Source organism: Triticum aestivum, chromosome 4D (genome assembly GCF_018294505.1).
Source record: "Triticum aestivum cultivar Chinese Spring chromosome 4D, IWGSC CS RefSeq v2.1, whole genome shotgun sequence".
Lineage (NCBI taxonomy): Eukaryota > Viridiplantae > Streptophyta > Magnoliopsida > Poales > Poaceae > Triticum > Triticum aestivum.
Window position 1 is genome coordinate 262849779 of NC_057805.1, and position 72089 is coordinate 262921867.

At 46.7% G+C, this 72089-nt stretch overlaps 1 protein-coding gene across 2 annotated transcripts; it reads left to right on the plus strand.

Moving 5' to 3' along the window:
* The first annotated feature begins 10766 nt into the window (after positions 1-10766).
* Positions 10767-13929, plus strand: LOC123097423 (uncharacterized). 2 transcript variants are annotated; one of them, XM_044519136.1, is made up of 3 exons: positions 10767-10935; positions 12296-12388; positions 13127-13929. In XM_044519136.1, the coding sequence occupies exons 1-3, from the start codon at positions 10837-10839 to the stop codon at positions 13472-13474; spliced, it is 540 nt and encodes a 179-aa protein (XP_044375071.1). In that variant the 5' UTR covers positions 10767-10836; the 3' UTR covers positions 13475-13929. The 2 variants fall into 2 exon arrangements, with proteins under 2 accessions (XP_044375071.1, XP_044375072.1); XM_044519137.1 differs by lacking the exon at positions 12296-12388 and having other exon boundaries at positions 10794-10935.
* Positions 13930-72089: the final 58160 nt, after the last annotated feature.

The following is a 72089-nucleotide window of genomic DNA, read 5'->3' on the forward strand; positions in this document are numbered from 1 at the left end:
ACGTATTGGAAAACAAAGCAGGACATGCAAGATCGATCTACGGATCACGGGGGTGCGCCCCAACGCGTGACGACGATCGTCACGCCGGATATACTAAAACCAAATCCGGTCGGGCCGAATACAGCAGACAAGATTCGTATGAACTGCGTCGTGATATAGCCTGGCACAGAGGCACCGCACACCCTCTATGCTTCACTGATGAAGTAATGGATCACGAATTCCCAGAAGGTTTTAAACCCGTGAACATTGAATCATATGATGGTACAACAGACCCCGCGGTATGGATTGAAGATTTCCTCCTCCACATCCACATGATCCGCGGTGACGATCTACATGCCACCAAGTACCTCCCATTAAAACTCAAAGGACCTGCTCGGCATTGGCTCAATAGCCTGCCGGCAAACTCCATTGGCAGTTGGGATAATTTGGAGGACGCATTCCTTGACAACTTCCAGGGCACTTATGTGCGACCACCGGATGCCGATGACTGGAGTCACATAACCCAACAGCCAGGGGGAATCAGCCAGGAAATTCTGGACTCGGTTCCTAACTAAAAAGAACCAAATTCTCGACTGTCCGGATGCTGAGGCCTTAGTGGCATTTAGGCATAACATCCGTGACGTGTGGCTCGCCTGACACCTCGGCCAAGGAAAGCCGAAGTCCATGGCAGCCCTCGCGACACTCATGACCCGCTTTTCTGCGGGCGAGGACAGCTGGCTGGCTTGCAGCAACAACACATCAAGAAATCTTGGATTTTCAGATGCCAAAGATAGCAACGGCAGGCCACGGCGCAACAGACACAAGCGCCGCAACAACGGCGACAACCCCGAAGACACGACAGTTAATGCCGGATTCAGTGGCTCTAAATCCGGTCAGCAGAAAAAGCCGTTCAAAAGAAGCAATCCGGGCCCGTCCAGCTTGGACCGCATACTCGATCGCTCGTGTCAAATTCACGACACCCCCGATAAACCAGCCAACCACACCAATAGAGAATGCTGGGTGTTCAAACAGGCCGGCAAGTTGAATACCGAAAACAAGGAAAAGGGGCTGCATAGCGACGACAAGGAGGAGTCCCGGCTGCCGAACACATGAGGACAGAAGAAATTTCCTCCCCAAGTGAAAACGGTAAACATGATATACGCAACCCATATTCCCAAGCGGGAATGGAAGCGTGCACTGAGGGACGTCTATGCGATGGAGCCAGTCGCCCCAAAGTTCAACCCATGGTCTTCTTGTCCGATCACCTTCGATCGCAGGGACCACCCCACCAGTATCCGTCATGGCGGTTCTGCCGCGTTGGTCCTTGACCCCATCATTGACGGATTTCACCTCACTCGAGTCATTATGGACGGTAGCAGCAGCCTATACCTGCTCTATCAGGAGACAGTGTGCAAAATGGGTATAGACCCCTCGAGGATCAAACCCACCAAAACCACCTTTAAAGGTGTCATCCCAGGTGTAGAGGCCTGTTGCACGGGCTCAATCACACTAGAAGTGGTCTTTGGATCTCCGGACAACTTCCGAAGCGAGGAGTTAATCTTCGATATCGTCCCCTTCCGCAGTGGCTATCACGCACTGCTCGGGCAAACCGCATTTGCCAGATTCAATGCGGTACCACATTATGCATACCTCAAGCTCAAAATGCCAGGACCTCGCGGGGTTATAACAGTTAATGGAAACACAGAATGCTCGCTCTGCACGGAGGAGCACACTGCGGCCCTCGCAGTAGAAGCGCAAAGCAGCCTTATGAGGCAAACCGCCAATTCGGTGAAAAAGACCCCGGACACCTTCAAGCGAGTCCGGAGTACCCTGCAAGAGGATCGCCAGGCACGTTTAGAGCTCGCCTAGCAATTCGGCCTCCATCCTAGTCCCAGTCAAGCGGCGAAATTTGCGCCGCGCGTACATAATTACGCACTCAAGATACCATGGGCATAGGCGGAGGCACGTCCATGGCACGACCCATAATGCAGCTCAACCGCCTCAGGACCCGTATACCTTTAACATTTTCTTCCTTTCAGGCCCCTATTATCTGAAGGCCCTCTCCGATCGTCTGATTATCGCATCCATCACGGGAAGGAAACACCAAGGAAGCAAGAAGCTTTGACGTACAAGGGAATCCCCAGGTGGTCTCTGGTAACGATCGATATACCTATTTTGCATACCCACACGCAGCTTGCCCTTGGATAGGACATGTCAAATAGTCCTATTTTTTACTTATTGCACTACATGTATGCATACGCTTTGACGTATCATTTAAATAACAATGTACAACATTAGCTCATTATTGCACTCCTTTATCTTTTTTTCCTGTCTGCTTATTTACAACAAATTGCACCCGTACATTCTGATACGTCCAGTGCACCAGGGGCTTCAGTGCACCCCATAACACGGCAAGAAAAGTCCGAACACTTTCGACAGTGCGGCACCCCGAACTTATTACCTTATATGCATCAGCTCCGAATCATGTCTTGGGTCAATAGTTGGGTTTGCCCGGCTCCCATGTTTTGGTACCTTACGTTCCGCTATCTCGGCTAAGGTAGCAATGGGAGAACTACTGCGATTGTGTCCCGGTTCTTCCGGACGAACACCTCAGTAGAGAAAGCCGAAAACTGACTGTCATGATGAGGCGAGAGTTGGTCGCTGTTCGAGAGGTCTCAAATCCTTAAAGATTTTTTCCGCTTCGGGCGAGGAGTCGGCCTTGTCCGATTTAGGCGTACATAGCGCCCCAAGTTCGGCCTTCCGAATACTAGGGGCTTCGCCAAAATTTAAAATTGTATACTTCTATGGCTAAGTGAGAGTGATAAAGCTTTATAGTCCGATTGCCTAGTTCGTTGTGCTGAACACCTCCTTCGAAGGACCCAAAACTGGGATAAAGAGTGATCAGGTTTATCCCGAACACCTCAGTACTAGTTACATGGGGGCAGAAGCCGACGACTGGCCAACTCTCAAATTTTATAAACGGCCGCACAGAAGGTAATATTTGAAATTAACAAGCGTTACATAGCGCACATGAACTCTTTTCATATTACAGGATCACATGAGTACATTCATTCAAATATTACACCCTTAGCACATTCCTCTGCCACAAGGCGAGCACCCTTCAGGACACTGTCATAATACTTTTCGGGGTGGCGATGCTCCTTGCCCTCCGGCGGCCCCTCCTTCACCAGCTTTTCGGCATCCATCTTCGCCCAGTGCACTTTCGCCCGGGCAAAAGCCCTGCGCGCACCCTCAATGCAGAAGGACCGCTTTATGACTTCAAACCATGGGCAGGCGTTCACAAGCCTTACCAGGCTGAAATAGCTGCCAGGCAGGGGCTTGCCAGGCCACATCCGGACTATAAGACCCTTCATGGCCAGTTCGGCCGCCTTGTGAAGCTCGACCAGTTGCTTCAACTGGTCGCTCAAGAGCATCGGATGTTCGGTCCCTGTATACTGAGACCAGAACAACTTCTCCGTCGAGCTCCCTTCCTCGGCCCGTAGAACTCCGCGGCATTCGACACACTGCTGGGTAGATCTGCGAACGCTCCTGGAGAGCTCCGAATTCGGGTAAGTAAAAGGAAAGTTTCCTTCACGTGCTTGCTTTGCATAATGAATGCCTTATCCGCCACTATCTTCTTGACCGCCTCAATTTCTTGGAGGGACTTTTGGGCTTCGGCCTTGGCATTTTGTGCGTTCTCGAGGGCCTTCGCAAGCTCAGACCCTTGTGTCTTAGAGTCACGCTCCAAGGACTCGTACTTCTTGACAAACTCCTGGAGCTCTTGCTGAACCTCGCCGACTCGGGCCTCTTGCTTCTCGCACTCGGCGTGCTCCTTGGCCGCTTTACCTTGGGCCTCGAACAGCGCCTTCTTTAGGGCCGCGACTTCGGTCGTGGCCCCTAGCAAAATTCATGACGATCCTATGATCTAACAAACCACCTTCCTTTTTCTTTATCAATAAATAGACGGGGTATCACTTACCTTTGTTCTCTTCGAGCTGCCTCTTGGTGAGGCCGAGCTCTTCCTCGGACCGCTCAAGGTCCCGCTTCAGTGCGGAGACCTCCGCCGTGCGAACGGCAGCGGCCAGCAGCGAAGCCTGCTTATTCACATAGACATATTCTGATTAGACTCCTGAGATTATTATTTGATCCTCTGTTCGGCCTTTCTTTGCGAACACCAAAAAGAGCATCAGGGGCTACTGTCTATGCTGTAACATTTTCTCATAATTTGATTACTCACCTGAAAGCCTGTTTGGAGGCTGGCACAGGCTTCAGTAAGTCCGCTTTTGGCGGACCGAACCTTCTTGACCACCGCACTCATGATAGTGTGGTGCTCTTCGTCAATGGAATCGCCGCGAAGCGCTTCCAGCAAATTATCCGACGCCTCTGGATGGACAGAGGCCATCGGCACAGATGGCTTGCCCCCCTTGGCGAGGGATCGCCTGACAGAATCCGGAACCACTGGAGGTTCCGGCACAGTATCCGGCTGGGGGCTAAACTTGTTGCCCCTGGCATTAGAGCCCGTGGGAGTCTTGCCCCCCATGCGCCCAGCGCCTGGAATGTCGTCTTGGGGCGCCTCCGGAACTATCTCCCCTTGGTTCAGTGCCCTTTGAGACAACACTTCGACGTCGTCCATAGGGCGGGGGGAGGAGGCGGTCGAGAGTGAATCGCTGTTCATCTCCGACTGGCCCAAAGACTCATCCGAAGAGGATACATCGATGTGGGCTTTCGATGGACTGCATGATCATGTTTGGCATGATAAGAAGCAATAAAATAAAATATACCGAGAACTATTATGGTATCCGGATACTTACGACTTCGCCAGGGGCTTGTCCCTGGGTAACCACTCCTCGTCGCTAAAGGCGGCCAATGTGGAGCAGTTCGGAAGGAGAGTCCTTCCCTTCTTGGACCCTTCGGCCTCCCGAGATGGTGCGGCCTTCCTTTTCTTGTCTCCCCCGGCTGGGGGGAGGAGAACTTTCCTCTTCCTCCTCCTCGTTTTCATGGGAGGAGGGCGCCTCTGTGTTATCGGACGATGAGTCCGATACAACCTTGCGCCGGAGACCTTTCCTGGTCCCCGCGGCCTTCTTCTCCGGCGCCTCATAGGGCGCCGGAACGAGCATCTCCATTAAGAGAGACCTTGCTGGATCTTTGGGTAGTGGGGCCGGACAATCGATCCGCTCCGCCGTGGCGACCCAGTCCTGTTAAATGGCATGGAGGCATAGATACCCCACATGATTATACTTGGGAAAGAAACATCTTATGAGATATAAGGAGCTTACCGGATTGGCAGGGCGCTTTGCGCTGAGTCCGCGATCCTCGGTAAGGGGAGGAGGTACCTCGACGGACTTGAATAGCACCTTCCAGATGTCCTGGTGCGTTGTGTCGAAGAGCTCTCGCGGCGTCTGGTGCTTATGCGGGTCGAACTCCCACATATTGAATGCCCGTCTTTGACACGGGAGGATCCGGCGGAAGAGCATGACCTGGACCACGTTGACAAGCTTGATTTTCTTGCCTATCATGTTTTTAACACAGTTCTGGAGTCTGGTCAGCTCCACCGATGAACCCCAGGATAGGCCCTTCTCTTTCCAAGAGGTGAGCCGCATGGGGATGCCGGATCAAAATTCGGGGGCCGCCACCCAGTTGGTGTCGCGCGGCTCGGTGATGTAGAACCACCCCGATTGCCAGCCCTTCACGGTCTCCACATAGGAGCCTTCGAGCCAGGTGACGTTGGGCATTTTGCCCACCATGGCGCCTCTGCACTCCGCTTGCTGGCCGACCACCACCTTCGGTTTAATGTTGAAGGTCTTCAGCCACAGGCCGAAGTGGGGCTTGATGCGGAGGAAGGCCTCGCACACGACGATAAATGCCGAGATGTTGAGGATGAAATTAGGGGCCAGATCATGGAAGTCCAGCCCGTAGTAGAACATGAGCCCGCGGACGAATGGGTGGAGGGGAAATCCCAGCCCGCGGACGAAGTGGGTAAGGAATACAACCCTTTCGTGGGGTTCTGGACTTGAGATGATCTGCCCCGCGTCTGGGAGCCGGTGCGCGATGTCTCCGGCCAGGTATTCGGCTTCCCGGAGCTTCGTAATGTTCTCCTCCGTAACGGAGGAGACCATCCACTTGTCTCCTGCTCCGGACATGTCTGGAGTGGTTTTGCAGAGAAAATGCAAACTTGGGCGCTGGAGCTCGAGTGCGCGAGAATGGAAGGCGTGGGTGAAGAAGAGGAGTCCTTGTCCCTTTATAAGGGCAGAAGAAACTGTGCGCCTCCCCACCTGCCTGGTAAACTCGCTTATTCCCCAACCGTCGTGATTGATGGCGCGGCTGGGTTACCCACACCCGTATTGATGAGAATCCCGTGATAAGGGAACACGATCTCTGCTTCGACAAGACGTGCCAAGAAAACCGCCTCGCAATATGTGCAGTAGCTAGTTGAGAAAAACGGTTCGAATAATGAACGGCCCATGGCGTGATGTCACGTTATGAAATTTGTCAGTAGATTAGATTTGTGGGATATTGTACTCTCTATGGTGGTATGTGGAATTTGTTTTGCAGAGCCGGACATGATCCTTGTGTTCAAAATCTTCTATGGAGTATTCGGAGGAGGAACCCGCCTTGCAATGCCGAAGACGATCTGCGCACCGGACTCATCGTCATCGAAGCCTGGTTCAGGGGCTACTGAGGGAGTCCTGGATTAGGGGGTCCTCGGACAGCCGGACTATATACTTTGGCCGGACTGTTGGACTATGAAGATACAAGATAGAAGACTTCGCCCCGTGTCCGGATGGGACTCTCCTTTGCGTGGAAGGCAAGCTTGGCAATTCGGATATGTAGATCTCCTCCCTTGTAACCGACTATGTGTAACCCTAGCCCCCTCCGGTGTCGATATAAACCGGAGGGTTTAGTCCGTAGGACAAGAACAATCATAATCATAGGCTAGCTTCTAGGGTTTAGCCTCTACGATCTCGTCGTAGATCAACTCTTGTAATACTCATATCATCAAGATCAATCAAGCAGGAAGTAGGGTATTACCTCCATTGAGAGGGCCCGAACCTGGGTAAACATTGTGTCCCCCGCCTCCTGTTACCATCCGCCTTAGACGCACAGTTCCGAACCCCCTACCCGAGATCCGCTGGTTTTGACATCGACAAGCACCTCACAGCCGGCCATGTCGCTGTTGTGGCTACGGCCGTGCAAGCACACACCAAGCTCACCACTGCACTTAGTGCACCCCCAGGAGCCTAACGCACCCACCAACTCCTCCTTCCTTGCACCGTAGCGCCGAACCCGAGCTCGCCCAAACTCCGACCGGCGCCACGAGCTCGACTCTGGCGAGCTCGGTCCACCCCAGCTCCTCCCGCTTGCCCTACCAGATGCGCGCGGACCCCAGCTACGCGTAGGACCAAACCGTGGTCGATTTGGTCGACCGTGGGGAAATCCCGAGCCCTCCGCTATCTCGGGCTTCACCGGCGACGAGCCGTGGGCCAAGTCCGGCGGGTTTGACCCCGCTGACCAGGGGTTTGACCGCCCGTGTGTCACTGAAGCGTGGGCCACCCCCAACTGACACTTTTAGTTAGTATTAGTTTAACACTAATTAACTTAGGTTAGTTAGTTAGTCACTGACGTGTGGACCCCACACATCAAGTTTCACTTGGACTGCCCCCTATTGACTCACTGACGTCATGATGACACAGTAAAGCCTTCCTGGAATTAAAATAAATCAAAAAAGGTTTAGAAATTCCAGAAAATCTTATAAACTTCAAAAATTCATAGAAATTAATTTGTAACTCCAAATGCAAAGATCTATATATGAAAAATGATTAGAAAAATCCAATCTATCCTTCTGTACTTGTTTCATGCGTATTTAAACAACTTAACCTTGCTGTTTAGATCAAAACATGATAATGCACTATTTGAACTCATGACTTGAGTTTGAAGATAAACCTTTGGTTCAAAACAACTCAAACCCCTCTGTTTGTAGTTGCATTAGACCAACCACAACATATTGCCATGTCATGATCATGCATCGTATTGTTGCATTGCATTGATTGTGTTCCTTCTTTGTTGTCGGTATTTGTCCCCTCTCAGTAGACGTGGTTCTGACGATGAGATCGATGACACCGATGAAGAACTATACTATCTTCAGAAGTGCCAGGCAAGCAAAAACCCTTGTTCATTCTGATACAATCCCACTATCTCGCTCATGCTCTCTTTTATTGCATTAGGACAACAACGATTCATCTGTTACATGCTGCGGTAGTTGAACCCCTTTCCTCTGCATGACCTGTCATTGCCACAGTAGATAGATGAAACCCACTAGCACGAGTAGGAGTTGTTTGAGCCCTGATGTGCCTACTCATTCATGCTTGTTTGTCAAGCCTGCTACTGCTTAGAGTTGAGTCAGGTTTGATTCATCGGGGATGAATTGGAAAGGTGATGAACATGTCCTACTGTGTGTGAGCTAAGTGTGTGAACACCATTTGGTAAAGGTAGCGGTGAGAGGCCATGTAGGAGTACATGGTGGGTTGTCTCATTGAAACCGTCCTCAGGAACTGAGTTCTGTGGTTGTGATCCATGAGCAGCTACTACCACACATTGGGATCCTTAATTGACTCTCTCGAGTTATTAACCGCCCTTGTCCTCTGTCCAGGAGTTGCAAGTAGCTTCTGGTGTTTGTAGTATGTTGGAGGCCGTGTGCATCGCTGACCCGAGGGGTGGGCTGTGATGCGGTAGGCACGTGTCCCGGTGTACCGAGTCACCCGTTTGGTGACCCGGGTACCCTGCACACATCGTTCGGGGCCGTACGTGGAAACCTCGGCCGGACTCCCTGCGGATGGAACCTGAATAGGCGATAAACCTGGACTAGGGACTTGTGTGGTTAGTTAGGTCGTGGTCGACACCCTCGCTAGGCTTTCGCTTGAAGGTTGCCGAGGACATGTGATGTAAACGGCAATAAGTGGTGAGAGAGTGTGTGAATAAGTACACCCCTGCAGGGTTAACATCATCTATTCGAATAGCCGCGTCCGTGGTAAAGGACTTCTGGGTTGCCTGTACAGTTCATAGACAAGTGAACGTGGATACTCTAAAATGCGCAAGATAAGCGTGAGTGATATGGATGGAGTTCTCGTAGGGAGACGAGAGCGGATCCATAGTGGTGTATTGATATGGTGAATATGTGGACTCGTGTGCGCCACCTCAAAGAGTTACTTCCAGTCATAGTTTAGGATAGCCACTGAGTCAAAGCTGGCTTGCTGTAGTTAAAATCCACCACCCCTTTGTTTATACTGATGCATATGTAGTTAGTTCTTATGTATGTCTTGCTGGGTACATTTGTACTCTCATTTGCTTAATTTATGTTTTTGAAGAGAGACTTAAGTCTCTCTAGTAGTTCCGCGTGGACTTCGATGTTTAGCTTGTTACCTCAGCTACGATCTTGTGCCCTCGGCACGGTCTTGTAGATAGTCAGGCTTCTCAGCCTTTTCATTTGTAGCGGTCTGTACTCAGACAAGTTAAGCTTCCGCATGTGCTTGTTGCTTGTATGACTTGAATGCTGGGTCATCAGACCCATGTTTGTAATATCTGGCTCTTCGGAGCCTAATGAATAAATACTTTGTGTTGTAGAGTTTTGTTGTGATGCCATGTTGTATTTGCACATATCGAGCATATTGTGTGTATGATTTGAAATGTTTGGTATGTGTGGGATCCGACAACCTAGTTGTTTATCCTTGGTAGCCTCTCTTACCGGGAAATGTCTCTTAGTGCTTCCACTGAGCCATGGTAGCTTGCTACTGCTCCGGAACACCTAGGCTGGCCGGCATGTGTCCTTGTTTGTTCCCGTGTCTGTCCCTTCGGGGAAATGTCACGTGGTGACTACCGGAGTCCTGTTAGTCTGCTACAGCCCGGATTCACTCGCTGATGACCGACACGTTCGTTGCTGGGTCATGTATGCCTGTCCCTGTAAGTTAGTGCCACTTTGGGTTTACGACTAGTCATGTCGGCCCGGGTTCTTTGTCATATGAATGCTAGCGAGACTATCATATATGTGACCCAAAAGGTGCATACGGTCCCGGGCCAGGTAAGGTGGCACCTGTGGGAATACCGTTCGTGAGGCCGCAAAGTGATATAATGTGTTACATGCTAGATCGGTGTGACTTAGGATCGGGGTCCTGACATTGAGAGTGTGATCGATGTCCCAGACTACATAACCATCTACATAACTTCACGTGGATGCCGATCGGACTATACACATACTGGGCATCACTATATGGCGTTGTATATGCGGCGTGCAAAGATAACAATTGAGCCTCCGTACATGCTACAGAACTAAGGTATAACACTCGTGTATCTAAACTCCTATACACATGCCAACATTTTTATTATGTTGTGACAATCAACATCGTTTCTCCAATCCTTACAGAAACATGGCTAGTCCATTGTAGTTCTCGAGTATACTAATACAAGTAATGCAAAGCAAGAAATTGCGATCTTGAGCTCGCTCTAATAGATGGGCTGCTGTAGCATGGCTTTATTATGGCATTGTTGTATTATTATTTTCAATATATAATTCTTATTTCAGACCCTAAATTGTAACATGTACACTTGATCTGAAGAATTGGATTGCCTACTTTTTTTCAACTAAACATTCCTTCCAATTCCGAATTGGTGTGTTTATTTGTATACCGTTTTTTTAGAGCTGCCAACTGTTATAAGCAGGCTTAAGTGTTATTGGTCTGTATGGGCCCAGAAGCAATAGCCCAGCAGCCAGGCCCATAGGTTTGCCATATAGTCCTGAGAAGCCAGACAAATGAAACCCTAGATCGACATAGTACTCCCATACGTTCAGCAACTCCCTCCCTGTCAATGGCGTCACTGCCAGGAGCATGCTCAGATCTATTTGCCGTTCCCCTCCTTCGCATTTCAGCACCTATTGATCCGGAGCAGCTCCCAGGAGAATCACAGGTGAGTACGGCTTCCACTTGATAATTAGGTTAGAGATCTGTGTCTTTCTTTCTAACTAGAGCTAGAGCCGTACTTTTACAGCAGCTAGCAATAGACGCAGAAGAGATACGTGCCGTATTTTCTCCAGCCGAAGAACATTCCGTCCATGACTAGCATAAAGAACAGCCCGATGAGGTTACTTTCTCTCCCCAACAAACCAGATGTTTAGATTGATTTCTTTGCCAATTCTTGTTATGCCTATAACTTCTGTCATGCCCACACGCCACTGCTCATATTGTTTGACTTCTGGTCCCAGCTCTTAGTATATTCTGCTGTTGATCGACAACATTCTCTGTGGTTGATGATATGCTGCAATTAGGTTCAACCTAGGCATTATAAAATACAGAACGACAGGCGCAAATTATATGTACAAGTGCAGAATTCCTAAGAAATCTCTTTTATAACCAAACTAAACAATTAATTAATAACTGGAAAAATGTGTTCTCACCATCAAACCTGGCCAACGGGCCGATTTTATCGGGCCGGCACGATAGCCCGCGTGCCTGGCCTGTCATGGGCCAGCACGGCACGTGGCTTAGTTGGCCGTGCCTGGCACGTGGCCCGGCTAGGGCCGTGCCTGGGCTGCCATGCCAGGCACGTGTGCCAGCCCGGCACGGCACGGCTAACTTTTTCTTAGCAAAATCTACTACTCCCTCCGTCTCACAATATAAAAACATTTTTGACACTAATGTAGTGTTAAAAACGTTCTTATATTTTGGGACAGAGGGAGTACTAATCTAATCTACTACGTACGTCTACGTACAAGGGACAGAGAGCCAACAAGGCAGAAGGACCAGAAAAAGTGCGTGCCCGCGATTCCTGCAATCGATGTGAGTCGCACGACTTGACGAGCGCACTGGCGCACTGTGGCGCTGCGCATGGCCACGGACGGCCGTCCATTGTTCGACTTTTTTATTCCAGCCAACGAGGTAGCTAGCCAGAGCCAACGAGGGAACGATCGATGTTCTTTTTCTATAGAAAAAACAGCCAACGATCGATACTGTGCCTCGACGTGCCTACTCGGGCCAGCTGTGCCGGCGTGCTAAACGGGCCGCCGTGCCAGCTCGTGTAGAGAGGGGGCTGTGCTTGGGCCAGAGAGGCCAGCATGCGTGCCGGCCCGGCCCGGCACTATTACTTAGCGTGCCTGGATGGGCCGTGTCGTGCCTAGCCCGTTTAACCCAGGTCGGGTCGTGCCGGGCCGGCCCGGCCCATTTGGCCAGGTATGCTCACCATTATAGTATTCCTCTCCTTAGCTTTCTATGTGCTTTTCTTAAATGTCAACAGCCTGGATAACCTACTAATTAATATCTGCACACTGCAGGATGAGGTGGCAAGCATGGAAGTAACCCACAGCCACTTTTCTTCATATGCGGCATGGTACAAACAATATGAGAATTCACGGCACGGTTCTGAGGTTAGTAATTACAATTAAAAACAGCCAGTCCTAGTTACAGAGACAACCTAATATTAGTATTGGCCTATATATTATCACGACATTCAACTAACTCCATTTACAATTTATTTTAGCCATTTTATTCCTTTGGACCTCAAAATAGTAACTCACATCTTCCCTACGTTGCATAGATTTTTTAGTGCTATCATATCATGTAACTGATCTCTCGTTACTCTCAGAACCTTGATAGAACTCCTGAAAATGAAGCTAAAGCTATGTACAGCCAAAATGTGTAGGTTCTGTTGTTGTTAAGAGGCTGTTTGGATTGCTGTCGATACATGCCTAGCCAATTTTTTGGCGTTGACTGAGCGCATGGCAGCTGCTTGGATTGCAACCAATTATTTGGCACGCCCGTGGTAGATCAACCCTTCCAATTCAGTCCGCGTGTAATTTTCCGCCAACGACTGGCAAGGTGTGGGCGTGCGAAGGCCTCGCCAACTTTTTCACACGCCCATGTGTTGGTAGGGCAACCTCTGCCAAGAACCAAACAGGCCCTAAACCTATTGCGAGTCAGGCTACCTTACATTGTTTCCAATATATCAGCGTTTAATCTGTAGAAAGAGATGGTGTTTGCGCTGGTTGTGATTTTTTGATTTTCATTGCTGGAGAGAACCATTTATCTTATTTCGCAAATTTATACTGCCTCTGTATTATTGTCATGCTACCCTTCTAAACAATGACATCTATTTAAAACCACAGGCAGTACCAGCGATTGTCAAAATACCTTACAGGATGGTGTTGGATGTTCTTTTAGAGACTCTGGGCCTTCCAGAAGTTGAGTACCGAACCAGAGTATATGATGGCAGCAGGGTGTGTGTGACTGTATTGTTCTATAGAACCACATCATATGTTGGGAATGATATTCCTGGGGTACAATTTGTTGATCAATCAATGCCAGAAGACAGTGCTGCTATGGAAGCAATTGGATACATTAAATGCACAGTGAAGACAGAGATAACAGACTATAACTACAGCACCATGAAGAAACTCGAGGAGGAAAATCGGTCTCTAAAACATGAGCTTTATATATCTAGGTACAACAAGTAGAAGATGAAGACAAAGATCAGATCCATCAAGAACAAGCTAATGATTGTTACATATGAGAAGAAGCAAAACGCTATGGGCTGGTTCGTCTTAACAAGGTACATGCATGGATTATATGATCATATATTCAACGTGGCGGCATTGAATATGTCATATGGGAATGGACCCGTAGATAAGATTATCAGTGACCCTCTTATCAACGTAGAGAAGGTGGCGCAGAGACTCAAATGTTGGGTGATCAAGTCAGAAAAGAAGCTAAGAGCCATCAGGATGGGTTTTTAGAACCTGGGCCTTTCAATCTATATTGTATTCTGCCCCTTTTGCTTGTCGTAGCTGCAGAAGCAGATGCAATTGTATAATTAGCTTTCTCTTTAAACCAAGACTTGCGAAGCTATGTGTGTAACAAGTAATGGTACTTATGTTATAAGTATTTATTACATATGCAATTCATGTTTCTATGGGCACGTGCTCTACGTCTACTGTTTAATATATTCCTATATGAACGATGTAGCCACAATCATTCATGTAAATAACTCATTATCCCCAGTTTATGGAAAAGAGCTGATGTTGTGAAGCTAATTTACTAAAAAAATGATGCAATTAATACATGGTTTTTTCCCATTTGTTACATGCTGTTTGTCCAAAAGTAAAACAATTAATACATGTTTTTATTTCCGAAGCACACATGGGATCAAGGGGCCACTACGCCATTTGGCGCAACGGGTCAACTCGTATTCATAATACTCAATCCACACAAAGAACTATAAAGAGACCCCGAAGTTTCCGTCGGAGAAAAACGTGCATCAACCCCTATGCATAGATTACCCCAATATCACCATGGGAATCCGCGAGTTGAATGCCACAGCATATAGCAAGTGAATCAATAAAATACCCCAATTGTCACCTCAAGTATTCATACTGCAAGACGTATATCATGTGTTCCCATCTCTGAATATTCAATCCGACAAGACAAAACTTCAGAGGGTAAAGATTCAATTCATCATAACAAAGTATAGAGGGTAGAAGCATCATATGATCCGACTATATTAACAAAGCCCATGATATAGATCACGAGAGAGAGAGAGAGATAAAACACATAGCTACTGGTACAAAGCCTCAGCCCGGAGGGTGGACTACTCCCTCCTCATCGTGGTGGCCGCCGGGGTGATGAAGATGCCCACCGGAGATGATTCCCCCCTCCGGTAGGGTGCCGGAATGCGTCCAGATTGGTTTTCGGTGGCTACGGAGCCCTGCGGCGGCGGAACTTCTGATCTAGGTTAACCCCGATGGGTTTCGGAATATTTGGGAATTTAGAGTGCAAAGAAGGGGTGCAGGAGGCAACCGAGGTGGGCACAACCCACCTGGGCGCGCCAGGGGGGCCTAACGCGCCCTGGTGGGTTGTGCCCCCCACGGGGCACCCCTGTAACACCACGGATGTAACTTTCCATATTTGTAACTCCAACTCTTGCCATTTTCGGCTATGTGTTATGATATTCCCTCCGTGGTCGGGTTTTGTTTTTCGTTTTGCATTTTGTTCATGTCATGCATCTCATATCATGTCATCATGCGCATCTCATTTGCATACGTGTTCGTCTCATGCGTCCGAGCATTTTCCTCGTTGTCCGTTTTGCAATCCGGCACTCCCACATGCACCGGCGCACCCCTCTTGTTTCTTTTCATGAGCGGGTGTTAAATGTTCTCGGAATGGACCGAGGTTTGCCAAGTGGCCTTGGTATACCACCGGTAGACCACCTGTCAAGTTTCGTTCCATTTGGAGGTCGTTTGATACTCCAACGGTTAACCGGGTAACCGCAAAGGGCTTTTGTGTGTTGTAGCAAAACCCCCCTCCAAACATCCCATTAACCCCTCTAAGTCCCCTCCATGCTCTCGGTCGTTCGATCACGATTGTGTGGGCAAAAACGGTGCTCCATTTGGACTCTCCTAGCTCCTTCTATCTATATAAACACCTCCCCCTCCGAAATCCCGGGTCCAAACCTAGTCTCCGCTCCCTCCGCGCGCCGGACACGTCCGCCCGGTGCCGGACGAATCCCGCCGCCGCACCTGACCAACCGGGAGCCGCCACGTGGCCGCGCCGCCGCCCGCCGACCGCAGGCCCGCCGAGGCCCGGATCGGGCCCCCTCGAGCCCGGCCTCCGCCCGACGCCGCCGCTCCGTCCTCCTCCTCCAGCCGCCGCCCCCGCCGCCCGGTCGCTGGCCTCGCCGCCCCGTCGTCGCCTCCAGCGAACGCCGGCGCCGCCCGCGGCCGCCCGCGCCCGAGCGCGCCCGGCGCCCGACGCCCGCCGCTCCGGTGCCCCTCTCCGGCCTCCTCCGCCGTGCCCCGCGTCTTCCCCGAGCTCCTCTCCCTCCTCTCCCTCCTCTCCAACTCCGGCCGCCGCCGTCTCCTCCGTCTTCGGCGAGTAGCCGCGCGCCCGAGCCGCACCAGATCGAGATCTGGATCGGGCTAGGTTGACTTTCCCCTCTCTCCGATTTTCTCTTAAGTCCCGATATATTTGCAATAAGTGGCAATGTTCATCGCATCATAAATCCGTGCATACTGCTCCGTTTCGTGCGTGTAATATATCGAAATGTTCATTACGAGATGCTCTTCATTTTTTTATTGTGCCATGCTCGTTTGAGTCCATATTGATGCCCAAATCTCTGATGCAAGAGTGCTATGTGATGTTTACTGCTGTTATTTATCAGAACTTGGTGATTTGTTATTTTTGTTGCAATTGATGTATGCATCTTATGAGCATGAGCTCTACAGGTGTTTTGATATATGCCATGCCATCTTTAAAGAGGTGTATGCCATGTATTTTTGTGATCTATGTGGTGACTAGCACGAGCATGCAAACTAGGCTTCCTGATGTTTCTGTTTTCAGGGACTTAGAATTTTGCTAAGTCTGTGACTGCTGTTATTTTGTTGCCATGTATCCATGTGGCTACAGAGAGATCCATGTTTCTTTTGGGCATGTTCACTAAGGATGTCTTGTATATATAGTTGTGCTCTATCCATCCATGCCCCTGTTTGCAATTATGGAGTGCCATAGCATGTCTTAATCTTGCTCTACTACTGCTCCGTTTCATGCGCACGATACAACGAAATGTTCATCACGAGATGCTCTTCATTTTGTTCCATTGTGCCATGCTCGTTTGAGTCCATCTTGATGCCCAAATCTCTGGTGCAAGAGTGCTATATGATGTTTACTGCTGTTAGTTATCAGAACTTGATGTTTTGTTATTTTTGTTGCATTTGATGTGTGCATCTTATGGGCATGAGCTCTACAGGTGTTTTGATCTATGGCATGCCATCTTTACAGAGGTGTATGCCATGTATTTTTGTGATCTATGTGGTGACTATCACAAGCATGCAAACTAGGCTTCGTGATGTTTCTGTTTTCAGGGACATGTTTTTGCCAAGTCTTTTACCTGCTGTTATTTTGTTGCCATGTATCCATCTGGCTTTAGTGAGATCCATGCTTATTTTGAGTATGTACAGTAAGCATGTTTTGTAGATATAGTTGTGTTCTATCCATCCAAGCCCCTGTTTGCAATTATGGAGTGACCTAGCATGTCTCAATCTTGCTCTACTTTTGCTATAAAATGTTCCTGGCAGAATGTTAACATGACATTCAATTTTGCCAAGGTTGTTGTAGTTGATCCATACATGCTATGAAGTTGCTCTTGCCATGGTTAGCTTCATAAACATTCCATATTGCTGTAGGTATGCTTGTTTTGTCATGCATTGCTTTGTGATGAGTGAATCGAGCTCACAAAGATGCCTTCATAATTCTGTTAACGCCATGTTCTGTTTTCTGCTAAGTCTGAAACCTGTAAACGAAACTTGCTATGTTTACATGGGTGCCATCATATCTTCTGATCTTTTTGGCTCATGGTCAGTAAGGGACTTTTGTTATTTGCATTTAGTAGATTCATTCCATTCCTTTTTTTGCTATGTTAAGTTCCTGTAGCATGTGTTGTTCTTGCTCTGAACATTGCTACCTGATGCTGTTTCAGCCATGTCCAGTAATTTCACCAAGTCTGTGAAACTGATATCTTTTGCACTTTTGCCATGCTTGTTTGAACCTGTTATTGTATGATCTAGCTGTAGATCATTGTTCATCTTTTGTCAAGCATCTCCTGTAGATTACTGACATATGCTTTGTTGCTATGTTGGGGTGCTGCAGCATAGTTACTTGATGTATTCTAAGTGCTATCATGCTGTTAATTGCAGAATCGTGTCATTCTTGTTTTGCTTGCCATTTGCAAACCGTGCATCCGTTTCCGGTGATCTTTATATCGATTTCGACCAAACTCATCTCATCGTTCCAATAGCATACTTGGTTTGCCAAGTTACTGCCTTGTTCATCCTTTTTTCTTCCGGAGCACGCATATGCATCGCATATCATATCTCGCATATCATGCATGTTTTGCATCATGTTGCTTGTGCATTTCCCGTGATTGATTGTGGTTCCATTGCTTGTATTCTTGCTGTGGGTAGAGCCGGGAGACGAGTTCATGAACGAGGAACCTGTTGAGTATGCTTACGAGGATTAAGCTTTCGACAACTCTGAGAACCTTGCAGGCAAGATGACCATACCCTCGAAATCACTTCTATCTTTGCTTTGCTAGTTGTTCGTTCTATTGCCATGCTACGCTACCTACCACTTGCTATATCATGCCTCCCATATTGCCATGTCAAGCCTTTAACCATCCTTTCCTAGCAAACCGTTGTTTGGCTAAGTTACCACCTTTGCTCAGCCCTTCTTATAGCGTCGCTAGATGCAGGTGAAGTTGAAGTTGGTTCCATGTTGGAACATGGATATTTTTTTTGGAATACCACAATATCTCTTATTTAATTAATGCATCTATATATTTGGTAAAGGGTGGAAGGCTCGGCCTTATGCCTGGTGTTTTGTTCCACTCTTGCCGCCCTAGTTTCCGTCATACCGGTATTATGTTCCTTGAGTTTGCGTTCCTTATGCGGTTGGGTGATTTATGGGACCCCCTTGACAGTTCACCTTGAATAAAACTCCTCCAGCAAGGCCCAACTTTGGTTTTACCATTTGCCACCTAAGCCTTTTTCCCTCGGGTTTTCACGAGCCCGAGGGTCATCTTTATTTAAACCCCCGGGCTAGTGCTCCTCTGAGTATTGGTCCAACCTGTCAGTCACCGGTGGCCACCAGGGGCAACTCTGGGCTCGCCTATCGGAAGCTTGGACAATCCGGTGTGCCCTGAGAACGAGATATGTGCAGCTCCTATCAGGATTTGTCGGCACATTCGGGCGGCTTTGCTGGTCTTGTTTTACCATTGTCGAAATGTCTTGTAAACCGGGATTCCGAGACTGATCGGGTCTTCCCGGGAGAAGGTTTATCCTTCGTTGACCGTGAGAGCTTATAATGGGCTAAGTTGGGACACCCCTGCAGGGTATTATCTTTCAAAAGCCGTGCCCGCGGTTATGCGGCAGATGGGAATTTGTTAATGTCCAGTTGTAGAGAACTTGTCACTTGACTTAATTAAAATACATCAACCGTGTGTGTAGCCGTGATGGTCTCTTCTCGGCGGAGTCCGGGAAGTGAACACGGTTGGAGTTATGCATGAACGTAAGTAGTTTCAGGATCACTTCTTGATCATTTCTAGCTTCGCGACCGTTGCGTTGCTTCTCTTCTCGCTCTCATTTGCGTATGTTAGCCACCATATATGCTTAGTGCTTGCTGCAGCTCCACCTCATTACACCATCATGTCCTATAAGCTTAAATAGTCTTGATCTCGTGGGTGTGAGATTGCTGAGTCCTCGTGACTCACAGATTCTACCAAAACAGTTGCAGGTGCCGACGAGACCAGTGTAGATGACGCAACCGAGCTCAAGTGGGAGTTCGACGAGGAACGTGGTCGTTACTATGTTTCTTTTCCTGATGATCAGTAGTGGAGCCCAGTTGGGATGATCGGGGATCTAGCATTTGGGGTTATCTTATTTTCATTTGGATTTGACCGTAGTTGGTCTATGTGTGGATTTTGGATGATGTATGAATTTATTACGTATTGTGTGAAGTGGCGATTATAAGCCAACTCTCGTTATCCCATTCTTGTTCATTACATGGGATTGTGTGAAGATGACCCTTCTTGCGACAAAACCACAATGCGGTTATGCCTCTAAGTCATGCCTCGACACGTGGGAGATATAGCCGCATCGTGGGCGTTACAACCCCCGAGGTGCAACTCTGGCCCAATGGATGTCTTCTAGCCCATACAAAATCCCCGTAGAGTTTTGTTGCGTTTGGACTCTGTTTGGTATTGATTTCCTGCGATGTAAAAAACAAGCAAAAAACAGTAACTGGCACTGGGCATTGGGTCAAAAGGTCAGTCCCAAAAAATGATATAAAGTTGCTATAAAATGATTGTAAAACATCCAAGAATGATAATAAAACAACATGAAAACTTCATAAATTATAGATACGTTGGAGATGTATCAACATCCCCAAGCTTAATTCCTACTCGTCCTCGAGTAGGTAAATGATAAAAGAATTAATTTATGAAGGTGAATGCTAGCAAAGTGCACAAGTTTGATCAATGATAATTTCAATCACTTTTTCTAGCATCATAAAAGCAATTCTTTCTGATAAAACTTCTCATGTTATAGTGGCAACCAGTTCACATGTTAAGGTTGAAACAATGAACTCTCTTGAAACTCAACAACCTATGTTCTGAATCACCAAGCAGTTGCAATTCAACTTATTCAACAGAGTTTAAGTAAGAGCTCCACATACTTAACCATCAAATAGTCATCTATGATTGCTAACACTCACCACGTACACATGAGCAAAACGTTTCAATCGGACACATAGAAAGATAGGGGCTTATTGTTTTGCCTCCCAACGTATTTACCTCAAGGGTGATGTCAACAATAATAACTCATGCTACCCATATTCAACCGGACATATGTGCCTAGATCTTTTCTCACCACATGATGTTTGCCAAAAGAGAAAAATAAAAAGGAATAGAGAGAATAACTTTGACTCTTTGCATAAAAATAAATACTAATTTTTTTTAAAGATATGCCCTTCGCAGAGGGAAGCAGAGGTTACCATGCGCTTATTTGTTTGTATGCTCAATCGCTTAGTGCAAAAAATGTCACGTTATATTGCCCCTTATGATAGCAACCTTTATTATGCAGTCCGTCGCTTTTATTGCTTTGCCATCATAAGTTCATATAACACTCAATTTTATCTTACACTAAATGATCTAACACTTTTAGAAGCAATTTTTATTGCCTTATTGCACCGATGACAACTTACTTGAAGGATCTAGATCAATACTTAGGTAGGTATGGTGGACTCTTGGGGATAAGATTTGGGTTTAAGCGTGGATGCACAAGTAGTATCTCTACTTGGTGCGGAATTTTTGGCTAGCAAAGATGGGGGGCAAGAACCACATGTTGATGGATCTATGACAATATGACTTCTATGTGAATATGAACAAACATAAATCATTACGTTGTCTTCCTTGTCCAACGTCAACAATTTTGGCATATAATATTTTGATGGGGGCTCACAATCACAGAAGATTTCCATGATAGTGTATTTGCATGTGAAAGTACTCTTCCTTATACTAATTATTCGTGAATTGCTTGTATGACCAAAATTGTGATTGTCAAGGCTCAAAAGGTTTCATTTTCTAAACCCAATGTGAAGCTGCCACTTGGCATGATATGACTTCAACTTCATGACATTCAATTTATTCAAAAATTTACTCATAGGATATAAGTGAAGCACAAGATATTTATTAAAACAGCAAGCAAAAAAAAACAAATTGACCTTTCAAGGATATCACAACTCATGTGAAGAAGCAAAAACTTAGGATCAAGCGATACTAACCGATAATTGTTGAAGAAGAAAGGTGGGATGCCTACCGGGGCATCCCCAAGCTTAGATGCTTGGTAATTCTTGAAATATTATCTTGGGATGCCTTGGGCATCCCGAAGCATGAGCTTTTGTGTCTCCTAAATTCCTTTTATATCACGGTTTTCATAAATCTCAAAAGCTTCATCCACACAAAACTCAACAAGAACTCGTGAGATAAGTTAGTATAAACTAATGCAAAAACCTTATCAATATCTACTGTAGAAAATCACTAAAATTATTATTCAACATAGCGTACTAAATGCCTCTGCATATTTAATACTCCTATCCTCAAATAGAATCATTAAACAAGCAAACATATGCAAACAATGCAAACATAACAGCAATCTGCCAAAACAGTACAGTGTGTAAAGTATGCAAGAGTATCAATACTTCCCTAACTCCAAACATTATGAAATTCTACCACACTGTAGAAAATTTATAAGAGCTTAGTATAAAAAAAATTCAACATTTTATCACATTCTGACTTTCCACGGGAATTTTTGCAACAACGGTAAACTTTCTGTTTTCAAACAGCAACATGTAGACTTGTAAAATAAGTATAGTACAGGCTATCCTTGACATTTTTATTGAAATGAAAGATGCAAAACATTATTATAAATAACAGCAAGCAAATCCTGACAAAATAAATTGACGCTCCAAGTAAAACTCATATCATGTGACGAACGAAAACATAGCTCCAAGTGAAGTTACCGATAATGTTGGAGACGAAAGAGGGGATGCCTTCTAGGGCATCCCCAACCTTAGTGGCTTGGATATTCCTTGAATATTACCTTGGGGTGCCTTGTGCATCCACAATATTAGGTTCTTGTCACTCCTTATTGTCCTCACATCAATATCTCACCCAAAACTTGAAAACTTCAATCACACGGAACATTGTGAGATAGGTTAGTATGATAAAGAGCAAACCATTTCACTTTTGGTACTGTCAAAGACAAGATCAATAATTGTTTCCACAAAATGCCTACTGTAGCATATCATCTCCACAATTTATATTGAGCAATGTAAGCCATAGAAACTAGAAAGCAAGCAAACTATGCATTGAAAACTCAATCTGTCAAAAACAGAACGGTCTGTAATGATCTGGATAACTACCATACTTATGCTACTTTAAAAATTATGAAAAAATTATGAACACGTGAGAAATTTGTATGTTAAACTTCTTCGAAAAGAATCAACTCAAAAGCACTCTTCTGTTAAAAACGGGGCTTATTTTCGTGAGGGCAAAAGTTTCTGTTTTTCAGCAGGGTGAAATGAACTATCACCCAACATGATCCGAAAGGCTCTACTTGGCACTTTATTGAAACAAAAGCAATAAAACATGATTACTACAATATCTTAATCATGTGAACATGCAGAAACACTATGTAAAAGTGTTGGGTTGTCTCCCAACAAGCGCTTTTCTTTAATGCCTTTTAAGCTAGGCATGATGATTTCAATGATGCTCGCATAAAAGATAAGAATTGAAACATAAAGAGAAAATCATGAAGCATATGACTAGCACATTTAGGTCTAACCCACTTCCTATGCATAGGGATTTTCTGAGCAAACAACTTATGGGAGCAAGAATCAACTAGCATAGGAAGGCAAAACAAGTGCAACTTCAAAACAATCAACACATAGAGAAGAAACTTGATACTATTGAGGTTTGTAAGAGCATAAGTTCCTCTCTCATAATAATTTTCAGAGGCATCATGAATGGATTCAAAAATATAACTATCACATACAGCACTGTTTTCATGATGCACAAGCATAGAAGATTTATCACTCTTTAAGGCATACATGTCATCATAATAATCATCATAGATAGCAACTTCATTGTCATAATCAATTGAAACCTCTTCCAAAATAGTGGATGTATCACTAAATAAAGTCATGACCTCTCCAAATCCACTTTCATTAGTATTGTAATAAGATTCAACACCCTCCAAAATAGTGGGATCACTACTACCTAGAGTTGACACTCTTCCAAACCCACTTTCATCAATGTAATCATCATAAATAGTAGGCATGCTATCATCATAATAAATTTTCTTATCGAAAGTAGAAGGAATCAATGGATCATATTCATTAAGCAAAGCATCCCCAAGATTAGGACAAGCATTATATCCAGCAAATAAATCTTCAACCATATCATACTTATTGAATATAACATCCCCAAGCTTGTGGTTTTGCATATCATAAGCATAATCACTCTCATCATTAATAGTATGAACATCACCAACGGTATAACAATTGCTATCATCATAATTTCCAAAGTTGGTGTCAAAAAGATTTCCAATATCATAAGAAGTATCATTATCTTCCCAATCATAAAAATCACAACAAGCAATAGGCATAACAAAATCATCATCAAGTGTATCATCTTCCACAATTATTTTTGTTTCGTTTTCATGAGGCACAACAATAATAGGAGCAAAATTATTTGGGAGAGATACCTTTTTACCTCTATTCTTTCTTCTTTTCTTCTTCTTCACCACATCACGTGTGGGTTTAATTAATCTTTTCAAGCTTATTCTTGATGAGATTGGTTGGATAGCAAGCTCCTCCTCGTTACCCGATTCATCATAATAAACACTATGAGGGTTTTGGGAAATATTTTCCTTTATTTAGTACTCTCTTCATATTCTATTTGTTCCCTTGACTTTAGATAGTTGGCAATATAAGGATTCTCAATGCAATTCATCGCACAAAACATATAAATTTCCTCTAGAACAAAATCAAGAAATCTCTCGAGATTAAATTTTGGAATACCCTTGGTTATACGTTTAATTTCTTCATACCCCAAAAGAAGACTAAGCTCTTTGTGATGCTCAAGGGTAATCAAGTTATCACAATTTTTGGACACGATTTGATCATGAAAGAATTTGCATTGGAGATTTAAATGACCATGTTCATTGTAAAGTTCACAAGGATGGCGGAAAAAATTACATCTTTTTGCACAGTCATCTAGCCTTTCTTGCAACCATTTTGTTTCTAAATATTTATGCTTCTTACAAAATCTATCTTCCCTCTTTGGTGTGCAAAGGCACTCCCAATTCATTCCGCAAAAAGTGACATCCTTATAAGAAACATTTTTGTCATGACTTGTGCAATCATCATTAGCATTTTGGATATTCAAAGAATTCATACTAACAACACTGCAATCATGCTCATCATTAAAATATTGTGTGCCAAGCATTTTATTGACTTCTTCTAACAATTGAGCACAATTTTCCGAACCATCATTTTCAAGAACGATATTATAAAGATGATCAATAATATGATGCAACCTAAATTCCATTTTTATTGTAGTTTTCTTTTATAGACCAAACTAGTGATAAAACAAGAAACTAAAAGATTCAATTGCAAGATCTAAAGATATACCTTCAAGCACTCACCCCCCGGCAACGGCGCCAGAAAAGAGCTTGATGTCTACTACGCAACTTTATTCTTGTAGACACGTGTTCAGCCTCCATGCACAGAGTTTTGTAGGACAGTAGCAATTTTCCCTCAAGTAGACGACCCAAGGTTTATCAATCCGTGAGAGGTGTAGGTTGAAGATGGTCTCCCTCAAACGACCCTGCAAAAAATACAAGAAATCTCTTGTGTCCCCAACACACCCAATACAATGGAAAATTGTATAGGTGCACTAGTTCAGCGAAGAGATGGTGATAAAAGTGTAATATTGATGGTAGAAATATATTTTTATAATATGAATAAATAAAAACAGCAAGGTAGCAATTAATAAACGGGCACAAAAACGGCGTTGCAGTGCTTAAAAACAAGGCCTAGGGTCCGTACTTTCGCTAGTGCAATCTCTCAACAGTGCTAACATAGTTGGATTATATGATTATCAGTAGTAAAGAATCACTCCCGAGTTCCTATTAGCGGAGGATAAAAGATAGATATCGTTTGTAGGGTACGAGACCAACTCAAAGCTATTCTTTCTTTTCGATATATTCAAGAGTTCGTACTAAAATAACACAAAGCTATTCTTTACCGTTCGATCTATTCTAGAGTTCATACTAGAATAACACCAAAGCAAATTCATATTCATAATACTCAATCCACACAAAGAACTATAAAGAGACCCCGAAGTTTCCGTCGGAGAAAAGCGTGCATCAACCCCTATGCATAGATTACCCCAATATCACCACGGGAATCCGCGAGTTGAATGCCACAACATATATCAAGTGAATCAATAAGATACCCCAATTGTCACCTCAAGTATTCATACCGCAAGACATATATCATGTGTTCTCATCTCTGAATATTCAATCCGACAAGACAAAACTTCAGTGGGTAAAGATTCAATTCATCATAACAAGAGTATAGAGGGTAGAAACATCATATGATCCAACTAATATTAACACAGCCCATGATATAAATCATGAGAGAGAGAGAGAGAGATAAAACACATAGCTACTTGTACAAACCCTCAGCCCCGAGGGTGGACTACTCCCTCCTCATCATGGTGGCTGCCGGGGTGATGAAGATGGCCACCGCAGATAATTCCCCCTCCAGTAGGGTGCTGGGATGGGTGTAGATTGGTTTTCGGTGGCTATAGAGCCCTGCGCCGGCGAAACTTCTGATCTGGGAATTTATAGTGCAAAGAAGGGGTGTGGGAGGCCACCGAGGTGGGCACAACCCACCTTGGTGCGCCATGGGGGCCTGGCGCGCCCTGGTGGGTTGTGCCCCCCGCGGGGCACCCCCCAGGCGCAACTCTGGCCCAATAGATGTCTTCTGGGCCATAAAAAATCCCCGTGGAGTTTCGTTGCGTTTGGACTCCGTTTGGTATTGATTCCTGCAATGTAAAAAAAAAGAAAAAAATAGCAACTGGTACTGGGCACTGGGTCAATAGTTAGTCCCAAAAAATGATATAAAGTTGCTACAAAATGATTGAAAAACATCCAAGGATAATAAAATTGCATGAATACTTCATAAATTATAGATACGTTGGAGACGTATCAATTGGCTAGTAGACCAAGGCAATCTATGTCACCATAAATATATGGCAGGATATTTTAGCAACTAATCGGGCGTGGCATGCCATCTCAGCTAAGCAGATTGAGTGTAGAACAAGGCAAGGAAGCTTCTTAATCAGAGCATATTGACTGTAAACTATGTCGGCAAACAGTGAGATTAACAACGTCTATCAGCTAACATTCAGCGCTACTCCGAGATGCACGGGGCCTCATTCTAGAATGCGCGTACCGTGGGAGAAGCTGACCGCCGTGCGTCTCCACAAGAACGTCGCTAGCAATGGCGGCACGGCAAGATGACGACAGTCTACGAGAGCATACTGTGGGAGCGAGAGGATCGCCGTGCGTCCCCTCGACGAACCGCGGCACCAACGTATCGGCGCGGCGGGGAGGGCGGCTTCGGCGGAGCGAGTGGAGTGGAGGGGTGTAACGCCCCGAGACCGACGCTCCGTCTGCCTTCCTTGTTTTGCGAGTCAGCTGTGTTTTATTTGTTTGTTGCATTCGTCATCGCATCATTTGCATTCCATCGGCACTTCGTTGCCGTCATGTTTTAGAACTTGCATTCGCTCGTCGTTGACGTTTCTCCCTTTGCCTTCATCACCTTCCCTCGGATCGCCTTGCCTGCGTTGACCGTTTCAGACCTATCATATTTTTCGCTTCCCTCTTGACCGTGACCGTCTAACCCCTCCTTGCGCAGTGCATAGTCCCCTCCCGCGCGTCCGAAAGTTGTCCCGTACCCGACCCGGTTTGTTGTTATCGTTGAGTCCGGATCATCCCCTAACATCTACAAAACATCTCCATTTTTTTATTTGGACTTCCCTACCTATTTATTCTCATCCGTCGGATTTTGATCGGATGATCCAAACTCCCCTCTTTTCCCATACATATATAGTCTACCCCTAGTCCATTTGAACCAAACCTATTTTCTAGGGAACCTCCCCTGTCCAGCCACCGCCGCCACTCCTCCTGTCTCGTCTTCCTCGGGATCCTCCCATATCCCCTTCTCACCCAACCAGCGCTCGAGGCATCCCCTCGATCCACCCGATCCAGCCACCAATCCAACCCATCCACCACCTCGCCCTGCCTCCTCCTCGACCTCATCGCAAGCAGCAGCGCCCGAGCGCTCCTCCACCTCGCGACCTCGTCGTCGGCGACCCGTGGACCAGGCCGCCCCCGTGACCCTGCCCTTTCTATTCCTCCCTTCTTCTTCCTGTGCCTCACATCTCTCTGTTCCCTCTCGCTCTCTCTCCCACAGGAGCCCATGGCGGAAGAGCCCCGCGTCATCCGAGTCAAGCCGCCGGCGGGCCTCCAGCTCCTCCCGAGCAAGGGCCTCGCGCTCCTGGAGCCCCTGCATCCTCTCGTTCCAGAAGGAGACGAGCCTTCCCAAGTTTCTCCTCGACTCCTTTGCCTCACCAGACCAAGCCGCCTCCTGCATCGCGTCGCCGACCTCCTCTCCAGCAAGGCCCATTCCCTTCTTCTCCTTCCTCCACTTCTCTCGCCCTATCTGATTTATGTTGTGCCGCCGTTCTTTTGCAGGAGCCACCTCCGCCGCCCTTGCCCGTTCTGGCCGGATCCCGCCGCCTGGGCCCCGTCCCCGGCACCAGTGCCCTCGCCGGAGACCATCTGCGCCGCCCGTCAAGTCTAGCACCTCTGCTTCACTCGCCTGAGCCAGCGCCTCGTCCCGCCTGCTGCTGCTTCTGTTCTTCAGAAGCGAACAGCTCGTCCGCTCACCCCGTTGACCGCAGTCGCGCGTGGCCTCCGTGCCTGGGCCAGCAGCCTCCCCTTGCCTTCTCCAGATCCGGCCCAGTTCGCCTCTGCCTCACCGGGCCAAGCCCATGGGTGAGAAGCCCCTCCAGTACCCCCTCCTGTACACTATCGGACCAGCAAGATGCGGCCCGTGTTATTTTTTTTCCTGCGCCGCGATTTTAGCATTATCCAGGAGTTTATAGTTTACAGAAAAACCCTTGAACTTCATGCATATGATAACTCTTTCACCGTGCATCGGATTAAAATAATTCAAACATGTAAAATGCTTAGAATTTCATCTAGTTTCATAATTGGCCACTTTCAACCATGTTAAAAATGTTTAAACCTGCTGTTTGTTTAATTTTGCTCGAATAATATGTTAAAATGATTTAATTCATAACTAATTAACCGTAACTCGGATTTTAATAAATTATATATGTAAATGGGGTAGAAAAATGCCTAGTTTAACTTGGTGCACTTCATTTTGCTGTTTAACAATATTAAAATTGCGTTTATGGCAGAACAGTACCAATCCTAATATATGGACATGAGGATTTTCCGGAATTGTTGTTGTTTGTTTCCGGCCTCATTTAACTTGCTTAAATAGGTAGTTTCCTTATGCTTCACCTCTTGCCATGGCTAACAACATTTAACATTGTTGGGTACATAATCGAGAGAAAACTAAATAATTGATGTGGTGTTTTGTCAATATGCAACGAGCTCCACTTAACTTGTAGTTATTTTTGTGCACTTTGCCATGCCATGCATATTTAAACCGGACATGCATCATACTTGATTGGGCATCATGCCATGTTTATGATTGTTTGTTTAGTATGTTGTTTGTTTCTTTCCGGGTTGTTTCTCTTGTTAGCTTCGGTTTCGTTCCGGAGTTGTGAGGATTCGTTCGACTACGTCCGCTTGTCTTCTTCATGGACTCGTTCTTCTTCCTTGCGGGATCTCAGGCAAGATGACCATACCCTCGAAATCACTTCTATCTTTGCTTGCTAGTTGATCGCTCTATTGCTATGCTGCGCTACCTACCACTTGCTATATCAAGCCTCCCAAATTGCCATGAACCTCTAACCTTTGTCACCCTTCCTAGCAAACCGTTGTTTGGCTATGTTACCGCTTTTGCTCAGCCCCTCTTATAGCATTGCTAGATGCAGGTGAAGATGAAGATTGCTCCATGTTGGATTATGTTTATGTTGGGATATCACAATATCTCTTATCTTAATTAATGCATCGATATACTTGGTAAAGGGTGGAAGGCTCGGCCTTATGCCTGGTGTTTTGTTCCACTCTTGCCGCCCTAGTTTCCGTCATACCGGTGTTATGTTCCTTGATTTTGCGTTCCTTACGCGGTTGGGTGATTTATGGGACCCCCTTGATAGTTCGCTTTGAATAAAACTCCTCCAGCAAGGCCCAACCTTGGTTTTACCATTTGCCTACCTAAGCCTTTTTCCCTTGGGTTCTGCAGACTCAAGGGTCATCTTTATTTTAAACCCCCGGGCCAGTGTTCCTCTGAGTGCTGGTCCAAACTAGAGCCACTTGCAGCGCCACCTCGGGGAAACTCGAGGTCTGGTTTTAGTTGTACGTAGTGTTCATCCGGTCTGCCCTGAGAACGAGATATGTGCAGCTCCTATCGGGATTTGTCGGCACATTCGGGCAGCTTTGCTGGTCTTGTTTTACCATTGTCGAAATGTCTTGTAACCAGGATTCCGAGACTGATCGGGTCTTCCTGGGAGAAGGAATATCCTTCGTTGACCGTGAGAGCTTATAATGGGCTAAGTTGGGACACCCCTGCAGGGTATTATCTTTCAAAAGCCATGCCCGCGGTTATGAGGCAGATGGGAATTTGTTAATATCCGGTTGTAGAGAACTTGACACTTGACCTTAATTAAAACGCATCAACCGCGTGTGTAGCCGTGATGGTCTCTTCTCGGCGGAGCCCGGGAAGTGAACACGGTTTCTGGGTTATGTTTGACGTAAGTAGGAGTTCAGGATCACTTCTTGATCATTGCTAGTTCACGTCCATTCCTTTGCTTCTCTTCTCGTTCTTGTTTGCGTAAGTTAGCCACCATACTTGCTTAGTCGCTGCTGCAACCTCACCACTTTACCCCATCCTTTCCTTTAAGCTTAAATAGTCTTGATCTCGCGGGTGTGAGATTGTTGAGTCCTCGTGACTCACAGATACTTCCAAAACAGTTGCAGGTGCCGATGATACCAGTGCAGATGACGCAACCGAGCTCAAGTGGGAGTTCGACGAAGATCCTGTTCGTTGTGTTGTTTCTTTTCTTTTGATCAGTAGTGGTGCCCAGTTGGGACGATCAGGGATCTAGCAGTTGGGTTGTCTTCTTTTATTTTGGTTCCGTAGTCGGACCTATGTGTGTACTCTGATTGATGTATGATTTATTTATGTATTGTGTGAAGTGGCGATTGTAAGCCAACTCTTTATCCCATTCTTGTTCATTACATGGGATTGTGTGAAGATGACCCTTCTTGCGACAAAACCACAATGCGGTTATGCCTCTAAGTCATGCCTCGACACGTGGGAGATATAGCCGCATCGTGGGTGTTACAAGTTGGTAATCAGAGCCATCCCCGACTTAGGAGCCCCCTGCTTGATCGAATCGCTGACGTTGTTGAGTGTAGAACAAAAATGTTTTGAGTCTTAGGATTATATATATCGGAGAGTAGGATTCTTTTTACTCCTCAGTCCCTTCGTCGCTCTGGTGAGGTCTCCTGACGTAGAAGTTTTGACTTTTCTCTCCTCAAATTTCACTAAAAAAAATTTTAGGATCACGCGGGTATCTTGGAATCGTTCCGATGGTTTTGTGATGAGAACATTGTTCTTGGTGCCTCCTGACATTTAGGGGTTGTGGCAGTGTCCCGGGGAGTTGAGCTCCGAGGTGTTGTCGTCACAATTTTATCGTTGCAGTTCTGGAATACCTGAGTTTCGCCGACATCGAAATCTCTTTTATGCAGTTGTTGGTGAGATCACCTCGACGCCACCCAGTACTGGGCGGGCGGGAGTTCGGGAGTATTGCCATAACTCGTATAACGGATGTTTTTCGAAGGTTGAGGTAAACGATTTCCGAAGGTTTCTTGGTTATGTGTTGACGGATGGATATAGCTGGATCTAGGTATTGTTAGTTTGGGTGATATATTTTGTGTCCCCTGTATCCCCAACACCAGATTGCATAACCAGAAAGTTTCGGGAGTTTATAAGTGGGAATTCAAGTAGCTCTTAGGATATCTTTCCGACAGATGCATGATATGAGATTGGGGTTCGACGTCTAGTGGTCCGCCTGTACACGGTTGGTTTTACAGTGGTCTCGTAGTGTCTTAAAGAGTCCTTGGCTATGCCGACTCGGGGACGCTTCGTATGTCATGTGCACAGCCTTGTACATGATGGTGCTGTACGATCGAGCCCGTGTGGGCCCCACCATGAAAACTTCAGACGAAATCTCTATCATATGTTTGTTCCGGCTTATTCTGCAAGCCAAATCCCTTGTTTTGTTTTATTTGTGGTATTCGAGTTGCTTCAATGACAAGTGTTGATTCCATACCTTATTCTAAGTGGTGTTCTCATATTTCTATGTGGATGATAATCCTTCTTGATCATCGAGGTCGTCATGTTAATTCCTCCCAACTGGCGTGTTTCTCTCCAAGTGGATCCGATCATTTCAACATTCACAAGAGCACCTCTCAGTTTTTCCTAACGTTGTTTGTTTCATCCGTCCCAAATTGTCTTTGTTTTTCCCACCCTCCCACCCTTTTTTTTGAAGGACTCAGATTCTTAACCAAGTATCCATTTTATTCATGTGAAGTCCCTTCATTCTTTTCAATCAATGTTCTTACCCGGTGGTTCTCATGAAGATGTTCTCAAGTTTATCATTCTTCGTTCTTTTTCTCCTCCGGTGGATTAAATTCAAGCTTTGTCGATCATATCCTTTCCTTGTTTCAAATGTTTTCTCATGCCGGTGTACCTCTTAATCACTCACTTCTCGCCATTCAATTGTTTCGGAGTGCTGAAGATATCTCAGAATCAAGTTTCCATTCTCAATTCACTCAAGTTCTTTTGAGGATGCTATCTCATTCAAGCCATTTAATTCTACCGGTGCAATCTCTCTTTTCAAGTAATCATTTCAACGGTGTATCTTTTGAGTGGGCCTTAACCCACAGGTCTTTTTCCAGGATCTTACCTGACTCTTCTAATTCTTTTCGGAGCTATTCCTAAATTCTTTTCGAAGTTTGACGTAAGAATGAATTATCATCAGTCATGTCTTTCTCCAAGATCTTTTAAATTCTTTCGTCATTGGTTCAACCTTTCTAATTTTCATCCCGGAGTATCTCAACAATTCATGGTGGTGTTTCTTGTCATCATTCTCAACATTTGAAGACCGAAGAAGAGTTTTTCCTCCAAATCTTATCCATTCTCTCAAGATTCATGGTTCTAGATTCATGCCATCCTCTCATAATTGTTTTTGATTGTGAGAATTCTTTTCACCCATCCGGAGCATTTCAGGAGTCTTTTCAGTTTGATTCTCCGAAGGCCATCTTTTCAGAAGATTTCTTCGTTCTAAGTTTTCAGCTTCGTTCTTCAATTATTCTAAATTGATGTCTCTTCGGTCATCTCCATATTATTCCGGTGCATCGTCCAAGTATTCTCTAATCAGCTCGTGATCTCTTCGTTCACTTGTATCTAAATTCCCTCGAGTATTTTTGCGCGTTCTTTAATTTTTACGGTGTTTCGTCCTCTTTTCTTCAATTGTTTTCAATTCTCGCGGTGGTTCGTTCAAGATTTCTCTTCCCTCGTTATCATATCAATTTATTCGTTGTTTCAATCCTACCGGTGGTTCGATGAAGACCTTCCCAAGTTTGCGCAATATCTATCTTAATCCTTTCTACGAGAATAAGTAGTATGCCAAATCCGTTGCTTGTCATCAATCTAAATTGGTGAAGGATACGCGTAATGTAATTCTTATTCTTGTTTCCTCCAAGTGATTTATTCCTTCTTTCGGAGTTCGTTCATGATATCAAATTTTCGGTTCAAAGTTGTTCATCTTTCTTTCCGGAGTTCCAAGTTTTCTCGGTTATATCATTTCAAACCTTCATCTAATCATTACAAGGCTTCACCTTGTGTTGTCAACTTCTCTTTCTTTTTATCATCCATTTATTACCGGAGTTCTTCATGGAGGCTCTACATGGTGGTTCATCAAGGATTCTTTCCATTCCTCAATTGTTCTTCAAGATTTCTCTCGGTGTCAAGATCCGTCAAGCTATACTCTTAAATAAACATGGTGCTCAACACATGTTTTGTTTTGTGGAGTCCAAGCATTCTTCATCTTGCATTCTAAAGTGCAATTCTTCCTACCTTATCTTTTGAGGTGGTGTTATGTCATTCTCGATAATTTTCCTTCGGGTTTCATGTTTCACAAAGTTTTCAAGAGTGACATATTTAAATCCATCATTTTATCTTCGTTCAAGAGATCTTTTCATCCAATCAATCTTTTTGTTGGAGTTGTATTGGGTTATATTTCACCTAAAGCCTTCCCTAAGGAATGTTGCTATTATGGTGTCTATCAATGATCCAAAATTTCTCCTATCCTCTCGGCGAGAGAAGATTTCATTTCTTCGTTGATCTCAAGCAAGCAATTGTTTCCGCTAGTGGCGGGTTGTCACCTCATAATTTTGAGATGTGTTCCATAAGCCCTCAACAAGTTTGTTCTTTTTCGTTGTTGATTTTCCCAACAACTCCGTTCTAACCTTCTCCGAAGGGTGCTTTCCAAGCTCATTTGTGGCAGAAGTTGGCATTTTCTTCTCCATTCTTATTTCAAGGATCTGTCTTCTATTATTTATTTCTTCCGGAGGCATTGTGATGTTGCTCCCTTCGACCAATCATCTTGTTTTTCTCAAGATCATGTAATTTTTCCTTTCTTATCCGTTTAGCCGGAGTGTCGTGTTTTCATTCGAGTTCTCTCATCTTATCAAGTTTTGTCTCCTCCCTCAACCGGAGTGCTGTTTGAAATCTTTCTTACCCCTTGTGCCATTCTTTCGTTAGTACCGGAGGCAATGTGTTGTTAATTTCATCGAGTATCCTCTCATCTTGTCAAGATCATGTTCAATTCCTTCCATTTTCGGTCGGAGTGCTGCCCAAATTATACCATTCTCATTCCTTCTTTATCTTGTTTTAACCGGAGTGTTGATGTCTATCATTCCTCTTCTAGCCGGAGTCTCATCCAAGTGCTTTCATTTTGCCAAGTCCATATTGTACCCTTTCCATTTTCCAACCGGAGCGTTCTCGTAATTGATCATTAGCGTTCCTTGTACATCTCGTTTCAACCGGAGTGCTTGCATGTATTTCTCGTTCATTGATTTCTCCATTCATGTCTTTCAATCTACAAGGTTCTCGTGATGTTCCTTGCTCCTCTTTCCTAACAGATTGTTTTCAACTTCGTTCATCTTCGTTGGATTCTCTCTTTTAATTCGTTCAATCTCTCAAGGTTCGTGGTTTCACTCGTTTGTCAAGAAGCAATTTGTTTTACCTCTTCCTCTTCCGCTTTTCTCCGGTGCCATCCTAGATCTTGGGACGAGATCCTCTTGTAGTGGTGGAGTGTTGTAACGCCCCGAGACCGACGCTCTGTCTGCCTTCCTTGTTTTGCGAGTCAGCTGTGTTTTATTTGTTTGTTGCATTCGTCATCGCATCATTTGCATTGCATCGGCACTTCGTTGCCGTCATGTTTTAAAACTTGCATTCGCTCGTCGTTGACGTTTCTCCCTTTGCCTTCATCACCTTCCCTCGGATCGCCTTGCCTGCGTTGACCGTTTCAGACCTATCGTATTTTTCGCTTCCCTCTTGACCGTGACCGTCTAACCCCTCCTTGCGCAGTGCATAGTCCCCTCCCGCGCGTCCGAAAGTTGTCCCGTACCCGACCCGGTTTGTTGTTATCGTTGGCTCCGGATCATCCCCTAACATCTACAAAACATCTCCATTTTGTTATTTGGACTTCCCTACCTATTTATTCTCATCCGTCGGATTTTGATCGGATGATCCAAACTCCCCTCTTTTCCCATACATATATAGTCTACCCCTAGTCCATTTGAACCAAACCTATTTTCTAGGGATCCTCCCCTGTCCAGCCACCGCCGCCACTCCTCCTGTCTCGTCTTCCTCGGGATCCTCCCAGATCCCCTTCTCACCCAACCAGCGCTCGAGGCATCCCCTCGATCCACCCGATCCAGCCACCAATCCAACCCATCCACCACCTCGCCCTGCCTCCTCCTCGACCTCATCGCAAGCAGCAGCGCCCGAGCGCTCCTCCACCTCGCGACCTCATCGTCGGCGACCCGTGGACCAGGCCGCCCCCGTGACCCTGCCCTTTCTATTCCTCCCTTCTTCTTCCTGTGCCTCACATCTCTCTGTTCCCTCTCGCTCTCTCTCCCACAGGAGCCCATGGCGGAAGAGCCCCGCGTCATCCGAGTCAAGCCGCCGGCGGGCCTCCAGCTCCTCCCGAGCAAGGGCCTCGCGCTCCTAGAGCCCCTGCATCCTCTCGTTCCAGAAGGAGACGAGCCTTCCCAAGTTTCTCCTCGACTCCTCTGCCTCACCAGACCAAGCCGCCTCCTGCATCGCGTCGCCGACCTCCTCTCCAGCAAGGCCCGTTACCTTCTTCTCCTTCCTCCACTTCTCTCGCCCTATCTGATTTATGTTGCGCCGCCGTTCTTTTGCAGGAGCCACCTCCGCCGCCCTTGCCCGTTCTGGCCGGATCCCGCCGCCTGGGCCCCGTCCCCGGCCACCGGTGCCCTCGCCGGAGACCATCTGCGCCGCCCGTCAAGTCTAGCGCCTCTGCTTCGCTCGCCTGAGCCAGCGCCTCATCCCGCCTGCTGCTGCTTCTGTTCTTCAGAAGCGAACAGCTCGCCCGCTCACCCCGTTGACCGCAGTCGCGCGTGGCCTCCGCGCCTGGGCCAGGAGCCTCCCCTTGCCTTCTCCAGATCCGGCCCAGTTCGCCTCTGCCTCACCGGGCCAAGCCCATGGGTGAGAAGCCCCTCCAGTACCCCCTCCTGTACACTATCGGACCAGCAAGATGCGGCCCGTGTTATTTTTTTCGTGCGCTGCGATTTTAGCATTATCCAGGAGTTTATAGTTTACAGAAAAACCCTTGAACTTCATGCATAAAATAACTCTTTAACCGTGCATCGGATTAAAATAATTCAAACATGTAAAATGCTTAGAATTTCATCTAGTTTCATAATTGGCCACTTTCAACCATGTTAAAAATGTTTAAACCTGCTGTTTGTTTAATTTTGCTCGAATAATATGTTAAAATGATTTAATTCATAACTAATTAACCGTAACTCAGATTTTAATAAATTATATATGTAAATGGGGTAGAAAAATGCCTAGTTTAACTTGGTGCACTTCATTTTGCTGTTTAACAATATTAAAATTGCGTTTATGGCAGAACAGTCCCAATCCCAATATATGGACATGAGGATTTTCCGGAATTGTTGTTGTTTGTTTCCGGCCTCATTTAACTTGCTTAAATAGGTAGTTTCCTTATGCTTCACCTCTTGCCATGGCTCACAACATTTAACATTGTTGGGTACATAATCGAGAGAGAACTAAATAATTGATGTGGTGTGTTGTCAATATGCAACTCGTTGCATATTGAGCTCCACTTAACTGGTAGTTTTGTTTGTGCACTTTGCCATGCCATGCATATTTAAACCGGACATGCATCATACTTGATTGGGCATCATGCCATGTTTATGATTGTGTTTTTACTATGTTGTTTGTTTCTTTCCGGGTTGTTTCTCTTGTTAGCTTTGGTTTCGTTCCGGAGTTGTGAGGATTTGTTCGACTACGTCCGCTTGTCTTCTTCATGGACTCGTTCTTCTTCCTTGCGGGATCTCAGGCAAGATGACCATACCCTCGAAATCACTTCTATCTTTGCTTGCTAGTTGATCGCTCTATTGCTATGCTGCGCTACCTACCACTTGCTATATCAAGCCTCCCAAATTGCCATGAACCTCTAACCTTTGTCACCCTTCCTAGCGAACCGTTGTTTGGCTATGTTACCGCTTTTGCTCAGCCCCTCTTATAGCATTGCTAGATGCAGGTGAAGATGAAGATTGCTCCATGTTGGATTATGTTTATGTTGGGATATCACAATATCTCTTATCTTAATTAATGCATCGATATACTTGGTAAAGGGTGGAAGGCTCGGCCTTATGCCTGGTGTTTTGTTCCACTCTTGCCGCCCTAGTTTCCGTCATACCGGTGTTATGTTCCTTGATTTTGCGTTCCTTACGCGGTTGGGTGATTTATGGGACCCCCTTGATAGTTCGCTTTGAATAAAACTCCTCCAGCAAGGCCCAACCTTGGTTTTACCATTTGCCTACCTAAGCCTTTTTCCCTTGGGTTCTGCAGACTCAAGGGTCATCTTTATTTTAAACCCCCGGGCCAGTGTTCCTCTGAGTGCTGGTCCAAACTAGAGCCACTTGCAGCGCCACCTCGGGGAAACTCGAGGTCTGGTTTTACTTGTACGTAGTGTTCATCCGGTGTGCCCTGAGAACGAGATATGTGCAGCTCCTATCGGGATTTGTCGGCACATTCGGGCGGCTTTGCTGGTCTTGTTTTACAATTGTCAAAATGTCTTGTAACCAGGATTCCGAGACTGATGGGGTCTTCCTGGGAGAAGGAATATCCTTCGTTGACCGTGAGAGCTTATAATGGGCTAAGTTGGGACACCCCTGCAGGGTATTATCTTTCGAAAGCCGTATCCGCGGTTATGAGGCAGATGGGAATTTGTTAATATCCAGTTGTAGAGAACTTGACACTTGACCTTAATTAAAACGCATCAACCGCGTGTGTAGCCATGATGGTCTCTTCTCGGCGGAGCCCAGGAAGTGAACACGGTTTCTGGGTTATGTTTGACGTAAGTAGGAGTTCAGGATCACTTCTTGATCATTGCTAGTTCACGTCTGTTCCTTTGCTTCTCTTCTCGCTCTTGTTTGCGTAAGTTAGCCACCATACTTGCTTAGTCGCTGCTGCAACCTCACCACTTTACCCCATCCTTTCCTTTAAGCTTAAATAGTCTTGATCTCGCGGGTGTGAGATTGCTGAGTCCTCGTGACTCACAGATACTTCCAAAACAGTTGCAGGTGCCGATGATACCAGTGCAGATGATGCAACCGAGCTCAAGTGGGAGTTCGACGAAGATCCTGTTCGTTGTGTTGTTTCTTTTCTTTTGATCAGTAGTGGTGCCCAGTTGGGACGATCAGGGATCTAGCAGTTGGGTTGTCTTCTTTTATTTTGGTTCCGTTGTCGGACCTATGTGTGTACTCTGATTGATGTATGATTTATTTATGTATTGTGTGAAGTGGCGATTGTAAGCCAACTCTTTATCCCATTCTTGTTCATTACATGGGATTGTGTGAAGATGACCCTTCTTGCGACAAAACCACAATGCAGTTATGCCTCTAAGTCATGCCTCGACACGTGGGAGATATAGCCGCATCGTGGGTGTTACAAGGGGGCCGGTGGGGAGGGGGTGTCGGTGTCAAAACCAGCGGATCTCGGGTAGGGGGTCCCGAACTATGCGTCTAAGGTCGATGGTAACAAGAGACGGGGGACACGATGTTTACCCAGGTTCGGGCCCTTTCTATGGAGGTAATACCCTACTTCCTGCTTGATTGATCTTGATGAATTTGAGTATTACAAGAGTTGATCTACCTCAAGATGATAATGGCTAAAACCCTAAAAGTCTAGCCTGTATGACTATGATTATGATCGCCTGTACGGACTAAGCCCTCCGGTTTATATAGACACCTGAGGGGACTAGGGTTGCACAAATTCGGTTATGGAGAAAGGAATCTTCATATCAGGGCACCAAGCTTGCCTTCCACGCCAAGGAGAGTCCCATCCGGACACGGGAGAGATTCTTCGGTCTTGTATCTTCACAGCCCATCAGTACGGCCCATGTACCATAGTCCGGACGCCCGAGGACCCCTTAATCCAGGACTCCCTCCGTAGCCCCTGAACCAGGCTTCAATGACGAGGTGTCTGGCGCGCAAATTGTCTTTGGCATTGCAAGGCGGGTTCCTTCTCCGAATACTCCAACACAGTCTTCGGACACAACGACCGTGTCCGACTCTTCAAAAGAAGTACCACACACAACCACAGAGAGTATAATATTTCACGAGTCCAATCTGCTGACAACTTTTTGAACCGTTTTTCGGCCCGCCGCTTCATATTTCGAGACATGGTCTCACTGGCACGTCTTGTCGAAGCAGAGACCGTGTCCCCTTATTACGGGATTCTCATCAATACGGGTGTGGGTAACCCAACCGTGCCGTATGCACAACCCTTGGGAACAGGCGAGTTTTAAGGTGAGTGGGGAGGCGCTTGATATTCACTGCCCTTATAAGGAGATAAGGATTCCTTTCCTTCACCCACACCTTCTCTCTCTGCCCTCCCATTCTCGAGCTCTAGCGCCCAAGTCCTCATCTTTTCCACCTCAACAAAGCACTCGACCATGTGCGGATCTGGAGCACAAGGCAAGTGGATGGCCTCCTCCGTCAAGGAGAAGGACATCACCAAGCTTCGGGAGGCCGGGTACCTGGCGAAAGAAATCACCCACCGGCTTCCGGCCAAGGGGCAGATCATCCCCAACCCAAATCCCAATGAGAGGGTGGTGTTCATCCCCCACTTCGTCCGCGGGTTAGGGTTTCCTCTCCACCCTTTCATCTGCGGACTCATGTTATATTACGGGCTAGATTTCCATGATCTAGCCCCAAACTCCTTCCTCAAGATCTCGGCATTTATTGTCGTGTGCGAGGCCTTCCTCCGCATTCCCCCTCACTTCGGACTGTGGCTTAACATCTTCAACATGAAGCCGAAGGTGGTGGATGGCCAACACGCAGAGTGGTGAGGTGCCATGGTGAGCAAGATGCCCAACGTCACATGGCCCAAAGGTACCTTTGTGGAGACTATCAAAGAGTGGCAGAAACTATGGTTCTATATCACAGAGCCCCGCGACGCCACCTGGGCCGCGGCTCCCGAATTTAAGTCCGGAGCCCCAATGCGACTCACCTCCTGGCTAGAGAAGGGCCTGAATTGGTCTTCGTCGGACGAGCTAATAGCGTTGCAGACACGCATCCAGAGCATGGTGGACAAGAATATCAACCTCGTCAATGTGATCCAGGTGATGCTAGTTCGCCGGATCCTTCCATGCCAGAGCCGGACTTGCCATTTATGGGAGTTCAATCCGGCCGAGCACGAGACCTTGCAACGGTTCTTCGGAACTACACACGAAGATATCTGGAAGGTGCTCTTTAAGGGCAACGAGACACCGTCGGAGACCACCGAGGACCGCGGGCACGACCTGGCCCATCCCGCCAGTGCGGTAAGTCTTTCGAGTTTCAAGGTGTATCCTTTACTTGCTTATTCAAGGAAGATACCTGAACCTCACTATTTATTTTTTCAGGGATGGACAGAGAAAGCGAAGCGGATTAAGTGTCCGGCTCCGCTCCCCGAGGAACCAGCCATCCCACTTTGGACGAAGATGCTGGTCTCGGCGCCTTAACAGGCGCCGGAGAAGAAGGCCAAGGGGGCTAGAAGTGGCCTCCGCCGCAAGGGAGCTTCGGACATGACGTCCGAAGACAACGAGACTCACTCCTCCGCCGCCGAAGACGACGACGAGGAGGAGGAAGAAAGCAACTCTCCCCCTAAGGGGGGTAGGAAGAAGAGGGCGGCCTCCACAAATCTGGAGGCAGGGGCGTCCAAGAGGGGGAAGGGCTCCCTCGCGGATAACTCCGCGTGGGACGTTGACATCAGCCCAAAGCCGCGCCCCCGAAATGAGCCCCTGGCCGAATCGTGAGTACTTAGAAACCCGGATGTGTCCATATATCCGGCCTCTCTACTTCATAGTCTTAACATGTTGAATTATGCAATTGCAGTCCGGCCCACGACAGCTCCCTGCGATCCTCATCAGGGGGTTCGCTGGATTCAAAGGCGATGGCCAACGAGTCACCACCGGCGGCTTACTCTCCCAAGTGCAAGGGCGACGCCGAGGTGCTGTCCCGAAGGACCTTCCCAGGCCAGGGAGAGGTTTAGGAGGCCGTGAGGGTGGCGCCAGAGGGTGACCCCTCGGCCGCCGGACACCTGGGGGAGAAAACCCCCATGGAGACTAGCGATGAGGGCCATATCCAATTCGGCCCCCAGCCGGATATCATCCCGGAGACCTACACGGCTCCGGAATCAAGATAGGAGCCTCCTTCGAAGGGAGGAGGTGCGCCTATTCCGCCGGTGACCTCTGTCCATCCACAGGCACCGGATAATCTGCTGGAAGCGCTACGAGGCGCTTCCATTATGGAGGAACACCGTATCCTTATGGGTACGGTGGTTGAGAGGGTTCAGTCCATTAAGAGCGGACTGACTGAAACCTGCACCAGCTTGCTGACAAGATTTGAGGTAGGTGACGCAAAAAAGAAAGTCATAGTATAGGCAGTAGCACCTGAGACACTATCCGGTGTTAGAAAAGAAAAGCTGGACAGAGGATCAAGTAATTTTCGCAGGAAACTAACTAAATATGTCTTATGTGAATAAGCAGGCGTCGTTTCTGGCCGCAACCTCTCATGCTGCTGAGGTCTCCGGACTAAAGCAGAGTCTGGAGCAGGCCGAAGAAGAGCTCGGCCGTGTAAAAAAGCAGCTAGAGGACAAGCAAGGTATGTGATGACCTTGTGTATATCCAGAAAAGGATGAATGACTTGTGCTGACCATAGTGCCATGATATTTGTAGGAGCGGCTACTGAGGTGGAAACCCTCAAGAAAGTGCTGGCTGAGGCCAAAATTAAAGCGTCAAAGGAGCAAGCCACCCGTGAAAAACACGAGGCCAGGGTTGGTGAGGTCCAGCAGGAGCTCCAGGACACCGTCAAGAAATGCGAGTCCCTGGAGCGCGACATTGCGGATCAGGAGACCGAACTCGTCAAGGCTCGCCAGAGCGCACAAGAGGCCCGGGTTGAAGCCCAGGGCGCCCTCCCGAAAATCCAGGAGGCCAAGAAAATCGCGGTGGGTAAGGCTTTTACTATGCAAAGCAAGTATGTGAAGAAGAGGTATATCTTACTAACCCGGATTTGGAGTTCTCCAGGGGCGCTTGCGGATCTGCCGCGCAGTGTTTTTGACGCTGCGGAATTCTTCCGAGCCGAAGAGGGGAGCTCAACGGAGAAGCTGTTCTGGTCGCAATACATTGCGCCAGAACATCCGGTGCCCTTTAGCGATTAGCTAAAACAGCTGGTCGAACTGCATAGGGTGGCCGAACTGGCCATGAAGGATTTAATAATCCGGTTGTGGCCTGCCGAAGCTATACCCAGCAGCTACTTCGGGCTCGTGAAGCGGCTGGTCAGTGCCTGCCCCCGGCTTGACGCCATCAAGCGGTCGGTCTGTATCGAAGGTGCGCGGATGGCCTTCGCCCGTGTCAAGGTGCAGTGGGCGAAGATGAATGCCGTCAAGCTCGCGACCGAGGTACCGCCCGAGGGCAAGGAGCACCGCACGCCCGAGCGATATTTTAGCGATGTCCTGGAGGGATCCCGCATTGTAGCGGAGCAATGTGTGAAAGATGTAATCTTTGAATGAATTCATTTATGTTATCTCACCCTGTATTATGAAACAAAGTTGATTGTGTGATATAATTCTTGTTACTATTAAAATTTTACCTCCTGTGTGGACGTGTTTATGAAATCTGAGAGTTGGCCAGTCGTCGGCTTCAGCCCCCACGTAGGTAGTACAGGGGTGTTCGGGATGGAATCTAAACAATCTTGATCCAATTGTTTGGTCCTTAAAGGAGGTCTTTAGCGCAACGAACCAGGCAATCAGACTATGTGGCTTTATCACCCTCAATTAGCCATAGGGGTTTGACAATGAAAATTTAGGCGCAGCCCCTAGTATCCGAACTAGGGTGCTGTAAACACCTGATCGGGTAAGAGCCGATCGCGTAATGCGGAAAAAATCACTAAAGATTTGAGACCTCCAAATAGCTGACCGGCTCACGCCGCATCATGACAGTCAGTTTTCGGCTTTCTCTACTGAGGTGTTCATCTGGATAAACCAGGACACAATTGAAGTAGTTCTCCCTTTACTACCCCAACCGATATAGTGGAACGTAAGGTAGTAACCACAGGAGCCGGGCAACCCAACTATTGACCAAAGACATGATTCTGAGCCAATGCATATAATGCTAAATTCCAGGTGCCGAACTATACTGTAAAAAGTGTTCGGACTTTGTTGCCATATTATGGGTCGCAATGAAGCCCCTGGCAGATTAAAGCGTACCAAAATGTACGGGTGCAATTTGATAAGAATATCAAAAAAAGGAGAGGTAGCAAGCTAGTGCCGCAGAAGTTGGGCCGCAAACTATTTCCATTATAGTTTGGTTAATATGTCAGAGCGTATTTGTACAAGTAGTGCAATAAGCAACAGGGCAATTTAACATGCCACAACCAGGGGAGAGCTGCGTGCGGGTCCTGAAAATAGGTAGAGTGATCGTTAAAGAGAGAACCTAGGAATTCCCTTATACGTCAGTGCTTCTTGCCATCTTGGTGTATCTATCTGAAACTACGTTAAGTCGACTAGGGGGGGTGAATAGGCGATTTTTATGAATTCTTCACTGAGGAATTTCAGGGTGAGGAAATTCCTAAGCGAAGAACTACTTTCAGCGGAACAAGTACTCAGATGCATACATAACATAACATAAACATGAACATCGTGATGAAATGAAAACAGACACAGAGTACAGAAAGCGTAAGCACAGGATAAAACATGATGAAGACAAACAGATTGAAGAAATTGAACTGAGGACATGGAGAAAGTCTTCAGTCAAAGGCTTCAAACAGATGTGAACAAGCACACATCACAGTAATGAGGAAATGAAAGAGTTGAGGAAATAGAACCAGTAGGCTTGGTGAAGACAATGATTTGGTAGACCAGTTCCAACTGCTGTGACAGTTGTACGTCTGGTTGGAGCGGCTAGGTATTTAAACCTGAGGACACACAGTCCTCATCGTATTCTCCTTGAGCTAAGGTCACACAGACCTCGCCCAATCACTCGTGGTAAGTCTTTAGGTAACTTCGAAACCTTCACAAACTCGGTCACTCGACGATCCACAATTTCCTCTTGGATGCTCTAAACCATGACGCCTAACCGTCTGGAAGATGCATAGTCTTCAAAGGTAACAAGCGTCGGATCCACGCATGATCAATCTCTTCACTGATGCTCAATCACTTTGGGTTTGTAGGTGTTTTGGTTTGGGTTTCCTCACTTGATGATTTTCGCTCAAAGTCCTCGGAGGATGGGATGCTCTAAAATGACAAGTGTCAGTTTCTCTCGGAGCAGCCAACCAGCGAGTGGTTGTAGGGGGCGGCTATTTATAGCCTAGGGAGCAGCCCGACATGATAAGACATAAATGCCCTTCAATGATATGACCGTTAGGTGGGTAGATATTTTGGGATAGCTGGCACGTAGCACAACAACGGTCGGAAATTTGACTATTAAATTCCTCAGGGCTATCATGTTCCTCACTTGTAGGCAATCCGCACTGGCGAATTCCTAATTCCTCAGTCAGAACAAATTCCTTAGAGACCAGAAGAGCTTCTTCTCTGTCACTGAAGAAATTGACTGAACTGTATCAGAAGACCAATGGCTTCACTCGAACGGATTGGTAGGTGTAGGATTTTGAGTTGAGCATCACTTGGAAAATTTTCCTTAGTATTTGCTCGACCCCCTTTAACAGTACGGTGTTTCCTATGACTCAAGAAAGAGAAAAAGAAACTACGAAAACAAAAGTCTTCACGCTTCATGTTCCTCGAATGAATACCAAGTCTTTAAGGTCACACCAATTTCTTCACTTTCAAAGTCTTGAGAAAGTCTTCAGAAATCCAAAGTCTTCAGTCGAAGAACTTCATTTTTAGGGGTCGACTTTCTCTGTAAATATCAAACTCCTCATAGAATTATAGACCTGTGTACACTCACAAACGCATCAGTCCCTTAACCTATAAGTCTTCAATACACCAAAATCACCAAGGGGCACTAGATGCACTTACAATCTCCCCCTTTTTGGTGATTGATGACAATATAGGTTAAGTTTTCAACGGGGATAAACATATGAAGTGTAAATACTAATATTGAGGAATTTGATTGCAAGATATAGAAGAACTCCCCCTGAAGATGTAGATAGTGAGGAATTTGCTTTTGAAGCAATGCACACTCGAAGAGTAGTATCATGGAGATCTCCCCCTATATCTTGTAATTCATACACGCATTTGACAAATAGCATGGAGAATTTGAAATGCATGATGAAATATGGTGACTGATGTAATTCAGCATGCGTGCATTAACATATATGAGGAATAAGCATGCAGAAGAACACATCAAAAGTATCAGACCACCATCGGGTTTAAGTTTACAACTCGATTCAGCAAAGTCTTCAAAAGAATGAGAGTTGTAACTTAGCAAAAAACGCCCATATAGGTAGTCCCGCTTGAAGACTAACTCAAATTTCTCCCCCTTTGTCATCGAATGACCAAAAGGATCGAAAAATGAGGACTAACGCCCCTGAAGAATATCAAGTTGATGGAGGAGCGCCAACATTGTTGGGGTCGGTTGTTGTAGAAGGGTCTGCTGCAGTGTCGTCCAAGTCTTCATGCTCATCCGTGTCGCGCGATGAAGAATATGAGCTGGCCACCCAGGAGGGAACTTTGACGTTCTTGAATTTCTTCGCTGGTGGTTGAGACCAGTCAAAGTCCTGCTTGAGACCCATTTGCTTCAGATCTTCTTCACCATACAGATGTGACAGAATAGCCCAGGTGCGACCGAAGACTTCATGGAGGTAGTAATGGTTTTCCTTCACAGCATTGTGTGTAGCAGTCATGTTGTGAAGAATTGAACCAAACTGACGCTTAACCCATTTGTGGTTGTGATCGACCTTCTGGTGAAGACTGAGGAGAAGCTCACGATCAGTCATCACGCTTGGAGCTGTGCCTTGAGGATTTTGCTTTGAAGCATTTGCGGCAGAGTCATGAGTGTCAGAGTCATCATTGGTGGAGTAAGATGCAGCTTTGCGGAACTGACCGTCCAATGGACGAACGCCTTCATCAATAATAGCAGTGGCCTTGCCCCTTTCATCAGCTGAGGAAAATGTCCGTTTGAGGACTTCAATGGGGGGCAAGTAGCTGAGATGATTTTGAAAATCAGCCTTGTAGTTGAGTGAAGACCTTGTTCTGAGGAATCTCATGATCCAAGGAGCGTAGGGCTTCAACTCAAACGGAGAGAGTGCAACATTTGCCAGAGTCCTCATGAAGAAATCATGGTAGTTGACAGGAATTCCATGCATGATATTGAACAACAGATTCTTCATGATGCCAACGACTTCTTCATCATTCGAGTCGTGGCCTTTTATTGGACTCAAAGTCTTCGTTAGAATGCGATAGACAGTCCGAGGCACATAGAGCAATTCCTTCACGCGGAATTTGGTCTTTGGGGCTTGACCGGGCTTCAGCGGCTTCATCAACACTTGCATGTAGTGAGTGGTAAGTTCAGGTTCATGGTATAGGCAACAAGCACCTTCAAGGGGAGGACTGACAGGCAGGGCATGAAGCAATTCAGAGGCCGGTGCTTTGTAGTGTGTATTCTCTGTCATCCTGTCCAATACCCAAGAGTTCACATCATTAGCATCTCCTGTGATGTGCAGTGTTGCATAGAACTGAAGAATTAGCTCTTCATTCCAATCAACAATGTCAGTGCAAAAGTTGAGCAGTCCTGCATCATGAAGCACACTGAGGACTGGGGCGAAGCATGGCAGTAATTCCATATCCACGTGAAGAATATGCTCATGGTCGAAGACTTTGTCTTTGTTGAAAAGCAGTGAAGAATAGAAGTTGGCTTGGCTGGCAGTCTAGAAGCGCTTCCTTCTAAGACGAGCAAACTCATATGGGTTATACTCGGTGAAGAACACATGCTCGCCAAAGAAGTCATCAGCCTTGAAGTTTTGCTTCTTCGAGAAGGGATCCTTTGGCTTGGGCTGAGGTGTATCAGTTAATTGCATCACAACCTCAGGAATCGCAATCTCAGGATCCACAGGCTCAGTAATTTTAGGTTCTTCTTTAGTGGCAGCCTGGGTCTTCAATTCTTCATCAATATTAACATCAGCACTAGTGGGTGGAATCTCTTCATTAATAGATGGAGTGGGTTGTGGTTCTTCGGATCCCATTTGAACTTCAGTATTCACTGGGGACTGAGGAATTTGTTGCAGAGGAGTGAACAAAGGAGAATTGGGGTGCTGACTTTCCCAAAAGTCATCGTTCATCACAGGCGTTGTGCACCCAATGTCCACATCCTCATCTTCATCACTCATCTCTTCAACGCCGGCCTCTTCAGCAGTGAACTGAGGCATGGGCGATGAGACGATTGGGGTTGAAGGGATTGTATCCACTTCAATTTCTTCATCCAACTGCTCTGAAGAAGCAGCAGAAGGAATATCATCATCAGGTCCGCTTGGGATCACGTATTCTTCATCAAAAGGAACAAGTTCCTTTGATGGCATGCTTGAGACTGGACAACATCAATTGGATTCTCAAAAGAGTTAGTCAATTTCTTCATCTTCTTTGGAGCCGAAGAATCTGATGAAGTTGATGCTTTCCTTTTCTTCACAGCTGCATGCTCCGCAGCCTTGGTCTTCTTCGCTTCTGATGCAGAAGGAAGAATAGGACTTGGTGTAGGTGCCGGAGGAGCAGAGGAAATTGGTTCAATAACTTCAGGCACAACTGATGAAGTTGCCCTGGCATTTTCAGTTTCTTTAGGCATAGCCGTTGAAGCTTCAGCTGTCCTGACAGTTTCTTCAGGCGCAACACTAGTGGTTGCCTTGGTAGAGTCATCAGAGGCTGGAATGCAGTCATCAGCCTTGACACTAGCAGTTTCATCAGCAGCCTTATTTTCATCAGCGGTGCTAGCATGTTCTTCCGTAGGCTGAGCAGATGCTTCAGCCTAAGGAATTTCCTGTTGGGTTGGGGCTGCAACATTGGTAGTGAACTTCTCAGTTATCTTCACAAATCTAACCTTGGCTCCAAGCCAGTCAGCATAGTAGCGATCCAATTCATCACTCAGTTGCTTGATCTCTGATTGCGGAGCTACAAGTTCTTCAGGTGAAAGATTCAAGATGTTTTGCTTCAGAAAGTGCTCTTTCTTGTACTGTGCTTTCTTCACCCTCCTCCCCTGTTCATATTTCCATTTCTCTTCATCAATGAAGGCAGTTAATACATGACTTTGACCAGGATTCAGGTTCATCTCAAGCAGAGGTGTGTTGGGGTCCTTGTGCCATAAGTCGATGAAGTCTAGGATCAACTTTGGATCCAGTATCAATGGCACATTGCTGCCTTTGGCTCTAGCGGCCCTATGCTGCCTGTCTCTGATGATTTCAGCGAGTTCTTCATCATCAGGTTCATCGTCTTCGGACGGTACTTGAAAGGCGACATTCTTCTTGTGAGGACTTGGTCGAGAACCTCGTCCAGAAGTGGCCTTTGTCTTCAGCAGTGTGGGGCCTGTTGAGGAATTTGGAGGAGCTGAAGAACTAGCAGAGGCTCCTGAGGCAATGGAGATGCTTGTTGTCCTTTGGCATGAGGCAAGATGCACAGGTGCTGAGGATTTTGAAGGAGGAGCTGATGACTTTGGAGGACCTGGTGCAGCCTGAGGAATTGGCCGTGAGGGCTTTCAAGAACTTGGCCGTGAGGGCATTGCTGAGGAGCTTGGCCGTGAGGGCATAGAAGTTGAACCACTAGGCTTGTGAGCATGCTTCTTGGGCATAGCCTTTTTAGGCTTGCTAGCAGAGGCCTCAGCAGTGGCAGCAGTAGAATCTTCGTTAAATTTCTTCACTGCTTCTTTTGCCAGTTTGGCCAGTTTAGCTTGACGGTTGGCCCTTTCCTTGGGAAATTCTGCACCTCTTCTGATGCTAGAGGGATCAGCAACTTGTCCAGGTGCCAATGGAGGTCTTGGGCATGGAGGGTGTACAACGAATTTTTAGGTGTAACATACGATCTTCCCTCCATTCCCATGCCCATCTCCTCTCTATCTTCTGTATGCGCACCTTGCGCTGATTTTTGGTCTCCTTGCCATGTTTAGCCTCATCAGGTGTGCAATATTCATCATAGATATCCTCAGGGATTTCAAACGCGGTGTTGACTTCCAATTTCTTTCCTCCCTTCTGAGGTCTCTTGTCATCAGGCATTTTCTTCAGCTGAGGATTTTGGACAATAGAATTCTCTGAAGAGGTGTGCAACATTTCTTCGGGGAACACTTCAAATGAGTTATGTTGATGAGAACCGAGAGATTCAGCAGCGGACATGTGTACCTGTGAACAGAATATAGTTGTGAGGAATTTGGAGAGGTTATATGCGTTCTCAGAAGTTCTTGCAAAAAGAACAAATTTGAGGAATTTGACCAGATGAGTCTTGAGGAATTTCACTAAGCGTTCTTTGTCTTAGGTTCCAGAGTTGTACAGATTAAAAATCCACACAATTGAGGGACCTTGAAGAAAACTATTGCTTAGGTAAGCAGATCAAGAACATATGATATGTGAGGTGTTTAGTGTGTGAAGATTTGAAGAATAAACACCTTTTGAAGATTTTGTAGAAAACATCAGAATCAACAAGGGTAGTATAAGTAACTTCTAATTACCCTTGATGAAGAACACGACAAACTGGGAAGTGTAGATTTGAAGCTCGTTGGTTCAGATCTTCCACGACCTAACTTGGCTGAGGAAGACAGCTACGGCGGCGGCGGAGTGAAGAAATACGTAGCCGGCGTGAGTACGACGGCGACGAGGTCGAGGCGGTGAAGCTCTTCCTCACCGGCAACGATGGAAGTAGCGGCGGCGCTAGGTTTTGGGAAGCTTGAGCGAGGGAGTGAGGTCAAGCGGAGTAAAAAATGAAGTGAGGAAGGGGAGGGGTATTTATAGCCGAAGTGAAAAACTACCCGAGGAATTTGGACGAACGTGCCCCTGACCCTTCTCATTCGCGCGACATGTGTCACCCACGTACTGAGAGGTGGCGATCGTGCGAGATCGTGGGTGAATAGGATAATGTATCGTGGAATGTGGAACGGTTTGAGCGGCAAAAGCCGAAAATTCAGATATGATAAGTTTTGAAGTTTCGTTCGCCACTTCTTCAGCTGACAAGGACACAGTGAAGATTTTGAACGAGTTTCAAATAGAACACACATGAAGAATTTGTGAATAGACTGGGTTGAGTTTAGCATAGAGGGGGAGGGGTCTGATCACATTCAGTTAGCAGAAAAAGCAACTTGAAGAAATAGCAATAAGTGAATGCTGTAGAGGACATAAACTCATATATATATATATATACATATATATATATATATATATATATATATATATATATATATATATATATATAGCCAATGAAGAACAACAGCGGAAAGAGTGAAGACATCAAAAAGTTGAAGAAAATGAACAATTGAGGAATTTCATAAATGAGGAAAAACTCAAATTGAAGATTTTCAACTATTGGTGGTGGCGTGACCCACCGTATAAGAATGATGATTTCAGACACCGCGTACAATTGTCGTAGGGTTCTGAGAATCAAATTCTTTGTTAATTTCTTCACACTTAGAGTGTTAGTCTTCATTGATTGAAGAAAAACTTTTCTTTGTGTGTTGCACATCTAAGTCATCAATTTTGCATAAGTGTTAGGGTGTGTGTCCTTTTCAAAGGACATTCGAAGATTCTAGGATATTTAGCTCACACCGCAACTTGCTAAATCTCTTCTCATCCAAGGGTTTGTGAAGATATCGGCTAGCTGTTCTTCAGTCTTCACATGCTCAATAGAGATGTCGCCCTTCAACACATGATCACGATGAAAATGATGACGAATCTGAATGTGCTTTGTCTTCGAGTGCTGAACTGGGTTATGAGCAATCTTGATGGCACTCCCATTGTCACAGTAGAGAGGCACATTCTTCATGTTGACGCCATAGTCCTTGAGGGTTTGCTTCATCCACAACAATTGAGCACAGCAAGAACCAGTAGCAATGTACTCAGCTTCAGCAGTAGACAGTGATACGCAGTTCTGTTTCTTCGAAGACCAACAGACCAAGGATCGTCCGAGGAAATGGCATGCGCCTGATGTTGACTTGCGGTCCACACAATCACCAGCATAGTCAGAGTCTGAATATCCAATGAGACCAAAAGCCGAGCCCTTGGGGTACCATAATCCAAGTGTTGGTGTGTGAGCTAGATATCGAAGAATATGCTTCACTACCTTATGGTGTGACTCCTTCGGTGTAGCTTGAAATCGGGCACACATGCAAACACTAAGCATAATGTCTGGCCTAGATGCACATAAATACAATAAAGAACCAATCATGGAGCGGTATACCTTTTGATCGAAGTCAATACCATTTTCGTCAGTGCATAGATGGCCGTTTGAGGGCATAGGAATTTTGATGCCTTTGTACTCTTGCATGCTGAATTTCCTCAATACATCCTTGAGGTATTTCTCCTGAGATATGAATATGCCATTGCGCTGTTGACGAATTTGAAGACCTAAGAAGAATTTCAACTCTCCCATCATAGACATTTCATATTCCTCCCTCATCATATAACCAAATTTGTCAGTGTAACATTGGTCAGTACAGCCAAAAATGATATCATCAACATATATTTGGCACACAAACAATTCACAATCATAAGATTTAGTGAAAAGTGTTGGGTCAAGTGAACCGGGTTTGAAGCCTTTTTTCATGAGGAATTCCTTCAAAGTATCATACCACGCCCGAGAGGCCTGCTTGAGGCCATAGAGGGCCTTATTGAGTCTGAAGACTTTGTCAACATGCTTCGGATCTTCAAAACCTGGGGGTTGAGCAACCTATACTTCTTCCTCAAGCTTACCATTGAGGAATGCACTTTTCACATCCATTTGATATAAAGTGATATCATGATGGTTAGCATAAGCAAGTAATATGTGAACAGCCTCAAGTCTAGCAATAGTTGCAAAAGTTTCATCGAAATCAAATCTTTCAACCTGTGTGTAGCCTTGAGCTACAAGTCATACCTTATTCCTCACCACAAGGCCATTTTCATCTTACTTGTTGCGGTAGATCCACTTTGTGCCAATGATATTGTGCTTGCAAGGATCTGGACGTTTGACCAGTTCCCAGACGTCGTTGAGCTCGAATTGATGTAATTCCTCTTGCATAGCTTGAATCCACTTAGGCTCCAGAAATGCTTCATTTACCTTAGTGGGCTCTGTGATAGAGACAAAAGCAAAGTGCCGACAAAAGTTAGACAAATGTGAAGCTCTTGAGCGTGTGAGAGGACCTGGAATGTTGATGTCGTTGATGATTTTCTCAATCTGCACTTCATTTGCAACGTGAGGATGAGCGGGTTGTCGAGGAATTGGATCAACATTTTCTTCAGCACCATTTTCCTCAGGTGCATCAGCATGATGTTCTTCATGTTCTGGAATGACTTCTTCAGCAGATTCTTCGGTCGGAATGACATCCTCAGTAGCCTTGAACTTGATGGTTTCCTTAGGTGACTTTTCATCTAGCACAGGAGGTATGTGCTCTCTTTGCGAGCCATTAGTTTCATCGAACCGCACATCTATAGTTTCAACAACTTTGTGGTGAACGTTGTTGAAGACTCTGTAGGTGTGCGAGTCCTTTCCGTAACCAAGCATAAAACCTTCATGTGCTTTCGGTGCAAATTTAGAATTGTGATGAGGATCTCTAATCCAACATTTAGCACCGAAGACTTTGAAATAACTCACATTGGGTTTCTTGTCAGTGAGGAGTTCGTATGCAGTCTTCTTGAAGAATTTGTGAAGATATACCCTGTTGATGATGTGGCACGCAGTATCAATTGCCTCAATCCAGAAATGACGAGGCGTCTTGTATTCATCAAGCATAGTGCATGTCATCTCAACAAGAGTCCTGTTCTTGTGCTCCACGATGCCATTCTGCTGAGGAGTATAAGGAGCAGATAACTCATGAGTAATACCAAGTTCATCAAGATAGTTATCAAGACAAAATTCTTGAACTCAGTTCCATTGTCACTTCTGATGTGCTTTATCTTCACACCAAAGTTGGTTGAAGCCCTCGAGGAAAATAGTTTGAAGACTTCCTGCACCTGATGTTTGTAAGTGACAATATGCACCCATGTGTATCGAGAGTAATCATCAACAATAACAAAGCCATATAGAGATGCTTCATTTGTAAATGCAGAATAGTGATTAGGACCAAAGAGATCCATGTGAAGCAATTCAAATGGTCGAGTGGTAGTCATGATAGTCTTTGCTGGATGTTTGGCCTTGGTAATCTTTCCAGCTTCACAGGCTCCGCACAAGTGATCCTTGAGAAATTTGACATTCTCAATGCCAATGACATGCTTCTTCTTCGCAAGCGTGTGCAAGTTCCTCATCCCAGCATGACCTAGTCGTCGATGCCATAGCCAGCCTTCTGAAGCTTTTGCAAGTAGACATATAGCTGGTTGTGGTCCTGTAGAGAAATCAACAATATACAGATCTCCTCTCCTAAAGCCTTCGAAGACTTTGGAATTGTCAGCTTCCATGATCACAACACAACGACACTTGCCAAAGATAACAACCATATCAAGATCACAAAGCATTGAGACAGACATGAGGTTGTATCCTAAGGACTCGACAAGCATGACTTTGTCCATGTGTTGATCCTTTGAGATCGCAACCTTACCTAGACCCAATACCTTGCTTTTTTCCTTTGTCAGCAAAGATGATATGCTTCAGATACGATGGAGATAAGGGAACATCCATCAATAGATTCTTGTCACCAGTCATGTGATTTGTACATCCACTATCGAGGACCCACTCAGTGGCTTTGGGTAGATCATCCTGCAGATGAATTAGTGCAGCTTACGAACTCATATACTTCATCAGTGAAGAATATGATATCAAATTCATTAGATCAACTTCATCAAGCAATGGAACAAATAAAGCAAAGTGAGGACGAGAGAAATGAAAGTTCATTTCTTCATGATTAGCTTGCGTCCTTTCAAGCATTTTCAGGTCTCCAGCAAATTCTTCAGACGTTTAAGCACGTCTGGAGACCTGACCCTGCATATGAGATTAGTTCTTTTTCTTCACCACCCACATCTGAAGGGGTGGCAAAGAGTTCATCATTCTGCGAACTCCATAAGAGAATGTTGGCATTGAAGTCAGACCACTTCGTTTCACATAAGAGGAGTTAGGATAAGCATATGAATAAGCAGGGAAATTCTTCGAGGACTTATGAACATAATGGTTAGAAGAATAATGCTCATATTCATAGCCCTTAAATCTTCCCTGCGAAACAGAAGTGTTACCACGATGATGTTCATATGAGGACTTTGATCCTTTTGAGGAATTTGATCCACGTGAGGAATTTGGTCCGTATGAGGACTTGGATCCATATGAAGAATTTGGTTCATATGAAGAATTTGATCTGGGGTTCCTATTCTTCACAGGTGGAGTCATAATGACATTCACCTGAAGAATTTCAAGGCACCTTTTGGGAACCCAGATTTTCTTCATAGGGAAACCGTTCCTGCAGTTGGTGCTAACATATCTAGCAAATACTTCACCATTCTGATTTTTGAACAGTTTATAGTTCGAGTTAAATGACTCATCAGAAGAATGAGGAGATTCACATGTAAAGCCAGATAGAGTAGATGGATCTACTGGAGGTCCCTTTGCAACAACCCATGAGATTTTGGGATAATGTTCAGGCTTCCAGTATGTCCCATCAGCATTGAGTTTCCTCTCAAAGGCAATACCCTCTTTCCTAGGGTTCCTGTTGAGGATCTGCTTTTTAAGCACATCACAAAGAGCCTGATGCCCTTTGAGGCTTTTGTACATGCCTGTCAGATACAATTCCTTCAGCCCTACATCATCAGTGACACTAGCAATGTCCTCATGTCACGCCCAATATGCGACCCTATCCGAGAGGAACTCGAAGGTCCCACCAAGGATAGACCCACATATTGAAACGCTTTTGCAAGGTGGATATCATCACATCAACATTACATAATAGAAGGGGATACATACATGAGGCATACAAATGCCGCAAGAATACATCAATACGAAATACATAAGATCAACATCCGACTACGGATGAAACACAAACAGAAACTCAAACGACATCCACCCTGCTAGCCCAGGCTTCCGACCCGGAACCTAACCCAAGATCGACGAAGAAGATGAAGAACTCCAACACGAATAAACATCGCTCTCGCGTCATGATCATCGCATAACCTGTACCTGCAACTGTTGTTGTAGTAATCTGTGAGCCACGAGGACTCAGCAATCCCATTACCATGGGTATCAAGACTAGCAAAGCTTAATGGGTAAGGAAGGGGTAAAGTGGTGAGGTTGCAGCAGCGACTAAGCAAGTATGGTGGCTAACGTACGCAAATAAGAGCGAGAAGAGAAGCAACGGAACGGTCGTGAAACTACCAATGATCAAGAAGTGATCCTGAACTCCTACTTACGTCAAACATAACCCAAAACCGTGTTCACTTCCCGGACTCCGCCGAAAAGAAACAATCACGGTTACACACGCGGTTGATGCATTTTAATTAAGTCAAGTGTCAAGTTCTCTACAACCGGACATTAACAAATTCCCATCTGCCACATAACCGCGGGCATGACTCTCGAAAGTTTATACCCTGCAGGGGTGTCCCAACTTAGCCCATTATAAGCTCTCATGGTCAACGAAGGATATTCCTTCTCCCGGGAAGATCCGATCAGTCTCGGAATCCCGGTTTACAAGACATTTCGACAATGGTAAAACAAGACCAGCAAAGCCGCCCCATGTGCCGACAATCCCGATAGGAGCTGCACATATCTCGTTCTCAGGGAAACACCGGATAAGTCAAGCTACGAGTAAAACCAGGCCTCGAGTTTCCCCGAGGTGGCCCCGCAGGCTGCTCGGTTCGGACCAACACTTAGAGAAGCACTGGCCCGGGGGGGGGGGGGTTAAATAAAGATGACCCTCGGGAGCGCGACTCCCAAGGGAAAAAGGCTTAGGTAGGCAAATGGTAAAACCAAGGTTGGGCCTTGCTGGAGGAGTTTTATTCAAAGCGAACTGTCAAGGGGGTCCCATAAATCACCCAACCGCGTAAGGGACGCAAAATCAAGGAACATAACACCGGTATGAAGGAAACTAGGACGGCAAGAGTGGAACAAAACACCAGGCATAAGGCCGAGCCTTCCACCCTTTACCAAGTATATAGATGCATTAATTAAATAAGAGATATTGTGATATCCCAACAAAGTTCATGATATCCATGTTCCAACATGGAACAACTTCATCTTCACCTGCAACTAGCAACGCTATAAGAGGGGCTGAGCAAAAGCGGTAACATAGCCAAACAAAGGTTTGCTAGGAAGGGTGACAAAGGTTAAAGGTGGTTTCATGGCAATTTGGGAGGCTTGAAGAGCAAGTGATAGGTAGCGCAGCATTGCGATAGAACGAAGCAACTAGCATAGCAATGATAGTAATGAGATCCAAGGTGACGGTCATCTTGCCTGAAATCCCGCTAGGAAGAAGAACGAGTCCATGAAGAAGATGAAGCCACGAAGACGAACCAAGCATAGACGAACGAATCCTCACGATCGCAACGAAACGGGAACTATCGAGAAGGAGCACAACATGGTAAACACACCACACATGAACAAGGCATGATGCTCAATCAAGTATGATGAATGACAAGGCTACATGAAGCTACTCATGGCAAGAGATGATGCATACAAGAACAAGACATCAAAGCAAGTTTAAATGAGGCCGGAAACAAGATATAACAATTCTGGTAAGTCCTCATATGTAAATTTCGAAATTGGTCCAGATCTGAATAAACCTTAAGTTGAAGTTGTTAACCAGCAAGTTAAAGAGCACCATGATGATCTACACGAAATTCTAGTCAAGTTACATATAAAGATCATTTAGTTCGGAGCTGCGGCCTAGAAGATATGAGCAACACAAGTTAAACATGGCATTGATGCAAAATGCATTCAAACATCAAGCAAACACCTCAAAACAAGGATGCAACAAGGTAATATGAAACTACATGCAAAACTAAGAAAGTTACATATAGAGCACACTCAAAACGGAACAACGGTTCAACACATACACATGAAACAAGTTTAAAGGACAAGTTGTCCAAAACAGCAACTAGCCATCTAGCAAGCATCAAAACAATATGCTCCAGCATCCTAACATGATAGAAAAAGGCATGGACGTGATGTACAGGTAAAGCATGACACAACATGAACACTGAGCTATCTCCAGAAATCACTAGAACATGCTCAAAAGGACATGGCAAGATTGCAAATAATAACAGTTTCACAGACTTGGCAGAAATCACTGGACATGGCAGAATTAACATCAGGTTGCAAAGTTTAGAGCTATCAAACAACATGCTACAGGAACAGATCATAGCAAACAAAGGCATGGCATGAATCTACTAATTGCATAGAACAAACGTCCCTTAGTGATAAGTAGACATGTTGGTGAGCTTGAACCACTCACCACACAGCATTTCATGGCATTTCAAGTCAACCAACAGCAAGAAGACATAAATAGGAAGATAAGCATGGCAATAGAATAGTAATAGGGTGCATGGATCACTAGCAAAACACATGGCAATACTGGACATCATGTTAACAGGCTGATAGCAACATTATTTAAGAGCAAGTTTAAGACAAGATACAGCAGGCTATAAATGCCACAAAGGGCATGGATGGACAGAGCATAACATGTATAACAAAAACATCCTTATTGAACATCTCCAGATTATGCATAGAACTCATGATTGCAGTAGGTTTACATGGCATCGCAATGTTACAGCTACAGACTTCGCAAAAATGACTATCACAGAAATCAGCAACATCACGGAGGCTACTTTGCATGCCTGTGCTAGTCACCACATAGATCACAAAAAATACATGACAAGCACACCTGGAAAGATGGCATGATGTAGTCTAAAACACATGTATACATCAAGCTCATAGGATGCACACACAAAATGCAATGAAAAAGACAAATCACCAAGTTCTGTAAACAGACATCAGTTAACATCATATAGCACTCTTGCAACGATGATTAGGGCATCAAGATGGACTCCAACAAGCATGGAACAGTAGAACAAAATGAAGAGTACCTCATGATGAACATTTTGATATATCACACGCACAAAACGGAGCAGCACACAAGAAGTTATAATCAATCAAAGATGCACACATATCATGAGTTTCCTGGGACTTGGCCAAAATTCACCTCGTAGAAACCGGGACGGAGCCATGCGGGATGGAGGGATCCGGGACGGAGGGGAGGCGTTTGGTTGGAGGGACCGGTGGATCTGGGACGGGGCGGCCGCCGGCGGTGGCGAGGTCGCCGGAGGCGACGGGCGGCGGGGCTGGAGGAGCTAGGCGGTGCGGGGACGACGGCAGCGGTCCAGGCCGGTGCGGGCGGCGAGGGGAGACGGAGGTCGGCGAAGGCGGCGGCGGGCGGCGCCCGGCGGCGGCGGTCGCTGGCGGAGGCTGCGGGCGGCGCGAGGCGGGAGCCTCGGGCGCGGCGGGGGCGCAGCCCGGCTCCGGGCCGCGGCGGGTGCGAGGGAGGCGCGGAGGCGCCCGGCGGCGGCGGTGCCACGTGGCGAGAGGGGATTGGGCGGGGCGGCGGCTGGGCGCGTCCGGACGGCAGCGGACATGTCCGTCGGCGCGGGGAGGGAATTGCTAGGGTTTCGACTGCGATTTGGACGGGGGAGGGCATAATTATAGGTAGAGGGAGCAAGGAGAGTCCAAATGAGGTGCGGTTTTCGCCCACACGATCGTGATCGAACGGCGGAGAGCATGGAGGGGGTTTGGATGGGCTAGGTGGGCTGATTTGGAGGGGTGTTGGGCTGCAAGACAAAAGGGGCTTTCGGGGTACGCGGTTTGCCGTTGGGGCATCAAACGATCTCCAAATGGAACGAAATTTGACGGGCGGCCTGCCGGTGATATACCAAGGCCACTCAGCAAATCTCGGCCCATTCCAAGAAAGTTTTTCTCCCGCTCACGAAACAAGGTCTGAGAGGGACGACGGGCGTGTGCGAGTGTGGTTGGGCTCAGAACGGACAACGGAGAGAAACGGCGGAACCCGAACGGATGCAAGTTTTGAAAAACATGCAGATGAAATGCAGATGATGACATGGCAAAATGCAACACGCAAGAAAATGACATGGCAAGGACGATGAATAGCTGGCGGACACCTGGCGCATCGGATCCGGGGCGTTACACCTCAGATGAGGAATTAGTTATAGCAGAGAAAGGTGAAGAATTTGTAACATTGGAAGCATTCGAACATTCGGTTACCTTAGCACCATTAGCCTTGAGGCATGGCGTAGAGGATGATGATTCTGGTTTGAATGTCATAGCTTTGAGTGATTCCTTGAAATCCTCAAACCAAGGATCATGACGAGTTCGATGACCTTCATAGACCTCAGAGAGTCGGTCCCAGATAAGCTTCGCATGGATGAGATGCATGATATTCCTGAACTGATTTTGAGACAGACAGGAGCAAATGACGTCCTTCGTCGTGAGGTTGAGAAGAGTGTACTTGCGAATGTCATCAGCTTCTGCCATCTTGCACAGATCGGTAAGACCAATCTCAATGACGGTCCACAGCTCGCTATTCATGGCCATGAGGCGCTTCTACGTCATGGCCTTCCACTTGGGATAATCGTGACCGTCAAAGATGGGGCATGACACGGTCTTCATTCCTGCAGTCGACATAACTAAAACTCCAGGCGGTTAAACCAAGATCACACAGAACAAGGGAGTACCTTGCTCTCATACCAATTGAAAGTGCGTTAAGTCTACTAGAGGGGGGTGAATAGGCGATTTTTATGTATTCTTCACTTAGGAATTTCAGGGTGAGGAAATTCCTAGGCGAAGAACTACTTGCAGCGGAATATGTACTCGGATGCATACATAACATAACATAAACATGAACATCATGACGAAATGAAAACAGACACAGAGTACAGAAAGCGTAAGCACGGGATAAAACAAGATGAAGACAAACAGACTGAAGAAATTGAACTGAGGAAACGGAGAAAGTCTTCACTCAAAGTCTTCAAACATATATGAATAAGCACGCATCACAGTAATGAGGAAATGAAAGAGTTGAGGAAATAGAACCAGTAGGCTTGGTGAAGACAATGATTTGGTAGACCAGTTCCAACTGCTGTGACAGTTGTATGTCTGGTTGGAGCTGCTAGGTATTTAAAACTGAGGACACACATTCCTCACCGTATTCTCCTTGAGCTAAGGTCACACAGACCTCACCCAATCACTCGTGGTAAGTCTTCAGGTGACTTCCAAACATTCACAAACTCGGTCACTAAGTGATCCACAATTTCCTCTTGGATGCTCTAGACCATGATGCCTAACCGTCTGGAAGATGCACAGTCTTCAAAGGTAACAAGCGTCGGATCCATGCAGGATCAATCTCTTCAGTGTTGCTCAATCACTTTGGGTTTGTAGGTGTTTGGGTTTGGGTTTCCTCATTTGATGATTTTCACTCAAAGTCCTCGGAGGATGGGATGCTTCCAAATGACAAGTGTCAGTTTATCTCGGAGCAGCCAACCAGCTAGTGGTTGTAGGGGGCGGCTATTTATAGCCTAGGGAGCAGCCCGACATGATAAGACAAAAATGCCCTTCAATGATATGACCGTTAGGTGGGTGGATATTTTGGGACAGCTGGCACGTAGCACAGCAACAGTCGGAAATTTGACTATCAAATTCCTCCGGGCTATCATGTTCCTCACTTGTAGGCAATCCGCACTGGCGAATTCCTAATTCCTTAGTCAGAACAAATTCCTCAGAGACTAGAAGAGCTTCGTCTCTGTCACTGAAGAAATTGACTGAACTGTATGAGATTTCCAATGGCTTCACTCGAAGGGATTGGTAGGTGTAGGATTTTGAGTTGAGCATCACTTGGAAAATTTTCCTTAGTATTTCTTCGATCGCCTTTAACAATACGGTGTTTCCTATGACTCAAGAAAGAGAAAAAGAAACTACGAAAACAAAAGTCTTCACGCTTCATGTTCCTCGAATGAATACCAAGTCTTCAAGGTGACACCAATTTCTTCACTTTCAAAGTCTTCAGTAAGTCTTCAGAAATCCAAAGTCTTCAGTCGAAGAACTTCATTTTTAGGGGCCAACTTTCTCTGTAAATATCAAACTCCTCATAGACTTATAGACCTGTGTACACTCAAAAACGTATCAGTCCCTTAACCTATAAGTCTTCAATACACCAAAATCACTAAGGGGCTCTAGATGCACTTACACTATCCTTTCGAAAGGACCGGTGATCAGGTCGTCAGACAAAACCTATGGAAAAGAAACCTAAAAAGGATAAAAAAGAAAAAGTGGAAGTATGTGTGTCCAGGGAGGGGTCGAGCCGTATTATGGATCACAATCTGGTTAAGCCTCCGTCTATGTCCATGGTATTTTGAGTGTGTAGTTATGAACGCGCGGTACGAACACCGCCGCTTGTTCGGGGCTAGGACGGAGGTCGAATTGCTAGTCGAGCTCTTAACGAGCTGGGATGTCTTGCAACAGAGTAGTCCGGACTCGTTTGATAGTATCCGGGAGCTCAGCTGCCGAATTAAGGTTCTGCTTGAGAAGGCCGCTCTGTACTTCTGCTGCTAAAGCAGCGGTGTGCTCCTCGGTATGGAGGGAGTGTTCCGTGTTTCCATTTACTGTTATGACACCGCATGGTCCAGGCATCTTGAGCTTGAGATAAGCATAGTGTGGCACTGCGTTGAATCGAGCAAATGCGGTTCGTCCCAGTAGTGCGTGATAGCCGCTGCAGAAGGGGGCGATATCGAAGATCAATTCTTCGCTTCATAAGTTGTCCGGGGATCCGAAGACAACCTCTAGTGTGATTGAGCCCATACAAAGGGCCTCTACACCTGGTATAACTCCTTTAAAGGTAGTATTTGTGGGCTTAATTCTTGAGGGATTAATGCTCATTTTGCGCGTTGTATCCTGATAGAGCAGGTTCAGGCTGATACCACCGACCATGAGGACTCGCGTGAGGTGGAATCCATCAATGATTGGGTCGAGGACCAGTGCGGCTGAACAACCATGATGGATACTGGTCGGATGGTCCCTGCGATCGAAAGTGATCAGACAGGAAGACCATGGGTTGAACTTTGGGGCGACTGGCTCCATCGCGTAGACGTCCCTGAGCGCGCGCTTGCGCTCCCTCTTGGGGATATGGGTAGCATATATCATGTTCACTGTTTTAACTTGGGGGGGGGGGCTTCTTCTGTCCCCCTGTGTTCATTGGCCGGGGCTCCTCATCATCGTCCTTGCTTTGCGATCCCTTCTCCTTGTTCTCGACATTTAACTTGCCGGCCTGTTTAAAACCCAATAATCTCTGTTGGTTTGATTGGCTGGTTTGTCTGGGGTGCCATGAATCCGGCATGGACGATCGAGTATGCGGTCCAAGCTGGATGGTCCCGTATTGTTTCTTTTATATGGCTTATTCCACTGACCGGACTTGGAACCACTGAATAAGGCGTTGATTGCCGGGTCGTCGGTATTGTCACCGTTGCTTCGACGCTTGTGCCTGTTGCGTTGGGGCTTGCCGTTGCTATTTTTGGTCTCAGAGGTGCCACCTTCGCTTGCAGTGTTATTGCTATGGGCTAGCCAACTATCATCGCCCGCACAGAAACGGGTCATGAGTGCCATGAGGGCTACCATGGACTTCGGCTCTTCTTGGCCGAGGTGACGGGCGAGCCATTCATCGCGGATGCTATGCTTAAAGGCCTCTAGGGCTTCAGCATCCGGACAACCGACGATATGGTTCTTTTTAGTTAGGAACCTGGTCCAGAATTTCCTGCCTGACTCTCCGGGCTGTTGAACTATTTGACTTAAGTCATCGGCATCTGGAGGTCGTAAGTATGTACCTTGGAAGTTGTTGCGGAAGGCGTCTTCCAAGTCCTCCCAGCTGCCAATAGAGTTTTCAGGCAGACTGTTTAACCAGTGCCGAGCTGGCCCTTTGAGTTTTAGCGGGAGGTATTTGATGGCGCGATGGTCATCACCGCGGCCATATGAATATGGAGAAGAAAATCCTCAATCCGTACCGCGGGATCTGTTGTTCCATCATATGATTCGATATTCACGGGTTTAGACCCTTCTGGGAATTCATGCTCCATTACTTCGTCAGTGAAGCAAAGGGGGTGTGCGGCGCCTCTGTATCGGGCCAAGTCGCGACGTAGTTTGGATGTAGTATGTCTGCAATTTTTGGCCCGGGCGTGGTTATGTTTGTCATGTCCGGCAAAATGGTCGTCGTCGTGTGTCAGGGTACGCCCCCGCGATCCGTAGATCGATCTGGTCTGACCTGTTCTGTTCTTTAGGTCCTGCCGCAGGTCATATGTATAACCCTGAGCTGTTTTATCTCTGCCTCTACGATGAGGTAGGATGGGCTGGTGTTCGGCTTGAGGTGCCACTTTATCCCGGCCACGTGGTGGTCGGTCAGCCGCATTACGCGCTGTTGGTATGGGCTCCAACGCCTCATCATCGAATTGAGGTAACAATTTGCGCTTTGGGTAACTTTTAGTCGGGCGATCGAGGCCGTATTCCTTGGCTGCTAGGACATTAGTCCATCTGTCGTTGAGCAGGTCTTGATCAGCTTGAAGCTGCTGCTGCTTCTTTTTCAGGCTCCTCGCAGTGGCTATTAGCCAGCGCTTAATGCGCTCCTGCTCGAGAGGTTCCTCAGGCACGATGAAATCCTCGTTGCCGAGGCTCACCTCGTCCTTAGAGAGTGGAAGATAATTACTGTCCTCCGAGTCTTTGTTTACGACCTGTTCATCAGGGCTGACTCGCCCGTCCTCCCGTTTGTCCTGTTTGGAGGTTGGCTCAGCGGGGTATTCCATGTCTTCGGCATCGTCCGGAGTATTGTTTTCTCTTGTACCGGTATCGTTGTCTTTTCCACGGCGTGACTTAGAGCGGCGCCTCTGATGTCGGCGTTTTGGCTGTATCTCAGGAGGTTTATCCTCGACTGGATCCTTCTTGTTATTGCCATTGTTCTATTTAGGTGTATCCACCATGTACATGTCGTACGAAGAAGTGGTCGTCCAGCGCCGGGTAAACGGGGGGGTTTTGGCCCTGCTCCTCTTCGGCATCGTCGTCCATATCATCGATGTCTTCGTAGCCGTAATCGAGCATGTCAGTTAAGTCTTCGAGAGTGGCTATGAAGTGGGTGGTGGGTGGGAAGCAAAATTCTCCGTCATCAGCCTCCAGTTCGAACCGGATATAATTCGGCTGAGAGTCCCCCGCTAAGGAGAGTGTTTTTAATGAGTTTAGCACATCGCCTAAAGGAGTGTTGGAAGATGTCCGCAGAGCTGAATTCGATGATCGATTTCCAATCAAGCTCGACGTACGCAGACGCACGTGGTTCGGAACCTATAACCGGAAACGAGTCCGAGGCTCCGGTGGCGCGGATTCCACCCGAGGTTGGGTCAGTGTGCGGCTCAAATGCCGCTGAGTCTGCGGCTTCCGTGGCGGGGTTGAGCTTCCCGTCCCCAGATGGCGCGATCTGCTCTAGATCTAGGGCCAGAGCGGTTACAGGCGCTATCTTCTGGGCGTGGTCCCATGACAGATTTAAGTCCTATTCATCACGATGGCAGGGAACGGCTGCCGTGGGCTCGAATCCATCAAACATCAATTCTCCGCAGATATCGGCGACGTAGTTCAAGCTTCCAAATATGACCTGATGGCCAGGGACGTAGCTATCGATCTTCTCTAGATGGCCAAGTGAGTTGGCCCGCAGTATGAAGCCGCGGAATACGAAGATCTGTCTAGGGAGGAAGACTTCCCCCTAGGCAACATTGTTGTAGATGACTGACGGGGCCATCGAACCTCTTGAAAACGATGCAGCAGAACTCTCAATGAAAGCACCAATGTCGGTGTCAAAACCGGCGGATCTCGGGTAGGGGGTCCCGAACTGTGCGTCTAAGGTCGATGGTAACAGGAGACGGGGGACACGATGTTTACCCAGGTTCGGACCATCTCTATGGAGGTAATACCCTACTTCCTGCTTGATTGATCTTGATGAATATGAGTATTACAAGAGTTGATCTACCTCGAGATCGTAATGGCTAAAACCCTAAAAGTCTAGCCTGTATGACTATGATTATGATCGCCTCTACGGACTAAGCCCTCTGGTTTATATAGACACTGGAGGGGACTAGGGTTGCACAAAGTCGGTTTCAAAGAAAACAATCTTCATATCAGGGCACCAAGCTTGCCTTCCACGCCAAGGAGAGTCCCATCCGGACACGGGAGAGAGTCTTCGGTCTTGTATCTTCACAGCCCATCAGTCCGGCCCATGTACCATCGTCCGGACGCCCGAGGACCCCTTAATCCAGGATTCCCTTAGGTGGTTTGGGGAATATTATTGGCTAGTTGGCCGAAGGGTGGTTGAATTTGGGATTTGGGGGGAATTTTCGCGCGGTGGGTGGGGGAGTTCTGCACATGGTCGGTTTCTCCAAGTGCGATCCCACGTGTCAGTGAAGAGGCAAGCCGAAGTGCGTTTCGTTTGCATGAGTCGTGTGCAGGACCAACCATGTGAGGGGTGCAATGCGACCGTGACAGGCGTGCTGTGAGTGTACCGCCTTTTTCCTTTTAAACTTGGTGCTTCGCGTGATCTATCAATACTACTACTAGTAATGCGGTAGCCCCGACTAAAATGGCACGGCTGGGTCTTTTCCCGTGCAATATGCTGGGAGGTTGGCTTAGTTGCTTTTTTAGAACGAGTAATGCTACACCTACGGAATCCCAGGTACGTAATTAACATAATGTGAAACATGTGGGCTGTTGATTGGAGATTGGGGGGAGGGAGGGGACCACCACCATGAAAATCAGGGGGAGAGAGAGAGGCAATTTATGTTAACCCTTTCGTAGCTTCCCGTAGATGTAGAAAGATGTGAAATGCGTGAATGTGTAGTGCATGTACTATTGGAGTACCTAAGATAAATTGTGTATGTAGACCCTATGTGTTTATTTACTTGGCATGTCAGCTTTGTCTCGGGTCAAACCTTCTAAGTTTATACACACAAAAATGAATCATCATTCCATATATTTTCATACTCCTACAATATATCTTACTACTATTGTGAAAGTCCATATACACCGGACGAGATGCATGCAAACACGATAGATTTTCGTTACATTGCAAACTTTTATAGGACAGAAAAATAAAAGAAACCCAACCCTAAACCTATTCTACGGCGGCGAATGACGTCCTCCATCTGCCATCTCCATGTACGGGGGCGGGTTCAAGACCGTGAAGTGAAGGTGTAGTCTCCAGCGAGGAAGAGTAGAACACGGGAACGGACCGGCCAGTTGGCACACCATGCCCTGCCGCCTCCCATGCCCTACTCATCCTCGGAGGAGTCCCCGACCTCGGCGGTGCCGGTGGACATGAGGTCGATGATGATGGACATGGACGGTCCGTCGCTTCACCTGCCACATGCGCTACCGAACGTTGGACGGCGACAAGTAGAACACGTGGCTGACGGTGCTCCCATCGTTGGTTGCCAGCGTGGCCACCACTTGTGCGGTCGCATCCGCGTCCGGCTACGCTGCTATTGCGTTGAGAGAGGCGACTTGAGTGAGGAAGGCGACCTCGAGCGTCATCCCTGAAGACAAGCTCTCCCGGAGAACATTCACGCTCGCGGTCACGCTGGATGTGGTGCCAGGTAGCGGGAGGATGCGCTATGGTGTGGAGTTTAGTTGGGCATTGCTTCTTTAAGTAGCGCATTCCGGTGAGGCCAAGCGCCTGGGTGCGTCATTAAGTCGCCGGCGTTGGTTCCTTGGGCATCGAGCCTCTTAATGACGGCATATGGACGGACAGCATGAATGCGGGCAGCTGGCGCTGGTTGGGAACACACCACGTGACGGTGCGAGGGACGATGATTATTGGTGTGCTAGATTAGTCAGCTGCGGTCGTTGCAACGTTGGAGATGCCCTTTGTTCACATTCGATCCCCACATGTGATTGAAAAAGAAAGACGACCCGGCCTGGTCTCAGGTCCTGAGGATGTAGTTGGCCGTGCTAGAACACTCCGCGGACGCGTCGCGGCGCGCGCGCACTTTGGCGCCCCATGCATCCTCGACGAGTCGGGTGTTGATCTGCTGGTCGTGCCACAACACTAATGCCACCCTCGGCACCCTGAAGCCGAGCGTGTCTAGTGACAATGAGCGTGTCACTCACCGCGGTCGCCGTGTCCAGAGGCAGTGCGGGAGCTGCGCCACGGTGCTGGCCCCCACGACCCACATGAATGGTTGCCGGTGGCGAGGAGGTTGTGGGCCAGCTCCTCCATTGGACTAGTCTGCGCCACGTCATCCCGACAGGTGTGTCCCACATGTCGGCTTCCCTGTTTTCCTGGCCAAATTCGAGCATCAGTGCTCCGCATTGCACATTAGGCACAGAAAGGTGGTTTTTGTGCCCTAGTTCAAATGTGGTACAGTACCAAGTTGTTACCCTAGCCCCAAGTGTGGTGGTTTTGTGTACGGTACCACCCTTTTCCTTTTCAACCAGTGAAGTGTAACACTTGATTAAGTAGCCGGATGGTGTGCTAATGTTGGTGTCCGACTGTTTGAAGGAATAATTGAGGTGTTCCTGGTCCGTGCCCGCATTTAGGGGTCCAACTTACCTTGTTCTCGCAGTAGTAAATATACTAGTCCCTGCGTACTCCCTCTGTTTTTATTTACTCCGCATAAAACGAATGGACGACGCGGGCGGGGGAGGGGGAGGGACGCCAGTTTGCTCTCAACCGCGGTCCCACAACGAGCGAAAATGCAAGACAAAGCGCGTTCCATTCGGTGAGCGACGTGGAGGGTCCAGCGTGCCGGGGTGCAACACGAACGTGACAAGAGTGATGTACACCGTCTATTCCTTATGAACTTGCATACTTCGAGTACTCCTTTTTTTAACACAGTACAGACGCAAGCGCTCATACATGTGCGGATACCCTCATCCCTATGAACGCACACACGCACACCCTACCCCTATGAGCACCTTCGAGAGATTGAGTCGTCATACCTCTATCTCTACTCTCGGTGATGATGGTGTGCTTTCCATCTTGCAATATAGACCGTCCGATCTACATCTGACGGATAGAAAGCAAACTGTGGCAATTTTGCAAAAGGATACCCGTACCTCTACCATTCGTCCTGATCTCCCACAACTTCATTATTGAGTAATTAAAAAAGGAAGCATGTAGAAAAATCTGGCATGGTGTCTGCTACTGGTGTCGTCCATGCCCATGCCTCCGCTAAGTCCGATCACCAATCAAAAGCGTGCCCCACTCCTCCTGACCTTCTCTCATCTTTCTCGAGATATCATTTTTCGATGAAATTCTTGAGATACCATTTTTCGATGAAATTCTCGAGATATCATAAAAAAATGAATCTTGATGTTCCATGGAATGCACGAGCATCTTGCTAGTCATCTTGAGATTTACGAGGTCACCGCCTCATCATTGACAGGAACGATGGCGAGGTCCGAACGTCTACCACGTGAAACTCCGAAACTTTGGACCCATCCCACTCTGCAACTCTCCAGGCTCCACCGTCCGGCTTTGCAAACTCCGCACAGTCAAAACCGATTGACCGGTCATCACCGGAACAACTTTTCACTCCAGAAGCTTCGCTGCTCGGCCTACGCCAGCTACTTGCCGGCCGGTCACCACTGCCCCAAAACCACACCTCCTCTCCACCCCATTCCCCCACCTTTCGATCCCTAGCCCGCATCAACCGTTCCCAAGTTCACCGGAAAGCCATGGTGCGCCGCAAGATCACGTACTACTAGATGATGACGCCGGAGTACCGCGCAGAACTCGCGGCGACGGTCGGTGCCATAGACCTCTGTTCCCAAGCATGATTTGTGGCGGGCCAATCCGAGGAGAAGGAAGCCGATCCAATGTTCATGGCGGAGGTGTCGACGCAGAAGGCCTCCGATGCGTATGAGACAATGGGCGTTGACTTCGTGCCAGCGTCCGGGTCCGCCATGGTGCAGGCGGACCAGCGGTTCAACCTGGTGATCCTAAAGGAGGACCGGGTGGCGGAGGCTCAACTTGACGCAGAGCGCATGGATGCCGCTGCCATCGAGGCCCTCCTGCAGGTGGAACCGGATGTCATGGATGTGAACTGGGCGGCAGAGGCTCAACTTGACGGGTAGCGCGCGGATGCCGCTGCCACCGAGGCCCTCCTGCAGGCGGAACCGGACGTCCTGGACTTGAACCGGGCGGCGGAGGGTCAACTCGACGCGGATCCTGCTGCCATCGAGGCCCTCATGCAGGCGGAACTGGACGTCCTGGACTTGAACCAGGCTGTGCTCGCGTCCATGCTGAGCACCCGCATGCTCTGCGCTAACGAGTAGCTGGAGGCCGAGGACAACCACGGTGCGGAAACACACGTTGGCAGCTACGGCTGGTTCACGCCGGCGGCCAAAGTCGACGAGGCCTTCTCATTTCGCGAGCAGTGATGGTTTTTCTTTATGTTGTTGTTTTTATGAATCTTTTTCTATGTAAAACCATATATTTATGCCAGTCGCCTGACTTTCATCATTTGGGCCAGTCGACCATTTCAGGCGGTTGGATGAATATCCTACGTCTCCTAACCCTTCTTCTTCCCCAACAGACCAACACACAGGCCATACGGATCTTCCCCAACATGCGGTTGGAGAAACATACGGTATGAACGAAAATTATGTGTCAGCGGTAGGATGGCTGAGTTTGGTTTGATCACATGCGGTAGCACATGTCAGTGAGGGGGCGTTCCCTTGGTTGGGTTTGCGGCGTGCAGGAGCGACTGTGTGAGGGTGCGGTGCGACCGCGACAGCCGTGTGCAAGTGGACCTCCTTTTCATTTTGAAAACTTTAGGCAAGCTTGGCAAAAATTTGTGGCAAAGTATGGAAATGCAAGGCCTAGACCCAAACAGGATCCAAGTATGTACGTACTATTTGTATACAAATCCTTGTTTGACGTTTCAATTAATGCGTATTTTTTCTCCAATGCCCAAAGAGCTAACCATCTCAGTCCTCGTTGCTTGATTAATGCAATGCCATGCAAACCAACCTTCTCACTTCCGCATGCATGCAAGGCTATATTAATGTCATTGGTTGCTAGTATGAGGCAAACCCCATCAAATTTTCCTTGATTAGTGTTAGTGGCCTTCTGCAAATTGTAATTTTGATACTGGCCTTGTATACAAAATAATGGAGGTAGTAACTATTTGACTTCCTTCCCCATTGCGGTGACATCGATGATATCTAGAACGTTGTGGCTTTGGAGGAGTGCGTTCGACGGAGCACACCATTGAGGGAGACCATGGTAAGTCATTCCCAAATGCCGGCTGCAAGCCGAGACAACTGCCTTTTACTAGTACTACACAATAGCATCGTTCGTCCAGCTTAGTGCGGTAAGGTGGTTTCTTGAAGAAGACAATGGAGAAACGGAGTCAGCGAAGAGTGAAATGATGGTTTCTTCGTCCGTGCTTTGTGATTTGATGCCTCACTACTTTGTGATTTGTGATAGAAGGGATACGGGAGTTGACTCTGTGCTCTATACTATACATGCATCCAAGCACGGGAGAAAGAGGAGAGAGGTTGCATTTTTCTATTCCTTCAATCAATTAATTAGGGAGCTTTGGTTCCATCTTTTTGGCCTTGGCAGCACCGTCCACAATGGTTCCCATCGATGCCAAAAGCTATTTTGACATTTGGCTACACATTGTGGATGCCCTTAACCGTAGCCCTTGGTTTCGCTCCTGTGTGCTATCTATGCAAATCTCGGTTATATTGATCTAAAAAATTATAGTATCAAGATTAGTAAAAAGGAGGTGATTTTAACACGCGGAAGGTGGGGGAGGTTTCTTATTTTTAGAGGACGTTGGTCTGGCGGTTTGCAAACATGCAGTCCCATGTGTCAGTGCTTTACCAAGCCGATCTGCATTCCACATGAGGCAGAACAAGGAAGAAGCAACACGTGGTTAATTTGAAGAAGATGTGGGAGATGCAGATTCAACAATGAGTGGAATGATGGTTGCTTCGTCCCTCCAACTTCTTTTTTTTAGCATTACTTCGTCCCTCCAGCCTAACTGCAAGAAAGGTGCAGCTTTGTGATTTGACAACTCATTGCTCATTACTAGGCCGGCGCCATGACTGGGGTGCTTCACCCCTGCTACTCTACACTGTTATTTCGGTAAGTGGACCCGGTTGCTTGATGTGCCACATGTCGGCTAAAGGGACTAGAACATTTAGGAAAGCGAGCGCTCCACTCTTACGATGGAGGAGTACACGACAAGGCGGCCCAGTGAACTGTTACTTGTACTGTAGTACTACTATAGTATTGCTATTTCACACGATCCATCGATACAAACCCGATTAAACACGCAAGGGCGAGATTTCTCCCACGTGGTAGATGATACTAGCCATACATTTCAAAGGCAATTTTAATGTAAGCAAATTGAATAATTAAGTAACTATATGAGATCTAGTAAAACTAAAAACACATATGATTTATTGTGTTAGAGTGTAGTAGTAGTGCTGTATTGCATAGTTGTTAGATGTAACATGCGAGAACATGTAGAGATATACTTTTGGGGGGCCCATAGAGATAAATTGGGCATAAAGTGGATTCAAATATTTGTATTCGTCTTCATAGCATTTGTAACTCATATCTACAATTTGTATAGTAGACACGAATGCTTGTTCGCTCTTACGAAACCAGTACATCAATAATGGGGTGGCGTGCGCCAATTTAGGCACTGGCACGTTGGCCTACTCGCCTTCACAAAGAGAGCAAGAGAAGAGATAAATACACGGGCGGTCAGTGTATTTCAAGAGAAAAGCATAATACGG

Coding starts and splice junctions, on each gene's coding strand:
- LOC123097423 (XM_044519136.1), top strand. CDS start 10,837: ATGGCGTCACTGCCAGGAGCATGCTCAGATCTATTTGCCGTTCCCCTC. Junction 10,936..12,295: donor AGCTCCCAGGAGAATCACAG/GTGAGTACGGCT, acceptor TGCACACTGCAG/GATGAGGTGGCAAGCATGGA. Junction 12,389..13,126: donor ATTCACGGCACGGTTCTGAG/GTTAGTAATTAC, acceptor TTAAAACCACAG/GCAGTACCAGCGATTGTCAA.